Source organism: Brassica napus, chromosome A3 (genome assembly GCF_020379485.1).
Source record: "Brassica napus cultivar Da-Ae chromosome A3, Da-Ae, whole genome shotgun sequence".
Lineage (NCBI taxonomy): Eukaryota > Viridiplantae > Streptophyta > Magnoliopsida > Brassicales > Brassicaceae > Brassica > Brassica napus.
This window is the reverse complement of record NC_063436.1, coordinates 37,980,327-38,052,415: the sequence shown is the minus strand read 5'-3', so window position 1 is coordinate 38,052,415 and position 72,089 is coordinate 37,980,327. Positions and strand designations below refer to the sequence as shown.

Genomic DNA, 72,089 nt, shown 5'->3' with positions numbered 1-72,089 from the left:
TCTGGAAGGTAACGCCTGGTGTAGATTATTTATCACATTTTCCCTCTCTAAATTTCGACCCTAGATAAGTTAGTGAGACTTATCGAAAACCTTGCTAACAGCAGCAGCACCAAAAACACTGACTCTGAACGGAAGAAGTCTGCAGCCTCTATCGGGAAGGAACAGATGGACGAACTAAGAGCTAAGTTAGATGTGGTGCACGAGCTTCTTAGGAAGCAAGTCTGTTCAGCTGAAGGAGAAGTAGCAGATACGGAAGGAGAAGAAAATGTGAATTACATCGGAGGTACCGGATTCCAGAAATTTGGAAACCAAGGCGGAAACAGAAACTTCTTTGGAAATGGCCAAAGAAGTAACCAAAATTCACAATTTCAAAAACCCTTCAACAACAGCAAGAGCTACTCGAACTCTTACTACCAAAATCCACCACCCCAAACTCAGGAAAGAAAGATCGAAGAGATGCTTGATCGAGTACTGTTGGGACAACAACAAATCACTGTGGATTTCAACGGTAAGATAGACTCTGCCTACAACAATCTGAACACCAACATCGAGATCTTAGGGACTCAGGTGAGAAAACTTGAAACCCAAGTAATTCAGACGGGCGAGACTATAAAGAGGCAAGAAGCTTTCGCTAGAGAAGCAGGAGGTGACAAAGGAAAACACCACGTAAATGCCATCATAGATGATGATTTCTGGCAAGTGGTGAGAAATGAAAAGTTTGAGGAAAAAGATTTCGAAATCGAAAGCTCCATGAGTCTCGGCGGATCCCAATGGTGTCGACCGATGTCGATGAACTCGCATCGATCGACAGACCATGATGAACATCGATGGACGGATTACTCCAGTCATCGATCGACGTCGTCTGCCAAATCGACTGAATGCAACGCGGTTCGAATTCTAACTCATGAAGAATTTGCAGCTAAGCATCCTCACCCACCCTCCCCTTTCTATGATAAAATCGAACGGTCGGTTGAGCCAACCATCGATCGACAGAGTGAGTCTGATGTCGATCGTCACAACACACCCCCATCGATCGACAGGCACCTCTGACATACCGAGTGCGGTTACCCTCAATCGATAATGATTACATCAACGCACTCAGACCACCACCTAAACCATTAGCAAACCCACCCGAACCAAAACCCAACCCTTTAAATAATTCACCAGAATCTGTTCAAGAAGAACAAGAATCTGAAGGGAGAAGGTTAAGGAAGAGAAAGGGGAAGGGGAAGATTCCTAAAAACCTTAAGAGGGAAGCTAAGGATAAGGAGATGGATGGTTTCACTAAACGAGTCCTCAGAATCTCAATCGAAAAACCTTTTGATGAAGCTTACTTCGCACACCGGTTGTGGATGTTGTTCAGAGAAACAAAGGTAACCGAGGAGGACATTAGGAGAATGTTTCATCAAGTCAGAGAGAAGATGAAACATAGGATCACATTGACGAAGAAGAGTGATCCTGGGAAGTTTGCAATACCATGCGTAGTCAAGGGTGTTGAATTTCCCCATTCAATGTGTGACACATGAGCATCAGTTAGTATCCTCCCTAGGATCATGGCAGACCAGCTTGGTTTGAGCATCGAACCCTCAACAGAATCCTTCACCTTCTTGGATCTTTCAGAAAAACGATCAGGAGGTATCATTAGAGATCTGGAGGTACAGATTGGTAATGCCCTTGTCCTTGTAGACTTTCATGTCCTAGACATCGAGCTTAACTGGAACTCTTCAATTCTGCTTGGAAGATCTTTCCTAGCTACAGTAGGAGCCGTATGTGACATGAACAAGAACAAATTGTGTCTAACGCTCATAGACCCAAACATCCACTACGACCCCATCCGACCTAAGAGAAAGGTCATTTATTCTGTGGATTATGGGAAAGAACTTGGCTTCATTGGCGCATGCCATTGTGGAGCAGAGTATGAATCGGAGTACGAAACAGAGTACTCGGAATCGATCGACACCCCAACCTTTCCATCGATCGATTCCAATGTGTCAATGGTGACCGATGACCGCAACAACACGTCACTCGACGTAATGCACCCACTTGACCATTTCGCTTCACCAAATCATTGTTACCAACATTTTGCCTTCCAACCTCCAAGCAAGAGAGGACATAATGATTATTCCATAGGCAGTTGGGCAGACAGTGGTTTCCATGAAAGTTTTGCAGTTGACACTGTAATTACTTCACCTAATGAGGAACATACCGAGGAATACGATGAGGATTACTGGAAAGAACGTGCAATAGAAATGTCTTTGCAGGATGAAAGACTTGAAACACATAAGTTCACCAACACGTTTCCAACATAGTTCGACGATGTGCACTCCACATCGGTCGATACCCACCCTCGTCCAGTAAAACAACCGCTCACATCGATCGACACCCCGAAAGGAACATCGATCGATATTCGCGCCGCAGCGAAAATCCAGGAGCATGAGAATATTCCCTCCCCAAATAGGTTTATAGATACCTATATAAATCGTTTTGCACCTCCGAAACCACCTACACACATTAGAGCAAACACACAAGCAAAAAAGATGAACACTCTTTCTTCTACATCAACAGAAAAATCCATGAAGAGCAATCATCTCAAGAATAAAAGTTCTGCAGAAATTACACTACCATCGATCGATGTAACTGTATCTACATCGATCGATACTACTCTAAACCCTAATCTTTCTATTTCTAAATTGAATGATTATGCAAACATTGATTACGGTTTTCTAACACCTGATGAATTTGGTATTTTCAGGGACCCAGATGGCAACGCACGTGCAATGGATGGAAGGATTTTACAAGTGTCGAGAGAGGACATAGCAGACATCCTTCAAGTAGCCGATGGACCTGAAAACCTATTCTCACAGCAACGTGGCACTCCAGACGTCATTCAAACAGATCCTAACAACCACGCAGGAGTCGCCACAACAGAGATCAACCCAGATCTATCACACCAACTAAAAGGGCAAGCATCGATCGACGGTACAACGGAGACATCGATCGACAGGATAACACCAACGTCGATCGATAGGGATGAACCGACGTCGATCGACAGACGGTATGAATGTGGGAACCGCGCTTTCGACATGTACGGAGCCAGAAAGTTCACTTGGGAACAAAGGGACGAGTATGGAGTCTACAGAGATGAGCGTGGACACGCACGAGGCGTAGCTGGTGAGATGATACCTGTCACAAAGGACAACATCAGGAAAATACTGGAAAGAGCATCTCTTTTTGAGGAGAGCCATATCTGTCTTCCAGAACATGCCACTTCCTTCACACCCACAAGACTGGCACCAGAACTCTACACCAAAGAAGAAATCGATGAAATGGTGTTTGGTATTTGTGGAGCTCAGGAGAAACTGGGGGAGGAGCTCAAAACATTAGTAGATGATACACATCAGCCTTTGGATAGAGGCTACAATGAGCTTTTCAGATGTATGGCAGAAATGAGGACAGAAATTGAGAGTTTACGTCAGCAACTTGAGAAGGAAGCTACGACCTCAGCATCGATCGACGCACCACATGCAACATCGATCGACGTTAGTCTTCCTACAGCTCGGATCCCTGCAGAACCGCAATGTTCAACACAACACAGGGATGAATGGGAAGTCTCATACATCGACACAAGGATAAACGACGTTTATTGCCCTCTCAACAACAACGTGGACTGGCTAAGCACTAAAATCGAGCTACTACAGTAAGATCTGGACACCATTCGCAAGAAGGACTAACAACCAGCCACATCGATCGACATGTGTACCTTCACATCGCTCGACGCCAAAGTCTCAGCCATGAATGAGAGGCTGAGAACTTACGAGGATATGCATGACCGTTTTATATCACCAGTCATGACATATTTAAACAAATTGTCTAGTCAATTACTTGATGCCCAAAAGGATATTGAGAACATTACTAATCAAAGTTTTTTGCAGGCAAAATCAGCATCGATCGACAGGCTACGAGGGCCTTGGATCGATGGCAAGAAACCTGTGGAGTTACTTCCTTACACAGCAGCAGAGGTTGACAAGATCACATCCAAGATCTACACTGCTCTAGACACCATGGAGGAACGACTTGACAAACGCTGCGATGACATCTACTTTCCATTCGACAACAAAATCAGTGGACTAGACAACCACGCAGAATGGCTACAGAAAGAAGTCAAAGCTATTCAGAGGCAACTCGCAGCTCAACATCAGATATCAGCATCGATCGACAGGACGCTAGCGAAATCGATCGATGGCAACTCGCCAAGATCGACCAACGAACACATAATCACATCGATCGACGCCGAGTCTACACCAATCGGCGAGCAGCTGATACACAAGACGGTAGAGTCAATGCAAAAGGAACTGACAGAACTTTCAGCATACGCCTATGACAACATAGGCTGGCACCAGGTCAGCATTGACAACATTAAGAAAGGCTACAGAACATCTCCAAAGTACTTGAGAAGATGGATGACAAATGGACAAGAAATGATGAGGCCACAAGAAGTTTCATTGCATCTTGGTCCAGAATGCGCAGAGATGACGTGGATGCTTGGTTTCCAACAAGCAGCTGCTTCTCCACCCAATAGCCAATCACTACCACAGTCAAGCTAAATGACTATAACCAAGCGTTGAGTGGGAGGCAACCCACTATTAGGTATTTTACTTTGGTTTTATTAGCTAGCATTTAATTTCTTTTGTTTTATTTCTTTCAGATTTAGGAGACCCAAGTAGGAGGACCTGAATATCGACCGACGACGAGACATCGACATCGTTCGACATAGGCAACCACACGACGATCGATGTAACACTTACACATCGATCGATATCTACTCCAGTCAGATGTATCTTCCCTACTTGTTACATTTCGTACATCATAAACTATTCATCATAACTCCGGCTGAGTTACACTGGGACAGTGTAATTAAAGTCTGGGGGGAGATTTACTGATATAATTTATTTTATTCTTATGTAAAAAGGAATATCAAATAAATTATGCTTAGCTATTGAAAATAGGGACTATAATCCTTTATTGATTTAAACATGAATATCTAACCAATCTTTAGCACCATTTTAGATTTACTGATTGCAGATAGCACAAAAGATGCTAAAGCGGATCAACCTATCAACTACACACTTACCTTGAACCGTATGAAGTAACCAAAGCTGATTTCCAACACTAAACCTGACATAACCGCTTGTCTTGGGGTTTGGTATACATGGGATCGGATTCTTCAGACAGGTCTGGAAGGTAACGCCTGGTTTAGATTATTTATCACATTTTCTCTCTCTAAATTTCGACCCTAGATTAGTTAGTGAGTATAAAAAAATATATATATATATAATAAAAATAAAATAATAAAAAAATATAAATAGGATCTATTGTTTAATTAGGATGAGTCTGAACAGGACTTGGTGGCTAAAACCATTAAGGCTTGATTCATAAAGACTCAAATAAAAGAGTTCGAAACGGGACTTGGAGGCGGCAATCTTCAAGGCTCGCTTTCGCAAAGAACTCTTGGATATAGGTCAAAAAGAAGTGAACAGAACTTGGTGGCAACCACCATTAAGTTTTGATTCATGGAAGCCTGTCCAATCTTGGTCACTGATCCTGCCATGGAAGCAGACTTTGACTCAAGAGAGAAATTTAGAGAGAGAGAAACTAGGAACTAACTTTTACCTGCAGCTCCAGATACCTGTCTGAAATCCTTGCATCCTGTGATCGATACTCCCAAGGTAAAACATTCACTTTATATTTATGCTAAGAAATGAAATCAGTAGAGGGGATGTCAGACGTGAATTGATGAGTTGTGTTATGTTAGAAATGGTTGCTAAGCTAGGATATTGCATAGTGTGCTTTTGTGATTAGGACTTTTTAAATGTGGTTGGAAAAATTGTTGAGGAAAGATTTCTATGTTTTAAAATCTTAAATCCCTAAATATTTTCAAATCTCTTTCAGAGAGACTGCCTGTATGTTTTGCTTGAGGACAAGCAAAAGGGTAAGTTTGGGAGAGTTGATATACCTTGGATTTGACCCATTTTTATCCATGGTATATAAGTGTTTTACTATCTATATATCTATGTTTTCTACTCTTCTAGGTATGTTTTCAAGTTCAGGTGCATTTCGGAGTAAAGCTATGACTTTGGAGCATTTTAGAGCTTAAAGGACATTTCACCCGAGCTGACCACATAGAGGTCGACGAGAGGAAGAATAATCGATCGATGCGTATCAGTGCTGACGATCGATATCAGGAAATGCCTCGACAGGTGAAGATTAATATCGATCGATGTACACAAGTACCGTCGATCGATGTCGAGACACCAGACGCGACATTTTGGATTCAGCAGACTTAAAAACCAAGGCCAAGCCAAATTACCAAAATGCCCTGACGAGTTTTTAACCTAGTAGAATATATACTGCCTAAGTGTTTTTTGACGGCAGAGAACAGAGCTTTTCCTAGACCTAGTTTTGTTACAAGTTTCATTTGGGAGAGAAGATCACTTGTGATTGGAACTCCTTGTTTCTATTTCTTTTCATCTATTCTATGAGTTTCTATTTATCTATTGATATGAATTGCTTTGCTATGTCTGAGTTGTTCAACTGTTAGATCCAGGGTTCAGATAGGTTTGTGGGACTAGCCCCAAACTATAGATCTGCCTTGTTGTGATATTCATGATAGATTTATATTAATTGCTTGTTTTAGCCTAGCTAACTATAACTTGATCATAGGATTGCATATTCAAGCACCCTTGTTATCCCATCCTGACTTCTATCTATCATATTAGGATTGCTAGAGAGGGCTAACCGCCAATTTAGAATCTTAGTAGAGCATTTCATACTCGCGCATAGGCCTGGCTAGAACCCGTCGATCGATGTCCTCAACTGACAATCGATCGATGTTGGCAAAGGTGTATCGGTCGTCTTAATAGACTATCGATCGACACTCTCTTGTGTTTGCATACTAACCGGTGAGACACGAGATCTAGTCTGTTAACCAGTGGTACATACGACAGCTGATCACTGAGTTAAGCGAATGAGCTCTAATATATCATGCATGCAACAGTTAGGCATCTATAGGTATTATAATCTCCAACACCTGAATAGTGGCCCTGCATCTAATATCATTTCCAACCAAGTTACATTTATATTTACTCGCTTGTTACTATTGCTATTCCATTTAAACATCTACAACCTTTAGAATTAATAAACACTAGATTTAATTGTTCCCTAGCTCCTTGTGGATTCGATCTCTAAGTACTACATCTGAACCTCTTTTTATGAGAGTAACACTCCTTAGGGTAATTTGAATGGTATCAGGGACCAACTTCGAGATCATGGGAATGTTGTGTAGTGGAGTAAAATAATATGGTACTCGGAAGCAATACCACGGTTCTCGTTTATAGCGTGGCTGGCCGTGCGAAATAGACTTTCGACAGGCGATCGAACTCGAGCGTGGGGAGAGGTTCTAGTTTGCAGGCTCTGTGGCTAGCCAGAAGAAACCTGAGACCACCTATTCTTTGCGTGCCCGTACTCCTATACTGTTTGGACTGACTTGACAGGCTCTCTTCTGCCTCGGCCAAATCCAGACTGGAGTATTACCATCAACACCCTGCTTTCTCCTCGCCATAATAAGGTTGATTCCTGCCTGCTTCGGCTGGCTTTTCAAGGATCAATCTACTCACTGTGGAGAGAACGCAATGGTCGGAAACATAACAACTCTTGGAACTCCCCGGCTCAGCTTGTGCGATCGCTAGACAGAACCATACGAAACATAATTTCCTCCCTTCGAGGCAGGAACCCTGAGTTCAGTAGCCTCCTTATGCAAAGATTGCTGGGAAAGAATTAAAATGATGGAACTGCAATAGCTCTTTCAAAATTTCAGTATTGTAAACATTTTTTCTTTTGTTGATATATAAATTTAACATTTCAAAAAAAAAATACTAAAATACTAAAATATCAGTACTTTGTCTTTAGTTAGGTAGGTGTACAATATCAGTTTTATAATCACACAATTTATAATGAGGGAGTTACTAAAAATAATTGAAAGTTAGACTTTGAATGCTAATATATATTTCATCTTCAATCAAATGAACAATTAATTTAAAAGGATAGCTAAACTGAAATTTTTTTTACAAGCAAACAAAAAACTGAAGTTTTTTTTTACGATTTTTTTTTTTTTTGCATTTTCAATGAATCAATGAAGTCTTCTAAGCAGACTTCTCAAAAAATTACTTATAAGTTTAATTTTATAATTTATGTATAAATTATGAAAAGACATTTCTGAGGGAAAATAAATCATGTAAATATAACCAACTTTAAATAATGTAATCTAAAATTTAAATATTAAATAGTTATTAAGTAGATGAGAATTTATATGGTAAATTATGTGTGTCTATTGGTTAGGGTTTGGTAATATATAGTCAAATAATGTTTGTATTTTGTTTTAATTTTTTGTATTATTAACATTAGATTTAGGATTTTTAATTTCTATTGAAATGTGAATTTGCCATATAGGTGTTAAGTTCTGTGTATTAAACACTTTATAAATGGATTTTATGTATAAGTGAAGGATTCATATACTTTATAAGCGTTTACCGAAGAAATTTGCCAAAACTATAATCGTACCTTGGATTTCTATAGAACTGAAATTGAAAGGCAATTTTGACAAAAATTACCCAAAATTTGAATCTGAATGCAAACATATACTCCCAAATTATATCAAATGTAAGAAAAAAAAAACTAAATTGTAGTGAAACTATAACTATCCATTTATGACCAAACAAAAGATTGCAGACACTTTTACGAGTTAAAGCCTGAGAAATCTTTTCGAGACTATAGTCTTTTAAGAGGTTTCTCAAGAAGTCTACTTCAAATATTTAATCTTAAAAGTAATTTATCAAATTTTGAAAATATTATGATGAAAATAAATGGAAATATTGTACATTTAGACAATTTTAAGTCAGGCATATTTAAATTTAATAATATTTTTTTTCAAATACATAAGTGAATATTGATTAAGTCATGATTGACCATTGGTTAGCATTTGGTAATATATGTTCAAGTAATTTTGTATTTTAGGGTTAGATTTTAGATGGTGTTTTACAGATAGCTCGTGGAAAGAGGGTGTTAGGTTTTCAGGACAAGGTTGGCTCAGTACTTTGGAAGGTTTTGATGGATTGCTGGAGGCGAGGAATGTTAGGGCTAGTCTATCGCCTCTTCATGCGGAGATGGAAGCGCTACTATGGCCAATGGAATACATGAGGAATTTACATCAATTTCATGTTACTTTTGCAACGGATTATTCTCAATTAGTGAAAATAGCTTGGGAACCAGAAGAATGGCCAGTTTTTGCAAATTATTTGGAAGATATCAAAATCCTGAAAGAGAGTTTCACCCGATCAGATATTATCTATGTACCACAGACACAAAATTCAAAGGCGGACAGTCTAGCACGCAGTGCTAGAAAGCATTCGTCTTTCGTCGTTCACATGGATGCATATCACCCGGTTTGGTTCACAGAGTCTGTATGAGTCTGTATTGTTGATGACAGAAAAAGGGTTAGATTTTAGATACTTAAATAATTGTTTTGAAATTAAAGTCCGATATATAAGTGTTTAATTTTGTATGGATTAACATAAAATAAAGTGTTTGTTGCTATCTACTAAAAGTATTTGATGTTAGGGATTAGGGGTAGGAGACTTCTTTAAGAATTCTGCTAAGAAGTTATTCACCTGTAGACCTCGAACGTATGAAAAATTTAAGGTAACAAGACTTTTTGAGAAGTCTACTAAACTGTAATACACTAGCATACTTCTTTGTAAGTCTTACACACCAATTTTTAAAACCTAATTGGAAATTTTCTCTCCTTATATAATTTTTGACACATTCTCTATCTTTCCCTCATAAAGATAAATAATGACGTGATGTTTTCTCTCTAAAACTCTCTAAAACTCCCTAACCTTTCTCTATTCTCTTTGATATTGAAAACACCAAAATTTATATCAATTTATCATCTTTTTATCTAATGTGATTCTCATTATTTTTTCTTTTTTTCTGCAGGGTTTTTCATTTCATGATTTCATCTTCCCTTCTCAAAAAATAAATCTATAAATTTTAGATGTGTATTTTTGTATTTTTTGTGTTGCATTAAAATCAAATTATAGATTTAATGTAACATGATTTTTTTTTATTATTTAAGTATGCAAAGTTCTATTTTGAAGTTTTCTCTGTTTGAAATCATTTTATAAAATTTCTGATATGCAAGTTTTTTCAGATCTGAGGACAATATATCGGACTTCACACTTCACTAGGAGACTTCTCCAAAAGTTTGCTAAACTCTAATGAACTAGAAAATTTCTATAGAAGTCTACTATGCAAACTAACAAAATTGTACAATTTCATTTTTCAGCAATTATTTTTGTGTTCTTGGCCAAATAAAGTTATAGTTGTACTTAATATGATTATATTCTTATTAATTTAGATTAAAATTATATTTTTCATGGTTCCATATTTCTCTCTCAAAAGTAAGATAGAAATCCTTAAATTTTGATGTTTGATTTGTTTTGTTTGTGTTGAAACCAAATATAACGATATATTCAATTATGATTATATGGTTTTGCTATTATTTTAGTTGTAAAAGTTCTTGTTCCAAACAATATAAAGTATATTTGTGTTTTTGTGTGTTAGATTCAAATAAAAAAATATATTCAACTTATTTTGCTTGTTCTATTTTTATTTTAAGTATAAAGAGTTATATTTTGAAGTTTTTCTCTATTTTGAAACTGTTTTAAATATTTTTGGATATGGTGATTTTTTAGATCTGAGGACGATATATCAGATTTCATTAACAGACTTCTCGAGCAGACTTCTCGGGAATACTTCGCCAAGAAGTGTGCTAAACTAAGAGGAAACTAATTTTTTCAAAAAAATCTGAATGCAACAGAATTATGCATTGACAAACTTTATGATGAACACTTCAACTGTTGAATGTACAGTGAGGAAAGACGTAGAGATAGTCTCTTCTTTTGATTGTTTATACATCCACTTTTTCTCAAATCCTTTACAAAAAAAAAACTCTTTGTCTATGTAACCATAAACTATTGTTTTCATTGTAAACGATTTAAAGGGTTGGTCTTGTGTTGTCTCCCTATCAATTTTATGTAAGTTGGTTTATAAGTTCAAAGAGATTAGAGAGAGGTTGGAGAGTTTTATAATGAGGAACATTACATTTTTTTTGTAGCCATTTAAGAGGAGGAGAGAGAATGTGTAATTTTTCTTTATATTGGGAGACATAAAATCCAATTAGGTTAAATATTTTCGATTCAGAAGACCTTGTAAGTCATCCATAAGACTTCAATATTTTTAACGGGAAACTAAAATAGAGGGCTTCCTAGACGACTTACTTGTTAGTCGTCTAGACCCTAAACATAACCTCTAAACTAAATTAACTAACTAAATACTTCACAAAATCAAATTAAACTTAAAAAGTGTTTACTCTACACATAAATTAACACATATAGGTGCTCGGGAATGGACACAAGCTCAGGAACCTCCCCCGAAAGTAACGAAGAACACTCAGATCCAAGGAAGACCTGATTCGATCCCGACCGGAACAGTCACGTGCAATACTGATGCGGCCTGGAGGAAGGAATCTTCTGATGCAGGTCTCGCTTGGATCTTCGACTCTTCTACGGCGCTGATCGTCTCGGATGGATGCAAATTCCAACCCCGAGTTTCATCGGTTCTTATGGCTGAAGGGTTGGCGGTGAGGGAAGCTCTTTCCCACGCCCTACACATCGGCATCTCCAAAATCTGGCTTTGATCAGATTCTCTATCGCTGATCAAGGCGATAAATTCGGTTTCCAAGCCGATGAACCTCTATGGAGTTCTATCGGACATCGAATGTCTCTCTGCTTCTTTTGAATTCTGTTGTTTTTCCTTTGTCCCTAGAGAAGAAAATGGGCCTGCGGACAATCTGTCCAAAGCCTGCTTGTATCATGCTGCTACCACTTGGGCCTGAGGCCGGTTTGAAGTTTATAAAATTCCAGTTGTTCAAAAAAAAAGGTAAAATTTTAATTTTTCAAAAAAATATTTAAGTTTTCCAAAATCTAACCCTAAGAATACATACAATACTACAACATATGTTGCCAAACCCTAAACCAAAGAATATCATGATTAACTACTTTCACTCATTTATGTTGAAAACAATTCAATTTTATTATATCTTAACTTACATATCACTTAAAACTGTTTATAATTACATGATTTTAATTTTTCACTTGTCAAAATATTTTTTTTTTAAATTTAAAAAATATTTTTAAGATCAACAACACCGGACGACTTACCTGGAAGTCGTGTAGACGACTGACAGTATGTCAGAAGACTCAGACGACTTACCGGGGGAATATTAAACGGAAATATAGAATTTTCTACATTTCGTAGTGGGAAAATTAAAAATCTTAGCAGGAATATTAATTATTCAACAGACGACTTCACTGTAAGTTGTCTAGTTTAAATTATTCACTGGACGACTTACATGGAAGTAGTCTAGACCCTAAACAAAATCCTAACTAAATTAACTATCTAAACACTTCATAAAATCAAATTAAACTTAAAAAGTGTTTACCATACACATAAATAATCACATGTAGGTAAAAAACTTAATTTTTCAAAAAAGCATTTAAGCTTTCCAAAACCTAACCCAAAGAATACATACAATACTACAACATATGTTGCCAAACCCTAGATCAAAGAATATCATGATTCACTACTTTCACTCATCTATGTTGAAAACAATTCAATTTTATTATATCTTAATTTATATCTTAATTTATATCACTTAAAACTGTTTATAATTACATGATTTTAATTTTTCACTTGTCAAAACATTTTATACAAAATTTATAAATTAATTTTAAGATCAAATATACCAGACGACTTCCAAGGACGTCGTATCGACGTACAACATTTCAGAAGAGTCAGAAGACTTAGCGAGATATATTCGTAAAAATGAATTCTGTTTTTTTGTTTTGTCACAAGGGGCTGGCTGTAATTTTACAAGGCTTTGGGTTACTTTTGCATTTGATTCAAGTTTGAGTATACTTTTGCAATCAAAACGAAGTTTTGAGTCATATTTGGCAAATTCCCCTTATAGTTTTGTATAAATATAATTATATAATAATCAAAATATAACAATTCATTTATTTGGTGTGTTTCACATTTGTTTTACTTTATTTTAACAAATTAAAATTAAATTGGAGTAATATATTTTAAAAAGTCCTTGCAATGGTCAATTGTTACATAAATTTTAATGAATTAATTTGTTTGTTAAAATTATTTCATACGATTAAGATATTTCATGATTGTTGGAATAATCTGTAAAAATTATAATTGTAAAAATACCAGCCATAACTTGTTTTCATTATATTATAAATAATATAAATATAAATATTATTTTATTTTATCATATAAATATATATTAATCTAATTTTAGTACATAAATTATAAAATATTTTATAAATTATAATTAGTTGTCATTTATTTAATACTTAGTTTTTTAATATATTTTATAATTAAACAATACTGTAAAATTTAGCAATTTTCATTATTTTATGTTTATATGTACTTTAGTTTACTTTCATAATTTATAAATTAATTAATATATTGAATTATTTAATAATATTTCTGATTTAATTTAATATATAATAGTGCTATAAATTTATATATTATTAAATTTATAGTGTGTATATAAGTCAAAATTAGATTAATCTTAATGCATAATAATTATTAAATTATTTTATAAATTTATAAATTTGTAACATTTAAAAGATCGTATATTTATAATTATAAAATAAGATCATATTAGATTCAAATTCCAAAAAAACTGTATAAAAATATCTTCAGTTATTTTATTTAAAATATTTAAAGAGAAATTTGGACCTCTACCAAGGACTTCTCCCATAATTGGCGAAATGCCCAATAGACGCACGAGTTCACTGTTCACTTTCCATATTGACACTGCTACCCCTACGTGAATCGTTGCACCTTTATCGTAGCCCAAATCTTATAGAGAGATACGGTGAATCTTGAGTGACTGACACCATATCCCCTCTGAAAATCCTTTGACCTTTAAAGAAATCTACATTGTAGATTTAGTTTTCAAATTATAAAAAGTATTAGTTATCGATCGCCAAGTGAACAGTCCAAGAAAGTGGAAAACGATGGAGGGGGATGAATCTCAGATTCCACCATGTGAATTACCGGAGAATCTTTGCAATCGGAGAAGAACCAAGCAGGGTTAGGGTCACCGCATACCGTAAACCATGCGCTTTGAGGCATATTTTCAACGCCCTAGATCCCGACGAAGTTGAACGGATTCGAGGATCGCAATTTGGAAGGTTATTGGAAATAGCCGACAAACCATCGTTCTCAGGGAGGTTTGGTAGATATATTATATCTAGACAACTTAAAGTGTCGAAGAAGCATGAAGCATGGTTCGTCTTTGCCGAAAAACCGATACGATTTTCCCTTAGAGAATTTGCGATTGTGACAGGATTAAACTGCGGGAGATTTGCCAAAAGGTCTAAGAAGAGATGCAAGAGTCATATAACGGAGAAACCATACTGGGGAGAACTGTTCGGAACCCTTAAAGAGGTTCCTGTTTCATCTGTTGTGAGGATGTTGCAGAAGAAGACGGTGAATGACAAGGAAATTAGGCTGAAGTATGCATATCTGTCATTGCTGGCGGCTGTCATATTGCCGACGACCCATACACCACGTATTTCTCATGACCAAGCTGAGTTAATCAAAGACTTGGATGCTTTTCTTGCATTTCCTCGGGGGCGGGTTTCTTTTGATATGCTTATGACCAGTATTAAAGAGAGGAAGGAGGTTGCGCTCTTGCAAAACACAATTGCCTTAAAAGGGCTTGTGTTATCGTTGCAGCTAGTCATGATTGAAGCCGTTCCTGCTCTGACTGGTGGTTCAGGACGGTAGTTCTTCTGGATCTGAAGATGAATCTGGAGAAGCTGACGGAGACATTCTGGACGATGACAAATCAGACAAAAAGAGCATTCACCCTGGGCATGCTCGTGACATAGACTCTGAGGGAAAGGTAATTTGTATGACTTAGTTTTGTATTGGTTCGGTTAAAATGTTTATTAATTTGAAACAATTAAAATTCATATTTGACAATTCCGCAGGCCGTCGTGCATTCTATTATTCCTGATGACAATAACATTGTCAACACAGCTGACGGCGTTGCTTGGTCAGACGACAAGGACGAGACCATAGTGGAAAATTTGGTTAACTTAGTTGAGGAGCGGTTTCCGTTCTCACAAACTTGCTTTCCTGGTGGTGTATCTATAGTGGAGGCATTTAGGATGCGTGACGAGGCAAAGGCGGAAGCTGTGAACCGAAAGAATAGCAAGCCGAAGGCGACATCTTCGACCATAATCCAAGAAGGTGTTGACCCTGAGTTTTTGGCGTCTATGGTTAGGGATAAGATGAAGGGAGACGTCAATCTTCTGGACGCAAAAATTTCTAAAGTTGACGAAACATTAATCTCATTCCAAGCAGAAATTATAGAGAGTCTTAAAGAAATTGCTTCAAAAATCGATGCAATTGTTGTCAAGATGACCCTCATTGGTGAAGACCAGCCATCTCAATACTATGTTTCCGCGGTGAATGCTGGCACACAAACCACTGAAGATATATCGACGATAATCAATAACGCTGTTATTGATACCACTCAAATTACCCTAAGGAGTGTTACTCTCATCAAAAGAGGTTCAGATGTAGTACTTAGGGATCGAATCCACAAGGAGCTAGGGAACAAATAAATCTAGTGTTTATTAATTCTAAGAGTTGTAAATGTTTAAATGAGATAGCAATAGTAACAAGCAAAGTAACTAGTAAACGTAAATTGGTTGGAAATGATATTAGATGCAGGGCCACTATTCAAGTGTTGGAGATTATAATACCTATAGATGCCTATTTGTTGCATGCATGATATATTAGAGCTCAACCGCTTAACTCAGTGATCAGCTGTCGCATGTTTCACTGGTTACAGATTAGATCTCGTGTCTCAACGGTTAGTATGTCGACAACGAGAGAGTGTCGATCGATGGTCCTATTGGGACGTCGACCGATACACCTTTGCCAACGTCGATCGATAGTCAGTTGAGGACATCAATCGATGGGTTCTAGCCAGGCCTATGCGCGAGTATGAAATGCCCTATTAAGATACTAAATTGGCGGTTAGCCCTCTCTAGCAGTCCTAATATGATATAGAGATGTCAGGATGGGATAACAAGGGTGCTTGAATATGCAATCCTATGATCAAGTTCTAGTTAGCAAGGCTAAAACAAGCAATGAATACAAATCTATCATGAATATCACAACAAGGCAGATCTATAGTTTGGGGCTAATCCCACAAACCTATCTGAACCCTGGATCTAATAATTGAACTACTCAGACATAGCAAAGCAATTCATAACAATGAAGAAATAGAAACTCATAGTATAGATGAAAAGAAATGATAACAAGGAGTTCCAATCACAAGTGATTTTCTCTCTAAAACTTGTAACAAAAAGGTCTCTACCCAAAAAGTTCTCTTGCCGTCAAAACACTTAGGCAGTATATAATCTACTAGGTTAAAAACTCGTCATGGCATTTTTGTAATTTGGCTTGGCCTTGGTTTTTAAGTCTGCTGAATCCAAAATGTCGCGTGTCTGATGTCTCGACATCGACGATGGTACTTGTGTACATCGATCGATATTAATCTTCATTTGTCGAGGCATCTCCTGGTATCGATTGTCAGCACTGATGCGCATCGATCGATTGTTCTTCCTCTCGTCGACCTCTACGTGGTCAGCTCGGGTGAAATGTCCTTTAAGCTCCAAAATGCTCCAAAGTCATAGCTTTACTCCGAAATGCACCTAAACCTGAAAACATACCTAGAAAAGTAAAAAACATAGATATATATATATAGTAAAACACCTATATACCGTGGATGAAACCGGGTCAAATCCAAGGTATATCAACTCCCCCAGACTTACCCTTTTGCTTGTCCTCAAGCAAAACATACATGCAGTCTCTTTGAAAGAGGTTTGAAAATTTTAGGGACTTAAGATTTTAAAGCAAGAAATCTTTTCCTCAACAATTTTGCAACCACATTTAAAAAGTCCTAATCACAGAAGCACACTATGCAATATCCTAACTTAGCAACCATTTCTAACATAACACAACTCATCAATTCACGTCTGACATCCCCTCTACTGATTTCATTTCTTACAGTAAATATAAAGTGAATGCTTTACCTTGGGAGTATCGATCATAGGATGCAAGGATCAGACATCTTTAAAAAGTAACTAAGTCACAGAAGAGAAAGATGTGAAAATAGATTCTATCAACTCCTTTATGCGTTAATTTTCCAGACTCATCAAAGAAATCGATCTCCCATTTTTGTATACCAAGCCCCAAGACAAGCGGTTATGTAAGGTTTAGTGTTGGAAATCAGCTTTGGTTGCTTCATGTGTTTCAAGGCAAGTGTGTAGTTGATAGGTTGATCTGCTTTAGCATCTATAGTGCTATCTCCAATCAGTAAATCTAAAATGATGCTAAAGATTGGTTAGATATTCAAGTTTATATCAATATAAGATTATGGTCCCTATTTTCAATAGCTAAGCATAATTTATTAAAATTCCTTTTATATAAGAATAAAATAAATTATATCAGTAAATCTCTCCCCAGACTTAAATTACACTGTCCCAGTGTAACTCAGTCGGAGTCAAGATGAAATAGTTCATGATGTACGAAATGTAACAAGTAGGGAAGATACATCTGATCGGAGTAGATATCGATCGATGGGAATATGTTACATCGATCGTCGTGTGGTTGTCCATGTCGAGCGATGTCGACGTCTCGTCGGCGGTCGATATTCAGGTCCTCCTACTTGGGTCTCCTAAATCTGAAAGAATAAAACGAAAGTAAATAAATGCTAGCTAATAAAACCTAAATAAAATACCTAATAGTGGGTTGCCTCCCACTCAGCGCTTGGTTATAGTCATTTAGCTTGACTGTAGTAGTGATTGGCTATTTGGTAGAGAAACCGCTGCTTGTTGGAAAGCAAGCATCCACGTCATCTCTGCACATTCTGGACCAAGATGCAATGAAACTTCTTGTGGCCTCATCATTTCTTGTCCATTTGTCATCCATCTTCTCAAGTACATTGGAAATGTTCTCTAGCCTTTCTTGAACGTTGTCAATGCTGACCTGGTGCCAGCCTATGTTGTCATAGGCCTATGCTGAAAGTTTTGTCAGTTCTTTTTGCATTGACTATATCGTCTTGTGTATCAGTTGCTCGCCGATTGGTGTAGACTCGGAGTCGATCAATGCGATTATGTGTTCGTTGGTCGATCTCGGCGAGTGATACCACTCAAATTACCCTAAGGAGTGTTACTCTCAACAAAAGAGGTTCAGATGTAGTACTTAGGGATCGAATCCACAAGGAGCTAGGGAACAATTAATCTAGTGTTTATTAATTCTAAAGGTTGTAATGTTTTAAATAAAATAGCAATAGTAACTAGCGAGTAAACGATAAATGTAACTTAGGTTGGAAATGATATTAGATGCATGACCACTATTCAGGTGTTGGAGATTATAATTCCTATTGATGCCTAACTGTTGCATGCATGATATATTAGAGCTCATTCGCTTAACTCGGTGATCAGCTATCGCATGTACCACTGGTTAACAAACTAGATCTTGTGTCTCACCGGTTAGATGCAGACACAAGAGAGTGTCGATCGATAGTCTATTAAGACGTCGACCGATACACTTTTGCCAACATCGATCGATTGTCAGTTGAGGACATCGATCGACGGGTTCTAGCCAGGCCTATGCGCGAGTATGAAATGCTCTACTAAGACTCTAAATTGGTGGTTAACCCTCTCTAGCAATCCTAATATGATAGATAGATGTCAGGATGGGATAACAAGGGTGCTTGAATATGCAATCCTATGATCAAGTTCTAGTTAGCTAGGCTAAAACAAGCAATGAATACAAATCTATCATGAATATCACAACAAGGCAGATCTATAGTTTGGGGCTAATCCCACAAACCTATCTGAACCCTGGATCTAACAGTTGAACTACTCAGACATAGCAAAGCAATTCATATCAATAGATAAATAGAAACTCATAGAATAGATGATAAGAAAATGAAACAAGGAGTTCCAATCACAAGTGATCTTCTCTCCAAATGAAACTTGTAACAAAACTAGGTCTAGAAAAGAAAAGCTCTCCCTGCCGTCAAACACTTAGGCAGTATATATTCTACTAGGTTAAAAACTCGTCAGGGCATTTTGGTAATTTGGCTTGGCCTTGGTTTTTAAGTCTGCTGAATCCAAAATGTCGCGTCTGGTGTCTCGACATCGATCGACGGTACTTGTGTACATCGATCGATATTAATCTTCATCTGTCGAGGCATTTCCTGATATCGATCGTCAGCACTGATGCGCATCGATCGATTATTCTTCCTCTCGTCGACCTCTAAGTGGTCAGCTCGGGTGAAATGTCCTTTATGCTCCAAAATGCTCCAAAGTCATAGCTTTACTCCGAAATGCACCTGAACCTGAAAACATACCTAGAAGAGTAGAAAACATAGATATATATATATATATATATAGTAAAATAATAATATACCATGGATAAAAATGGGTCAAATCCAAGGTATATCAACTCCCCCAGACTTACCTTTTTGCTTGTCCTCAAGCAAAACATACAGGCAGTCTCTCTGAAAGAGGTTTGAAAATATTTGGGAACTTAAGATTTTAAAAACATAGAAATCTTTCCTCAACAATTTTGCAACCACATTTAAAAAGTCCTAATCACAAAAGCACACTATGCAATATCCTAGCTTAGCAACCATTTCTAACATAACACAACTCATCAATTCACGTCTGACATCCCCTCTACTGATTTCATTTCTTAGCATAAATATAAAGTGAATGCTTTACCTTGGGAGTATCGATCACAGGATGCAAGGATTTCAGACAGGTATCTGGAGCTGCAGGTAAAAGTTAGTTCCTAGTTTCTCTCTCTCTAAATTTCTCTCTTGAGTCAAAGTCTGCTTCCATTGCAGGATCAGTGACCAAGATTGGACAGGCTTCCATGAATCAAAACCTAATGGTGGTTGCCACCAAGTTCTGTTCACTTCTTTTTGACCTATATCCAAGAGTTCTTTGCGAAAGCGAGCCTTGAAGATTGCCGCCTCCAAGTCCCGTTTCGAACTCTTTTATTTGAGTCTTTATGAATCAAGCCTTAATGGTTTTAGCCACCAAGTCCTGTTCAGACTCATCTTAATTAAACAATAGATCTTACTTTTTTTTTTATATACTCTATAACTAATCTAGAGTCGAAATATAGAGAGAGAAAATGTGATAAATAATCTAAACCAGGCGTTACCTTCCAGACCTATCTGAAGAATCCGATCCCATGTATACCAAGCCCCAAGACAAGCGGTTATGTCAGGTTTGGTGTTGGAAATCAGCTTTGGTTACTTCATACGGTTCAAGGCAAGTGTGTAGTTGATAGGTTGATCTGCTTTAGCATCTTTAGTGCTATCTGCAATCAGTAAATCTAAAATGGTGCTAAAGATTGGTTAGATATTCATGTTTAAATCAATATAAGATTATAGTCCCTATTTTCGATAGCTAAGCATAATTTATTTGAAATTCCTTTTTACGTAAGAATAAAATAAATTATATCAGTAAATCTCCCCCCCCCAGACTTAAATTACACTGTCCCAGTGTAACTCAGCCGGAGTTATGATGAAATAGTTCATGATGTACAAAATGTAACAATTAGGTAAGATACATCTGACCGGATTAAATATTGATCGATGGGTAAGTGTTACATCGATCGTCGTGTGGTTGCCTATGTCGGACGATGTCGACGTCTCGTCGTCGGTCGATATTCAAGTCCTCCTACTTGGTTCTCCAAAATCTGAAAGAGATAAACCGAAAGAAATTAAATGCTAGCTAATGAAACCAAAGTAAAATACCTAATAGTGGGTTGCCTCCCACTCAGTGATTGGTTATAGTCATTTAGCTTGACTGTGGTAGTGATTGGCCATTGGGTGGAGAAGCAGCTGCTTGTTGGAAAGCAAGCATCCACGTCATATCTGCGCATTCTGGACCAAGATGCAATGAAACTTCTTGTGGCCTCATCATTTCTTGTCCATTTGTCATCCATCTTCCCAAGTACATTGGAGATGTTCTGTAGCCTTTCTTGAATGTTGTCAATGCTGACCTGGTGCCAGCCTATGTTGTCATAGGCGTATGCTGAAAGATCTGTCAGTTCCTTTTGCATTGACTCTACTGTCTTGTGTATCAGCTGCTCGCCGATTGGTATAGACTCGGCGTCGATCGATGCGATTATGTGTTTGTTGGTCGATCTCGGTGAGTTGCCGTCGATCGATTTTGCTTTTGTCCTGTCGATCGATGCTGATATCTGATGTTGAGCTGCGAGTTGCCTCTGAATGGCTTTGACTTCTTTCTGTAGCCATTCTGCGTGGTTGTCTAGTCCACTGATTTTGTTGTCGAATGGAAAGTAGATGTCATCGCAGCGTTTGTCAAGTCGTTCCTCCATGGTGTCTAGAGCAGTGTAGATCTTGGATGTGATCTTGTCAACCTCTGCTGCTGTGTAAGGAAGTAACTCCACAGGTTTCTTGCCATCGATCCAGGGTCCTCTTAGCCTGTCGATCGATGCTGATTTTTCCTGCAAAAAACTTTGATTAGTAATGTTCTCAATATCCTTTTGGGCATCAAGTAATTGACTAGACAATTTGTTTAAATCTATCATGACTGGTGATATAAAACGGTCATGCATATCCTCGTAAGTCCTCAGCCTCTCATTCATTGCTGAGACTTTGGCGTCGAGCGATGTGAAGGTGCACATGTCGATCGATGTGGCTGGATGTTGGTCCTTCTTGCGAATGGTGTCCAGATCTTGCTGTAGTAGCTCGATTTTAGTGCTTAGCCAGTCCACGTTGTTGTTGAGAGGGCAGTAAACGTCGTTTATCCTCGTGTCGATGTATGAGACTTCCCATTCATCCCTGTGTTGTGTTGAACATCGCGGTTCTGCAAGGATCTGAGCTGTAGGAAGACTGACGTCGATCGATGTTGCACGTGGTGCGTCGATCGATGCTGAGGTCGTAGCTTCCTTCTCAAGTTGCTGACGTAAACTTTCAATTTTGTCCTCATTTCTGCCATACATCTGAAAAGCTCATTGTAGCCTCTATCCAAAGGCTGATGTGTTTCATCTACCAGTGTTTTGAGCTCCTCTCCCAGTTTCTCCTGAGCTCCACAAATACCAAACACCATTTCATCGATTTCTTCTTTGGTGTAGAGTTCTGGTGCCAGTCTTGTGAGTGTGAAGGAAGTGGCATGTTCTGGAAGACAGATGTGGCTCTCTTCAAAAAGAGATGCTCTTTCCAGTATTTTCCTGATGTTGTCCTTTGTGACAGGTATCATCTCACCAGCTGCGCTTCGTGCGTGTCCACGCTCATCTCTGTAGACTCCATATTCGTCCCTTTGTTCCCAAGTGAACTTTCTGGCTCCATACATGTCGAAAGCGCGGCTCCCACATTCATAGCGTCTGTCGATCGACGTCGGATCATCCATATCGATCGACGTTGGTGTTACCCTGTCGATCGATGTCTCCGTTGTACCGTCGATCGATGCTTGCCCTTTTGGTTGGCGTGATAGATCTGTGTTGATCTCTGTTGTGGCGACTCCTGCGTGGTTGTTAGGATCTGTTAGAATGACGTCTGGAGTGTCACGTTGCTGTGAGAACAGGTTGTCAGGTCCACTGGCTACTTGAAGGATGTCTGCTATGTCCTCTCTGGACACTTGTAAAATCCTTCCATCCATTGCATGTGCGTTGCCATCTGGATCCCTGAAAATACCAAATTCATCAGGTGTTAGAAAACCGTAATCAATGTTTGCATAATTATTCATTTTAGAAATAGAGAGATTATGGTTTAGAGTAGTATCGATCGATGTAGATACAGTTACATCGATCGATGGCAGAGTAATTTCTGCAGAACTTGTGTTCTTGAGATGATTGCTCTTCATGGATTTTTCTGTTGATGTAGAAGGAAGAGTGGTTTCGGAGGTGCAAAAAGATTTATATAGGTATCTGTAAACCTAGTTAGGGAGGGAATATTCTCCTGCTCCTGAATTTTCGCTGTGGCGCGAATATCGATAGATGTCCTTTTCGGTTTGACGATCGATGTGAGCGGTTGTTTTTGCTGGACGAGGGTGGGTATCGACCGATGTGGAGTGCACAGCGTCGAACGATGTTGGAAACGTGTTGATGAACTTGTGTATTTCAAGTCTTTCATACTGCAAAGACATTTCTGTTGCACGTTCTTTCCAGTAATCCTCATCGTATTCCTCGGTATTTTCCTCATGAGGTGAAGTAATTACAGTGTCAACTGCAAAACTTTCATGGAAACCACTGTTTGCCCAACTGCCTATGGAATAATCATCATGTCCTCTCCTGGTTGGAGGTTGGAAGGCAAAATGTTGTTAACAATGATTAGGTGAAGCGAAATGGTCAAGTGGGTGCATTACGTCGAGTGACGTGTTGTTGTGGTCATCGGTCACCATTGACACATTGGAATCGATCGATGGAAAGGTTGGGGTGTCGATCGATTCCGAGTACTCTGTTTCGTACTCCGATTCATACTCTGCTCCACAATGGCATGCGCCAATGAAGCCAAGTTCTTTCCCATAATCCACAGAATTAATTACCTTTCTCTTAGGTCGGATGGGATCGTAGTGGATGTTTGGGTCTATGAGCGTTAGACACAATTTGTTTTTGTTCATGTCACATACAGCTCCTACTGTAGCTAGGAAGGATCTTCCAAGCAGAAGTGAAGAGTTCCAGTTAAGCTCGATGTCTAAGACATGAAAATCTACAGGGACAAGGGCATTACCAATCAGTACCTCCAGATCTCTTATGATGCCTCCGGATCGTTTCTCTGAAAGATCCACGAAGGTGAAGGATTCTGTTGAGGGTTCGATGGTCAAACCAAGCTGGTCTGCCATGATCCTAGGGAGGATACTAACCGATGCTCCTGTGTCACACATTGAATGGGGAAATTCAACACCCTTGACTATGCATGGTATTGCAAACTTCCCAGGATCACTCTTCTTCGTCAATGTGATCCTGTGTTTCATCTTTCCTCTGACTTGATGAAACATTCTCCTAATGTCCTCCTCAGTTACCTTTGTTTCTCTGAAGAACATCCACAACCGGTGTGTGAAGTAAGCTTCATCAAAAGGTTTTTCGATTGGGATTCTGAGGACTCGTTTAGTGAAACCATCCATCTCCTTATCGTTAGCTTCCCTCTTAAGGTTTTTAGGAATCTTCTCCTTTCTTTTCCTTAACCTTCTCCCTTCAGATTCTTGTTCTTCTTGAACAGATTCTGTTGAACTATTTAAAGGGTTGGGTTTTGGTTCGGGTGGGTTTGCTAATGGTTTAGGTGGTGGTCTGAGTGCATTGATGTAATCATTATCGATTGAGGGTAACCGCACTCGGTATGTCAGAGGTGCCTGTCGATCAATGGGAGGTGTGTTGTGACGATCGACGTCGGACTCACTCTGTCGATCGATGGTTGAGTTAACCGATCGATCAATTTTTTCATAAAAAAGGGGAGGGTGGGTGAGGATGCTTAGCTGCGAATTCTTCATGAGTTAGAATTCGAACCGCATTGCATTCAGTCGAATTGGCAGACGACGTCGATCGATGACTGGAGTAATCCGTCCATCGATCTTCATCATGGACTGTCGATCGATGCGAGTTCATCGACATCGGTCGACACCATTGGGATCCGCCGAGACTCATGGAGCTTTCGATTTCGAAATCTCATTCCTCAAGGTTTTCATTTCTCACCACTTGCCAGAATTCATCATCTATGATGGCATTTACGTGGTGTTTCCCTTTGTCCGCTCCTGCCTCTCTAGCGAAAGCTTCTTGCCTCTTAATAGTCTCGCCCGTCTGAATTACTTGGGTTTCAAGTTTTCTCACCTGAGTCCCTAAGGTCTCGATTTTGTGTTCAGATTGTTGTAGGCAGAGTCTATCTTACCGTTGAAATCCATGGTGATTTGTTGTTGTCCCAACAGCACTCGATCAAGCATTTCTTCGAGTTTTCCTTTCCTGAGTCTGGGGTGGTGGATTTTGATAGTAAGAGTTCGAGTAGCTCTTGCTGTTGTTGAAGGGTTTTTGAAATTGTGAACTTTGGTTACTTCTTTGGCCATTTACAAAGAAGTTTCTGTTTCCGCTCTGGTTTACAAATTTCTGGAATCCGGTACCTCCGATGTATTTCACATCTTCTTCTCCTTCTGTATCTGCTACTTCTCCTTCAGCTGAACAGACTTGCTTCCTAAGAAGCTCGTGCACCACATCTAACTTAGCTCTTACTTCGTCCATCTGTTCCTTCCCGATAGAGGCTACAGACTTCTTCCGTTCAGAGTCAGTGTTTTTGGTGCTGCTGCTGTTAGCAAGGTTTTCGATAAGTCTCACAGCTTCCAACGGATTCCGAGTAGTGAAGTTTCCTTCACTCGCCGTATCAAGAGCCATTTGATATTGTAAGGCGAGACCTCGGAAGAAAGTGCTTAACAGCTGCACTTCGTTAAATCCATGGTGTGGACAGTCTCGCTGGAAGAACCTAAATCTAATCCATGCATCTTTGAAGGACTCTCCAGCCTCCAGCGAGAATGTGAAAATTTTGTTCCGAAGTTCTTCAGCGTGTGCCTCATCGAAGATGTTTCGTAAGAAAGCATTCTTGATGTCGGCCCAGGATGTTAAAGATCATGTGGGTTGCTGCCTAACCAGTGCATCGCTTCTCCATTCAGCGTATATCTGAAGAGCTTGCACAGCAGGTAATCTTTGGGGACTCCTTCCATCCGAATAGCAGCGATTAGATCCTCGAACCGTTCCAGATGGTCCATAGGATGCTTGTGCGGTAACCCAGAGTAGGGTATCTGCGACACGAGGGTGTAGTATTGAGGCTTCAGCTCGAAATTCTGCATCTGGATCTTCGGAAGTCGAATAGCTGATCTGTTGGAATAGTACTCATCTAGGCGATTGTAGTCGGCCAGTGGTTTCGATCGAGCGTCCTCATCTACAGGTTGAGCAGCTCCTGTAGCATTAGCATCAGGGATTACAGTCCCATGAGCGTCTATTTTCTGACCTGTTGCATTACGCAGATGACCGTTCTGGTCATACAGGTTTCCGTTCTCGTCCTGTGTTAGAATAATAATGTTTACCATTTTTGACAACACGGTATCGATCGACCTACGCGGTGTAGTATCGATCGTTGTCGAACGATTGGGATCGATCGACGTTGAAGGTCTGGTGTCGGTCGACGGTTAGTTGTGCGTATCGATCGACCACGATGTTGTTGCGTCGAGCGATGTTGAACGTTGACCTCTACGGATGGTGCGTTCCAAATGAGCAGGATCGTGTGAGAACAGCAAGTCTTTCTCCTTGTTGCTTCTGGTACCATTGGGCATGCACCTGAAAAGACAAGAAAAAGATTATTAGAAAGGGGTAGAGAAAAGAATAAGAATAAATAAAACTAAATCTAATGACGATCAAACCTCCTCGGCAATGGCGCCAAATTTGATACCACTCAAATTACCCTAAGGAGTGTTACTCTCATCAAAAGAGGTTCAGATGTAGTACATAGGGATCGAATCCACAAGGAGCTAGGGAACAATTAAATCTAGTGTTTATTAATTCTAAGAGTTGTAAATGTTTAAATGAGATAGCAATAGTAACAAGCAAAGTAACAAGTAAACGTAACTTGGTTGGAAATGATATTAGATGCAGGGCCACTATTCAGGTGTTGAAGATTATAATACCTATAGATGCCTATTTGTTGCATGCATGATATATTAGAGCTCAACCGCTTAACTCAGTGATCAACTGTCGTATGTTTCACTGGTTAACAAGCTAGATCTCGTGTCTCAACGGTTAGTATGTCGACAACGAGAGAGTGTCGATCGATGGTCCTATTGGGACGTCGACCGATACACCTTTGCCAACGTCGATCGATAGTCAGTTGAGGACATCGATCGACGGGTTCTAGCCAGGCCTATGCGCGAGTATGAAATGCCCTATTAAGATACTAAATTGGCGGTTAGCCCTCTCTAGCAGTCCTAATATGATAGATAGATGTCAGGATGGGATAACAAGGGTGCTTGAATATGCAATCCTATGATCAAGTTCTAGTTAGCAAAGCTAAAACAAGGAATGAATACAAATCTATCATGAATATCACAACAAGGCAGATCTATTGTTTGGGCCTAATCCCACAAACCTATCTGAACCCTGGATCTAATAATTGAACTACTCAGACATAGCAAAGCAATTCATAACAATGAAGAAATAGAAACTCATATTATAGATGAAAAGAAATGATAACAAGGAGTTCCAATCACAAGTGATCTTCTCTCTAAAACTTGTAACAAAAAGGTCTCTACCCAAAAAGCTCCCTTGCCGTCAAAACACTTAGGCAGTATATAATCTACTTGGTTAAAAACTCGTCAGGCCATTTTTGTAATTTGGCTTGGCCTTGGTTTTTTAGTCTGCTGAATCCAAAATATCGCGTGTCTGATATCTCGACATCGATCGATGGTACTTGTGTACATCGATCGATATTAATCTTCATTTGTCGAGGCATGTCCTAGTATCGTCAGCACTGATGCGCATCGATCGATTGTTCTTCCTCTCGTCGACCTCTACGTGGTCAGCTCGGGTGAAATGTCCTTTAAGCTCCAAAATGCTCCAAAGTCATAGCTTTACTCCGAAATGCACCTGAACCTGGAAACATACCTAGAAGAGTAGAAAACATAGATATATATATAGTAAAACACCTATATACCATGGATGAAAACGGGTCAAATCCAAGGTATATCAGTTATATTCGCCCGCCGTTCAGCATGTGGACATGGATGTGTAAGTCCTTTTCTCTGGGAAACTCAATTTTCCTGACCGTTTTCACAAACATTACATTCCTTGTCTGTAGGGAAGTGTTGGGGGAGATGGAGTTCGAGGTGGTTATGATAAAGGGGTTAATGGTGTCGATACCTTAAGGGGTACCAACGTATGTTTCTTAGTCAAATCTATTTTTTTAACAGACTTCTTCTAATTTAATGACTAATGTAACTAACACTGTATAGGAACTTGAAAGAAATCACCAATTCCGTCAATGCGACCAGTCAAAGGCATCCGCTGCAGCCACTGCTCCAGGTCAATCTACTGAAACAGCGCCTGTTAACCGTTCAGAGCCGGTAAGTTTTATTTTACGAATATCTCGTCGCTCTTTACTTGTTTGAACCGGCATGATTGGATATCTTATTTTTCCATTGTTTGTTCAGACCCTTGCCCCTGCTTTGATATTCCCGAAGCCCACATTCTCTCTTGGTTTAACTCAGGATCATCGCATTGAAATGGAAGCCGTAATGGTGGTAGTCTCGCTGCATTGGAAGGTGGTTGTAAAGACGTTGGTGTTGAAGCAAAGGTAGACGAAACTGTGTTAGGATGTAGGAAAAGCAAAAGACTGAAGGTTCCTCCTAAGTCCCTTTTGGGTGCATATGCGTGTGATAAGCGGCTCCTAAACCAAGTGAGACAGGCGGTTGCTGACTCAAACAACTCCAGTGTAAACATAGACTACTTGGCTAAGTTTTTTAAATTTTTAGACCTCCTCAAAAAAGATTTGTAATTACCTCTTCCATGTTTAGTCGGTTAATATTTATTATGCAGATCTAAGTGTTTGTATAGCCGGCTAACTAATACCTTATTTCTGCTACAGCTCAGTCACAACATTAGCTGGCACTGTCGACAGCGATGAACTTTATGGGATTGTTGAAAGATCTACCTCGCTGTCTGCAAAGGTTGGCTGCTCTCCTCTGTATCAATAATTGAAGTTGACAGATTGTATAATTGAAGTTTGTTGTAATTTATGAGCATGTTGTTGATGTTCTTATCAACCACATTAGTTCCTTGTTTCACTCTCTTGCACCAGCAAACCAGAAGACTTCTTGTGTTTTCCTCGACACAGAGTTCATATCTATGTTGTCGAAGACGTCTACAAAGTTCTCTAAGGTGTTGAAGAAAGTTAGCTTCAAATTCCCGAGCAATGTCGTTGCATCTATTCCTGCGGATGTAGCATTTGGTGAGGCAGACCGCTTCTATTTCCCGTTTAATCTCGACAAAAAGAATTGGGTCGCTATATGTGTAGATTGCACAAGCTGGACCTTGTCTGTCTTAGACTGCAATATTAGCCTGCGGAGTGACCAGATGATGATCAAGGAAGTTGGACCACTTGCTCAGATGTTCCCCTTTTTGCTTACTCAGATGGGAAAACAGTGTGGTTGTCGTGAAGGAAAACCGATGGCGGTTGACAGGCTTCGAAGCATTCCGCAGCACAACACGATAATGGATTCAGGTGTTGCATCAGTTCTTTTTATCCTAGCACACGCTGTTGCAGGGGTAGAGGCATGCAAGTGCATAACATCTGATGTCATCACAACAGAAGTGGAGCGCTTACTAGTCACACTCTATGAAGGGAATGTCGGTCCGCTTTGATGGTTTACGTCATTATAACTATCTCGCATTGCACCTTTGTTGTTTATTATCTTAGTCGTGACTGAACTACATTGTCCTCTTCTTTCTTTCACTGTTCTTACATTGTCCCCCATAGACACAAACTATGCAACTCTATTGGTTCTCAATTAATATGTTTTCCACCTAATTCATTCTTATGTTTTCTTGTTTAGAGAAATTTGGACCTCTATTGGTTCTCTATTAATATGGTTTGTTATTTATGGCCTCTACATAAGAATGAACTTAACAATCAACTATTTTATGATGGCCTCTCATGTAAGAGATTTCAAATAAGAGTAATAAAACGCATTGTTTCATTTGGGAATGGGTCCCACTAATGTCTTTATATATGCTATGTTTCTGGGGTTACACATTTAGGGTTTCATGTAGTGGGGAGCGGCGGTGATATCGACACCTCTTTTTATACACTAGGTAAAAACCTCTTCATACCTACTTTTCAACCTTGTTGTCCAATAGGACACCAAATTAATAATGACTTAAGGGGATTATCATAGGATATGGCAATGGAATTAGGTCCGGGAATCCCCCGCAAGTGTCACTGTGGAAGCTTTGACAACACTCCTCACTTCGAGAACTCAAGACAACCCCGGTCGCAAGTTCTACCGGTGCGGTGTTGTTTTTGGGGACAATCACTTGTTCAAATGGGCCGATGAAGCACACCTTGAAGAGCTAGATGTTTTGGCCGGCCAGCAAGCTCTGCTTGAGAAAGAACTAATGGATATTAAGGCAGATCTGCTGGAATTAAAAAAAATGTTAGCGAGATTGTCGTTGTGCTTGATAGCTTTAGATCCAAGCTCCGAGAGTGAAGTTTGGGTCTGTACTATCTCCCCAAATTATAATGTCGTTCCCATCTATTTAGCCTTTCTGTTTCGAACTTTATAATGTTGCAATCATCTAACACTTTGTCATTTATGTATAATATTAACCGAGTTTGGGGTGTACTGTATTTTAAAGTTGGTTAAAGTTCACCAAATGCTTTGATAATCAATGTCGATCTCTTGGACGTGTAAATAAATATGTACCAAATTAGAATGTGATATGTACGGATACGTATATTTATTTAAGTGCAAATGAAATGTGGCCGGGAAACAAATTCTAGTACACCATTGCAATGAGTGGAGAGAGAGTGCAAGGGTTTTGGGGTTATCCTTATAGGTTTAACGGTAATATGATTTGTGCGTTCGAGTTATGATTATAGGGTTTACGTTATACGTTGCTCGGTGAAGGGTTTTGCTTTTATGGATACCAGCTGAGGGTTGTGGGTTTTAGGGTTTAGGGTTTAGGTTTTAAGGTTTATATTTAAGGGTATAGTGGTTTAGGGTTTACTGTTTAGGGTGTAGGGTAAGTATTCTAGGGTTTGGTTATAAGGGTTTCCGTTGTTTCCACGTCTTTATTAAGTCATTATAACGTACTTTTTGTTTGCCTATTATATGCAAAACATTTTGTACCCATCTAATGAAATTACGTGCCCAAGAAGGAAAGATAAATCTGTTTTAATATTGTTCCTTCTGATATATCCGTTTTTTGGATTTGGTTTAGGGTTTCTGGTTTACAAGGGTGGAAGGGTTTAAGGTTTATTGATTAAGGTATAGGGTTTAGGTTTTAGGGTTCCTAATTGACGATATAGGGGTTTAGGGTTTATGGTTTAGGGTTTAGGGTATAGATTTAGGTTTTAGGGTTTAGTGTTTAGAGTTTACTGTTTAGGATTTAGAGTTTAGGGTTAAGGGAATATCTTCTAGGTTTTCGGTGTCTATACCCTAAACCGTTGTGTTAACTGATGATTAGCTACGTTTTTTTTAATTATGCAAAATATTTAGTAGCCGGCTAATTATGGAACCTGAGAAAGAATTAATAGTCAATTCTTTTTAAAATTGTTCATCTCGGTTTATCAGTAATGGGATTTTGGTCAAGGGGTTAGTTTTGAGGTAGGGTTTAGGGTTTAGTGTTAAGTGTTTATGCTTTAGGTTTTAGTGTTTATGGTTTAGGGTTTATTGTTTCCTTGATTACATTTTCGGTTTCAATAGGGTATAGGGTTTAGTGATTAGCTTTCCGTTGTTTCCACGTCTGTGTTAAGACATTATAATGTACATTTTGTTTGCCTATTATATGCAAAACATTTTGTACCCGGCTAATGAAGTTACGTGCCCAAGAAGGAAAGGTAAATTCGTTTTAATATTGTTCCTTCTGGTATATCAATTTTTTGGATTTGGTTTAGGGTTTCGGGTTTACAAGGGTGGAAGGGTTTAGGGTTTATTGTTTAAGGTATAGGGTTTAGGGTTTAGGGTTTCTAATTGACGATATAGGGGTTTAGGGTTTATAGTTTAGGTTTTAGGGTTTAGTGTTTAGAGTTTAGTGTTTACGATTTAGAGTTTAGGGTCAAGAGAATATCTTCTAGGGTATGGGTAGAAAGGTTTCCACCGCTGTGTTAACTGATGATTAGGTATGTTTTGTTTTTTTTAATTATGCAAAATATTTAGTAGCTGGCTAATTAAGGAACCTGAGAAAGAATTAATAGTCAATTCTTTTTAAAATTGTTCATCTCGGTTTATCAGTAATGGGATTTTGGTCAAGGGATTAGGATTGAGGTAGGGTTTAGCGTGTAGGGTTTAGGGTTTAGTGTTAAGTGTTTATGCTTTAGGTTTTAGTGTTTATGGTTTAGGGTTTATTGTTTCTTGGATTAGGTTTTCGGTGTCAATAGGGTATAGGGTTTAGTGATTAGCTTTCCGTTGTTTCCACGTCTGTGTTAAGTCATTATAACGTAAGTTTTGTTTGCCTATTATATGCAAAACATTTTGTACCCGGCTAATGCAGTTACGTGCCCAAGAAGGAAAGGTAAATTCGTTTTAATATTGTTCCTTCTGGTATATCAGTTTTTTGGATTTGGTTTAGGGTTTCGGGTTTACAAGGGTGGAAGGGTTTAGGGTTTATTGTCTAAGGTATAGGGTTTAGGGTTTAGGGTTTCTAATTGACGATAAAGGGGTTTAGGGTTTACGGTGTACGGTTTATAGCTTAGGTTTTAGGGATTAGTGTTTAGAGTTTAGTGTTTACGATTTAGTGTTTATGGTCAAGAGAATATCTTCTAGGGTATGGGTAGAACGGTTTCCACCGCTGTGTTAACTGATGATTAGATACGTTTTTTTTTTTTTTTTAAATATGCAAAACATTTAGTAGCCGGCTAATTATGGAACCTGAGAAAGAATTAATAGTCGATTCTTTTTAATATTGTTCATCTCGGTTTATCAGTAATGGGATTTTGGTCAAGGGGTTAGGTTTGAGGTGGGGTTTAGTGTTAAGGGTTTAGGCTTTAGGTTTTAGTGTTTAGGGTTTAGGGTTTATTGTTTTCTGGATTAGATTTTCGGTGTCAATAGGGTATAGGGTTTAGTGATTAGCTTTCCGTTGTTTCCACATATGTGTTAAGTCATTATAACGTACGTTTTGTTTGTCTATTATATGCAAAACATTTTTGTACCCGGCTAATGAAGTTACGTGGCCAAGAAGGAAAGGTTAATTCGTTTTAATATTGTTCCTTCTGGTATATAAGTTTTTTGGATTTCGTTTAGTGTTTCGGGTTTACAAGGGTGGAAGGGTTTAGGGTTTATTGTTTAAGGTATATGGTTTAGGGTTTAGGGTTTATAATTGACGATATAGGGGTTTAGGGTTTATGGTTTAGGGTTTATAGTTTAGGTTTTAGGGTTTAGTGTTTAGAGTTTAGTGTTTAGGGTTTAGATTTTAGGGTTAAGGGAATATCTTCTAGGGTATGTGTAGAAAGGTTTCCACCGCTGTGTTAACTGATGATTAGCTACTTTTTCTTCTTTTTTTTAAATATGCAAAACATTTAGTAGCCGGCTAATTATGGAACCTGAGAAAGAAATAATAGTCAATTCTTTTTAATATTGTTCATCCCGGTTCATCAGTAGTGGGATTTTGGTCAAGGGGTTAGGTTTGAGGTAGGGTTTAGCGTATAGGGTTTATGGTTTAGTATTAAGGGTTTAGGCTTTAGGTGTTAGTGTTTAGGGTTAGGGTTTATTGTTTCCGGGATTAGGTTTTCGGAATTTTGTTCTCGGTTTAGGGTGTGGGGTTTTGGGTTTACCGTATTTCTTTTACGGTTTCGTTCGAAGGATTTCCACTTATGTCTTAAGTGATGATTATCTACGTTTATTTTTTTCCTTGTGTATGCAAACATTTGCATTTTCTTAGCCAGCTAATGAGGCTACGTGCCCAAGAAAGACAACAGAGTTTTTTAACTATTGTTCATTTGGGTTTAGGAGTAGTTGGATTTGGGTAAAGGGTTTATCAGTCATTAGGGTAATCCATGTACACCGTAAACCCTGATAAGTGATGATTTGCAACGTTTTGGTTTTCCTTTTATTTCCAAAACATTTCGTAGCAGGCTAATAATGGAACCTGACCAGGAAAGAAAAGTCAAATCTTTTTAATATTGTTCATTTCGGTAAATAACTAATATGATTTGGTTTAGGGTTTACAATACCATAACACGGTTTTGTTGTCTCAAAATAAGGAGATTAGGGTATTACACGTTCGCAGTTTAGGGATTACAAAGGAATAAATCTGATAAGATGACTATGAATGTCACGATAAGAGCAATGATTTGGTGTAGCTGTTACTGAACTACTACAAGAATTATACATATTAAACTTCGTAAATTATTAGTGAAAAGGAACATCTTATTTATAATGGCAAAGCGTTTATCCATATCCCCGACATATCCGAGATGGCCAAATCTCCAGTATATTTTACATAAGTAGCAACGTATATAACCATCTTCATCCTCCTACTTCCTCCAAACAGTTCACCCTTCGCATGGAGTTCCTTTTCTAATTATGGATACCGCTTATATAGGATTTTTGCAGGTGGCCTTGTTGTGTCCTAGGCCATGGCACCTACTGCAGGATACCCTTCTACGAACCATTCTAGTCTGCAGCATAATGTGTGAAACTTAATGACCTACTTTATTGAAAACATATTATAGTTGTTTCACAAAGTAAGGGGAGTGATGTAAACTGCAAACTTACGCGGCTCTCTCCTCTGGAGAAGTAACGAAGCTTCTTCGGCCTTCCTGGAGGGCGTCTTGTAGCAGGTGGGGACAATCGCATGTCGGTGATAACTTGGGGCAAATCAGTATTCGATGTATCCGTTATAGGGACTATAGTTCCTTGATAGGCAAGCCTGAGTAAACTAACGTTATATTCTTTGGCAACGAGAGTATCGACGTTTATCTTTGCTTTAAGTGCTGCAGAAATGGCGTGGGAGCATGGAATAGATAGCATTTGAAACTCGCAGCAACTACACGTCAGAGTTTCTAGATTGACAATGAAACTCTGCCCTCCCTTCTTACGTATTTCAAACTGATTTGAGCCAATTTGTGTTACCTCATATCCGCATGTTGCCTCGAAGGTGGTTGTTACGATTTCCAGGATGCGTGGTGTGAGGATATTGTCATTGTTGTTGGCAGATTCCCGTCTTGTGGCACACCACATCGTTAGCTTCCCACAAATGAATTCGATGAGAGGGATGATCGGATACTGTAACGACCCGATCCCAGTCTCGGAACTTGTTAGCCAGCTAAAGTCCAAGCACTACCTAAGGACCCAAGATATTTGCCTATAAATACCTACCTCTACATTGATTTCTCCTTTTGCAACAAGAAAATAAAACTCAGAAGTTAGAGAGAAGAAGAAATGAGAGAGAGAGAGAGAGAGAGTGAGAGAAAGAAAGATAGAAACCAATGCATGTTGCCACCAGAGATCGCCGGAACCACCACACGCCAGGACATCGTCAAGCTCGTCATCACCATCAACCGCAGCTTAGAATCGCCGGAAACCGCCGCCTCTTAAGCTTTGTTTTCGTCCGTTCAGTAAATCGGATATATCTCCCTAACCGTTGAGAATCTCGTGCATGCAAGACCATCATCGTGTTCCTCTCGTCGAGACGAGTCCGTAGACACCGACCACGCCGTAATCGGAGCTCAGACGAAGCCGTACGCGCCTCCAAAAGTTACGCCGACTGCGCGCGTTTCTTCCACGCGCCGCCGCCGGATATCGCCTCCGCCGTCTTCCGCCACCGTCCTCCGCCGCATCTCCGTCGCTGCCAGAAGTCGCCTCCGCCGCAGCTCCGCCGCCGCCGGGAATCGCCTCCGCCGTTGCCGCCGGCGAACTTTCCGGTAAGACGCCGCCGCCCTCCGCCGTCGCGGCCGGTGACCGACACCGGTGACTCGCCGGTGACTCGGTCAACTCGGCCGAGTCAACTCAGCGAGTCAAGTCGGTTGACTCGGTAAACCGGTTGGTTGACTGGTTTGACCGGTTTAAATTGATTTCGGTTTGGTTAGGGTAAACCGGCCGGTTATGTCAAATCGATTTCTGGTCAAGGGTTGACCGGATTGACCTTTGACCAGCGAGTTGACTTTTTCGCAAACCTTGACCAGTCCCGTTTTTAACCGTTCGAAAGGCGTCTGACTCAGAATTTCGATCTGATTTCAGATATGGAGTCTATTTGAGCAGCTGGAGTTCATAAACACTACTTTTCTATTGCTAAGGTGAGGGTCTATTCCCGAACTCCTCTTACACGGCTTAGGACCTCGAATAAATATAACTTATTTCTAATGTGTTCCGTCTGCTTGAAATCGAGTCTGTCATTGCTTGTTTAGTTATTAGGTTCTTTGCATAAACCGGAACTAGGGGGCTAGAGGATTCAACATTGATTGTTTCACTTAAATGTAAAATCTTAGCTAGGATTGTTTTTGTGTGGAGACGGATACAGAGACGGACTTCTGTATGCCGGATTGTATGAGGTTATGGCCAACTTTAGTCGACCGGTTGAGCTGTAGCCTGGAAGTGTCGATAAATCGTCCACGGGCGGTGTCCGAGCACTATCTCGAGTTGTGTTATGTTTTTGGCCTGTTAGTGGGCGGCGAGTGTGCACCTCGCTAGGACCATTGTTTGTTGCTTGGGTACTTTAGGTACCGTGTTTGACATGCATTAGAATTAATTTATATTTATTCGGAGTGCTATGTCCGGGTCCATGGACTTCGGGGTAGCATCCCCCATACCTCATTGGGCGATTCACCTATCGCTCACCCCCCTCACTCTTCCCCTTTTTCAGGTGAGACAAATAAGTATGTGATATTTGGACGGACTTGGTGCTACTGGACTTTTCCTACAGATTTTTATTTGGGTTTTGGGTGAGCGTTATTGAGTTTATGGGCTTTTATATTATGGGATATTGTTGGTGGCCCGTCGTCCTTAGTGAGAAGGAGACGGATGTCACATTGTTGTATGATGACGCGTCGGGGGTGACACGCTGTCCTCCAGATAGGAGGTGACGGGTGTCGCAATTTTGGTATCAGAGCCAGGTTCCATCCCGGTTCCGTCCGGGATGGCGGTCAGGGGATTCGGTTTCCATCGGTTTTCAATGTTCTTTAAAAAAAAAAAAAAATATATATATTTATATATTTGGAAAATTCTTTTAGCACCATTCTGTCCAGTGATTACTAACTCAAATGTCTCTTTCTATGACGATGAGTAAAAACATCGTCATTCGTCCTTCGACTAACAGGGTTCTCGCCAGATGTTCAGCAGTTGGGCGATGTTTAAGTTCGTCAGTTTTCTCGGGAGTTATCAGTTTCTTCGGTCATGATTTCGAGGTTATCCAGGAGTGGATATGTGACGTTTCTGCCACCAGCCCACTTCAAGCAATCGTTCCACGAGTTTTGTTACTGGAGATTATGTGGTGTGTGGTATGAGCCATTGGTTGGCATGTGTACGAGTATATTGACTATTTTGGAGGTATATTTGTTTTGTGAACTCGTGGAGATCGCTTTTGAATTGGGGTGCAGCAGCTTGCGTTGTGTAGATGTTGGAGTTACACTTTGGTATGTTTACCAATTTTGGCAGTGTTGATCTTTTCAGAGATGTGTCAGTTTGGACAACTGACATAGGACATTGGAAGCTATTTATATTCATCGCAGTATACCAGTTATGCTTGGAGGACCTATTTGTCCGGAGACTCGTCAGAGGTGGAGCTACGTTTTTACGATGTCATGCTTAGGATGGATTTGCTATCACGACATCGAGTAGTGTTGGATTGCCTGAAGGCACGAGTTCATATTTCTGGAGCAGATGGAATTTTTATTGCATGCATGCTACATACTGAGGGGTTATGGAATATAAGAACATAGAGATTTTTGGCTACCATTTCGATGGTTAAGGATGATGGACAGCATGAGCTACAGGATCTTCCGGTTATTGTAGGATATGAGGATATAATTGTGACCTTTGGAACGGCCACAACAAGACACATGAGACGCTTTTGTGATTTGTTTGGAGCAAACATCACTGGTTTCACGAGTTTCTTATCATCTGTCACGAGCAGGGATGACTGAGTGGAGAAAGCAATTGGAGGAACTCTTTGATAAGGGATTTATCAGATGAAGTATTTCACCATGGAGAGCATCATTGTTGTTGTAAAGAAGAAAGGTGGGAGTTAAGAGATTAATGGAGGTTCATCGTTTTCGAAGTTTATCTTGGCATCAGGATACCATCAGATTGCTATAGCTGAGGAGTATGTATGGAATGCAGATTTCCGTTATGGATATTATGAGTTTGTAGTGATACCATTTGGGTTGACAAAGGCACCGTTGCATTCATGAAGAAATAATGACGTTTTCGTGAACATTTGGATAGGTGTGCGATTGTATTCATCAACGAAATGCTGATTTATTTTGGAGTAGAAATGAGATTTGTGAGCATTTAGAAGATTGTGTTGGATAAGCTTAGAGAGAATCAGTTGTTCGCTAAGTTGAGGAATTGTAGCTTTTGGCAGAGGAATGTCGGATTTTTGAGTAACATGGTTTTGAAAGCAGAATTTTGATAGGTCCAAAGAAGATTAATAGCGTTTCGGGGAGATCGAAACCTAAGAGCACTACAGAAATCTGTCGTTCTTTTTGGGTTAACAGTGTACTACTAGAAGTTCATCAAGGGTTTCACCGTTATAGTAATGTTGAAGATACATTCTACATGTAAAGACGTTAAGTGTGGTTGGATAGATTTTTGTTCGAGGAGTTTCACGAAATAGAAGTACAACTAGTGAAGACACCAGTTTTGGTTCTACCGTGGCTGAGGCTTATTCTGATGCGCCATATACTGGCTTGGATTTAAATTGAGGTAAGAAGATTAAGTCATTCATATGCATCACGCCAGAGAGGTTGTAGTGGTAATTGCGTTATAGTTTTGGAGATCGTAATTGTACGAGAAGGAAGTCCAGATTCTATGGGATCATTAGAGTCTGACATTTATCTACACGTTAAAAATTGCAATTTGGCAGTGCAGTCGGAATGAGTTTGTAGCAGGCTATAGTTTGGATATCGCATGCCATCTGGTAAGGACAACCAGGTGACAAATGTCTTGGGTAGGCATATGAGCGACGTATTTGGAACAAAGGAAGATCAGGAGTTTACTGGGACAGTTGCTAGTCTCAAATTGTGTGTCGTATTGTCAAGGGAAAGACATATGGCCTTGAGGATTGAAGCATGCAGTTTTGCTATGGAGGATACGCCATGCGCAGGTTAGCCTTATGGTTTTGGTTGAATAGATCGAGATTGGGAATATTGGATATCATACAGCTTGGAGCAGGATGCACCTATATCGAAACCGAGTTTGTATGTTGGACGATAAGCTGCTAAGAAAAGGGATCTTACAGCAAACACATCACTCGTGTTACTCTACCCATCAGAACTATCAAGGAGTTCAAAGATATAAAGCGTTACTATCATTTGCCTATTATGAAAAAGATTGTAGCTACATTGCGTCTATGTCAGATGGTTATGGCAGAGGATCAGTTATCGATCATGTTATTTTGAGCTTGCTTTTGCTGAAGTGGAAAAGGAAATGAGACATGGTGATTATGGATATCGTTACTGAATTTTTTTTAATCACCGTATGTGGAAAGGATGCCACATGGGTAGTCATGGATAGACTTACCAAGTCAGTTCATTTCCTAAATAATTTAGAAGGCAGAGAGAGCTGATTAGTTGGCGCAGATTTATATTAGCATGATTTTGAGGTTGCATGGAGCTCTTGTCAGCATTGTCTCGGATTGGGATTCAAAGTTCACCTCTACATTTTGGAGTCATTCAGAAGGCGTTTGGGACAAGGATCTATATGAATACAACTTATTATCAGCATACAAATGGTCAGTCAGAAAGGACTACTCAGAACTTAAAAGGATATGTTTAGGGATTGCGTCTTCAAATGGGATGGAAGTTCTGAAATCATCGACCTCTAATAGAGTTTGCCTAAGATCGACAATTATCATTCAAGCATTGAGATGGACCGTACGAGGCTGTTTATGGTAGGCCTTATCGTATACCACTTTGTTGGACCAAAGTGGGGGAGCGACATGAGTTAAAATTATTAATGGTTTAAGAGACGGTAGAGCAAATGGATATGCTCAAAGATTGGCTTTGTAAAACCCATAGCCGTCAGAGGAGTTATGCAGCTAACCGCTGTAAGGAATTGAAGCTACATATGGGCGATGTAGTAAACCCGAAAATGAGAAAATTTCAGAGAGGATCAAAAACTTAGAAGCTAAAGCAGCTTAAACCATGGTACATGAGATTGTATCCTTCGAAGGAGCGGATTGGAGCAGTTGCTTGCAGCTGATTTATTAGCAGTGTGTCAGATTACTACAATGTGGTTCATGTGTCAGCGTTGAGAAAAGCTAAAGGAAAATCAGAGTTATTTTGCAGCCGACGTCAAATCACCGCAGGAAGATTGTACTCGCCTTGTCAGCTAATGTAGAATTTGGATCATCAAGCGGAAGCATTTCAGAGATTGACGACTGTGTTTGTCAGAATGTGTTAAGAGTGAGATGAAACCTGAGAAACCGATCATATTGATTATTCAGAAGTTCGTTTCAAGGATGTTGGAAAATTAACGAACGACTCGAATTCGGGGACGAATTCCTTATTAGTAGGGGAGAATTGTAACGACCCGATCCCAGTCTCGGAACTTGTTAGCCAGCTAAAGTCCAAGCACTACCTAAGGACCCAAGATATTTGCCTATAAATACCTACCTCTACATTGATTTCTCCTTTTGCAACAAGAAAATAAAACTCAGAAGTTAGAGAGAAGAAGAAATGAGAGAGAGAGAGAGAGAGAGTGAGAGAAAGAAAGATAGAAACCAATGCATGTTGCCACCAGAGATCGCCGGAACCACCACACGCCAGGACATCGTCAAGCTCGTAATCACCATCAACCGCAGCTTAGAATCGCCGGAAACCGCCGCCTCTTAAGCTTTGTTTTCGTCCGTTCAGTAAATCGGATATATCTCCCTAACCGTTGAGAATCTCGTGCATGCAAGACCATCATCGTGTTCCTCTCGTCGAGACGAGTCCGTAGACACCGACCACGCCGTAATCGGAGCTCAGACGAAGCCGTACGCGCCTCCAAAAGTTACGCCGACTGCGCGCGTTTCTTCCACGCGCCGCCGCCGGATATCGCCTCCGCCGTCTTCCGCCACCGTCCTCCGCCGCATCTCCGTCGCTGCCAGAAGTCGCCTCCGCCGCAGCTCCGCCGCCGCCGGGAATCGCCTCCGCCGTTGCCGCCGGCGAACTTTCCGGTAAGACGCCGCCGCCCTCCGCCGTCGCGGCCGGTGACCGACACCGGTGACTCGCCGGTGACTCGGTCAACTCGGCCGAGTCAACTCAGCGAGTCAAGTCGGTTGACTCGGTAAACCGGTTGGTTGACTGGTTTGACCGGTTTAAATTGATTTCGGTTTGGTTAGGGTAAACCGGCCGGTTATGTCAAATCGATTTCTGGTCAAGGGTTGACCGGATTGACCTTTGACCAGCGAGTTGACTTTTTCGCAAACCTTGACCAGTCCCGTTTTTAACCGTTCGAAAGGCGTCTGACTCAGAATTTCGATCTGATTTCAGATATGGAGTCTATTTGAGCAGCTGGAGTTCATAAACACTACTTTTCTATTGCTAAGGTGAGGGTCTATTCCCGAACTCCTCTTACACGGCTTAGGACCTCGAATAAATATAACTTATTTCTAATGTGTTCCGTCTGCTTGAAATCGAGTCTGTCATTGCTTGTTTAGTTATTAGGTTCTTTGCATAAACCGGAACTAGGGGGCTAGAGGATTCAACATTGATTGTTTCACTTAAATGTAAAATCTTAGCTAGGATTGTTTTTGTGTGGAGACGGATACAGAGACGGACTTCTGTATGCCGGATTGTATGAGGTTATGGCCAACTTTAGTCGACCGGTTGAGCTGTAGCCTGGAAGTGTCGATAAATCGTCCACGGGCGGTGTCCGAGCACTATCTCGAGTTGTGTTATGTTTTTGGCCTGTTAGTGGGCGGCGAGTGTGCACCTCGCTAGGACCATTGTTTGTTGCTTGGGTACTTTAGGTACCGTGTTTGACATGCATTAGAATTAATTTATATTTATTCGGAGTGCTATGTCCGGGTCCATGGACTTCGGGGTAGCATCCCCCATACCTCATTGGGCGATTCACCTATCGCTCACCCCCCTCACTCTTCCCCTTTTTCAGGTGAGACAAATAAGTATGTGATATTTGGACGGACTTGGTGCTACTGGACTTTTCCTACAGATTTTTATTTGGGTTTTGGGTGAGCGTTATTGAGTTTATGGGCTTTTATATTATGGGATATTGTTGGTGGCCCGTCGTCCTTAGTGAGAAGGAGACGGATGTCACATTGTTGTATGATGACGCGTCGGGGGTGACACGCTGTCCTCCAGATAGGAGGTGACGGGTGTCGCAGATACTCTCTCGCTTCACGCAGCACCGAATTCCAAGATTCAGCCAAATTACTTGTCATAATATTGTAGCTTTTGCCTGGGAAGTGTGCTCGCGCCCAATGTTCAACTCCAATCTCAAGCAGATACGCTGCACATGCTGGATCCATTACTTTTATTTCGTTGAACGTAGAGTAGAAGTCTTGGAGCTTAAACGCCCTTGCTGCTTTTGCTACTAGGTACCCGAGGTGTCGTCCTTTAAAGTTGTACCTAATGTTCCTCTTCAAATGTACGATGAATACACAATGGCCAGCACTTGGAAATACTTGCTCAGGCAAACATAATCATAGCTGGTTAGACCATTAAGTGGAGACCATTACTTTCTCGTTTATATCTAACAATTAATTAATGTAAGCAAAAACGTTTAAATCCAGCTAAGGGATTTACATTACCTCGTTCATCCCTTTGTAAATCGAAGGATGCCTATCCGATACAATCACCAATTGAGGGTCATCAGGCACAAATGATGCTAGATGTTGGAAAAACCATTCCCAGGACACGTCATTTTCGCTGTCAACTATTGCAAACGCCAGTGGGAAAATCTGATAATTACCATCTTGTGCGGATGCGGTAAGCAAACACCCTGCATATTTCCCCTTCAAGTGAGTTCCATCGACAACGATCACCTTTCTCAATGCTTCATAACCCTTGATTGAAGCACCCAGAGCAAGGAACATGTATTTGAAAAGATTTTCACCATCCTGTGAACGCTCAGTGTGGAGATCAGCTATGGTACCTGGATTAGCTAATACGAGGTTGTGCAAATATGCGGGGAGTTGCATATACGAATCGGTGCACTTTCCTTGACAATTATCAATGGCAAGATCGTGTGACTTCCACGCCTTCCAGTAGGAAATGGAAACATCATGGTCTCCTCTCATCATCTTTCGAATTTCCCTTGGCTTTGGTCCGGCCCCAATCCCACAATATTTGGTTTTCATCAGCTCTCCAATCACTGAAGCCGTTGCTTGGGTTTGGTAACCTCCCCGCACGTTAACACTACATGTATGATTGTTGATAATACTCCTAATCTCGAACAATTCTGAATCTTTAAGCCGTACAGCATAGAGACGCCACGGACACAGGTTCCCACAACACTTTAAGACCATCATGCTCGGATCAGATTTGCCACTTTTATATTTGAACTTGTTCACTATTGCGTACATGGCCACTTTTATATTTGAACTTGTTCACTTTTATATTTGAACTTGTTCACTATTGCGTACATGGCCATGTTCACTATTGTTCACTATTGCGTACATGGCCATAAGTTGCTCAAAATCACCTGTATAATGTATCAAGTCCATAAGTTAGTTCAGAATATTAAGCATTGTATACTCTCGACCCTCTATCGTTTCATAACTCTTTCAATCATATTTTTAAGTTAATTCCTTTACCTTACTTACTCCCTTGCAAAAAATGTTAACTTCCCGTTACTTAAGGCGCATAATATAATACTAGATTTTGACCCGCACACCCGTGCGGGTGTATTTTCTAAAAAAAATATGATGTTATTTGATTTTTATGTTACTATTTAGGGTTGAGAAAAAAACTCGAATTCGAAGAATTGAACCGATTCCAATCCGAATAAGTAGTGCTAAATCCGAACCGGAATTGATTAAATATCTAATTTATTCAAAATTTTGGTATTTGAAGAACTGAAATATAATCCGATCTGAACCGAAGTATTTTGGGTATCAAAAATAGATTTATATACTTATATATATTAATTATTTTTAGATTTAATATATATAAAAATATCCAGAATATATATGATACATTTAAGTTCACTTAAATGCTTGAAAATATATACAAATAATCAAACGTAAATATCTAATAGTTAAAATATACTCAAAATTCCAAAAATACTTAAATAATTATTAATTATCTATCCAAATATTTAAACCAAACCTATTTAAATTGGTTATCCAAATACGAACCAAATCCTCAAAGATCTGAAATGAATACGAAATCCCAAAAAGACATGAAAACGAACCCGAACGCTCACCCCTAATCACTATTATATATATCCTATATGTGTCATCATAGGTTACAAAATATGTGTTATCATATAATTAATCGTATTTTATGAGTACCATCAAATAAGTTTTCTTATAATTAATAATATTTTATACGTACAATCATATAAATAATCACATATATTATATTTTAAAATTTAATGTGAAATATAAAAACCATAATTTAAGTTGGTGTTTGAAATTGGGCTTTGTGTTGTATTTTTCTTATATATATTGAAAACATTTTTATAATAGTTATTGGAAAATATGTTAGTAAAAATCAAATTTTGAATATATATATATATTTTTTTTTGAATGAATTTTTGATATAAATCAATTTTAAATTATTATTTTGATTTGAATATATATACCAAGTAACATAAACTCATTACTTTTTAGTATAATGTAATGGACTTCCAATTTTTTTAGTAGCATAAGTCCATTATTTTTTTCCTAACTTACTGTTATCCATGTTTCCAAAAAGTATTATTTTTTTAACTACTATCCATATTTCCAAACAATCTCAATGTGTACTTCAACTTTAATAATATAGATATTAAACAAATCATTGATATATTATTTTTACAACATATGTGTTATCAACGTGCGTTTTTGTGCCTAAGAATTTAGATTGACATTGAGTGTTAAGGCAATAAATATAAGTTGTGGACAACATTTTTATCATATTATAACTTTTGAGACATTCCATTACAACATCAGTTCGAAAAGCACCATAACATTAAGATCCTAACCACTTGGGTTCGGTCAAGCCCGCCCCTTACATAATCTCATTGGGTCCAAAAGACATGATCCAAAGTTGATTATTTTCCAAAATACTAAACCCAGCCTGGTTAAGCAAAAGTTTAACCACCCAAAAACCAACCTCTGTGATTAAACTTTATATTAACCGGCTAACAAAAACCCACAACCCCCGTTAAAAACTATTTTAGCATCCGTTTCCTTAGTAATTATACATTAGTGAATCTTCTATAGAGATTCAGGCGAAGCACCCACCTTCTGGCTAGCTCCCTTCAGACGAAGTCTCGGTCACCTTGATTGCTTCGGCCTTGCCCCCTGTTCCCTCCGAGGGTCCACATGCAAGAGTGAGAGTCAAACCAGGTCCGTCCATCAGGTGGGACGCATCAGTTGGTATCTTCTCAGCAGGCTCGACTGGTGGAACTTCGACTTCAACCGGTGCAACACCTACGTTGTCTGAAACATTGTCAATAATGTGTTCAAATGTTAGATAAACTATTTTATGTAAATATCTGTTTTTAATTTACTACCTCCACTTTCTTCACTTAACTCCATCCCCTTTTCCACGAGTTGAGCTTCTGTGACAGCAGTTGATCCCGCGGAAGAGATTCCCTCGATGTCAGCAGGTCCACTCTCGCCTGCCCTTTCACCATCAGATCCGATCTTCAGTTCAACAAAAGTGTTGACGGGCTGAGTTGAACTTCCACCGGAAGTCCGATGTTGTCAACGCTGTCTGCTGCAGTAGAGTTTGATGCCTCTTCGATGAGCCCATTCCAGAAGTCTGTGTCGCTACTCTCAAAACTTCCATTCATCTGATTGTTGTAAAATTCGGGGTAGTTAATCAAGTCAATCCCCACATCCCACATCACAGGTGGAGCCCCCGTAGCACTCATAGCGGTTAGAGATGGAGGTTGGTTTGAATGACTGGTTTCTGCATTAACAATTAAATGAAAATTGTTACCAAAGACATTTGAAATTTATATGTAAACCGTAAACTACGAATTTAGGTTAGAGTTATAGTCTTGAGACATTACAATATTGTTAATCAAAAGTTTAAAGTACCTGGATCAGCTCTACCGTTAGCTGGTGGGATTGTTTGGAGAGGTTGAACATCCAGCATGTCCTCATCATCATCAAGATTTATAATTTCCATTTCTTGATTACTATCAGCGTGGTTCATCTCCAGTGCTATGCGGTGGAAGATTAGCATATCCTGTTTCCCAAATATCTCGTTCAACACCGCTACACTGGTTGGAATGCGATGTCCATGCACCAAGCCTGCAAAAAAATATAATACAATGTTATACAAAGAAATTTAACCAGACAGTAGATTTAGAAGTTCTTAAAGTAACAACTTACTATCATAACGTGCCTTCGCAGCTGCATCCTCAGTGCCGTCAACAACGTAGCGATTTGGTCCGACTGAGAATTCGGACAGAAGAATACACTGGGACTCAGCTACCGGCCTTGCACCCATAGTCACCATCAAGTTCACATCTGTCAGCGGTGGCCTTCGGGACATTACAGTAATCAGTCGGCCGTTGTAGACAGTATCATCGGCGGTGCGGGCCCACTTGGGAATATCATCCAATCAGGCAGCCCCTATGTCAGCACGAGGGGAGTTGTCTCGTGGAGCAGATACTGTTCTCTCAGAGTGGCTTCGACGGTCTCGTAAGTCTCAGAAGAATCCATGTACAACGTGAAACCGTAATCCGAAGCCTTCAGCACAAAGAACCATTGCTGTTGTCGGTTTTTCTTCCAATCACCATGCCAAACACGAAACACACGACCCATATCCTGTTTTTATATACAAAAATCATCAACAATCAGCAAGAATCGTAATAAATACTATCATTTATTGCCCGACAAAAATAATGGAAGACAAACAGATTTCTTGTTATAAATTAATAAGAGTCAAATGATTAGGGTATCGAACCTAAGTGACCTAAATTCTTACAAATATCTAATAGACGCTAATTAGACTCAAGCTATAACGCTAACTCTGACAAAGATCGAAACTACTTCAGACTAAAAATTAATGGAACACATACTGATTCCTTGTTATAAATCAACGACATTCGAATAATTAGGGTTTCGAAGATAACTGACCTCAGATGAGAGATCTTGGAATGTTTAGCTTTTTCGGTTGGAGAAAGACTTCCGTGACTGAGATTTCATAGAACCGGTTTCTTTCTTTTATAGACGCTCAGAAAAATTAGAGAGAGACAATATAATCACTACACAATTCTCGTATGTAGAGGCGGCAAATCTTTTGATGGATTTGGTTTCCTGTAACGCCGAATGCGTCAGAGATGTTGTGGTGCGGGATTGTCTCTCAGAAGCCACTGTTAGGAAATCATTTACCGAGGCAATATAATTATATCTTATCTAAATATTGTTTAAGATCTCCGTAAATCTTTCTAAATATCCGCTGTCAGACTTACCCTAGACCCTAAACGAATGAAGTCGAATCGGTAAGGTTACTCTGGTCTTTTCTCAGCATTACTCATGCGCACGTTGGCCAGTTTAAGTTTTGTGGACTTATACCCAATTTCCACTTCTTCTTATGTTTTCCACCTAATTCACTCTTTAAATATCATAAATATTATAATTTTATATTGTGTATATAAGTCAAAATTAATTCTAAATAATATTTATGTTTTAATATTATAGATCGCCACTACTCACATATAATAACTATTATAATAGTGAACTGATATTAAAATAACTTCCACATAAAAGATTTGTGTACAGAATTGGTAAATGCTTTTGAGACACAAGTACACAATCTGTCAATTGGATAAATCATTTATCATCTACATGACACGTGTACAATGATTTACGTAAGGAAACCTCAAAATATGTTTCTCATTTTCTCATCTTATTTTGAATTGTTTTGTGATGGGCAAACGAGGATTAGCAATATCTCTATCACGTAACCTGAATAATGTGTTAAATGATGGAAATTGAGAATCACTATGGAATTGATAATAAAGATTTCTTCGACTGATTCTGCGGTTAGAAATTGGTGAGTTAGCGGGATACTTATAACTGGTTAACTACCAAATGCATCAGCCGTTAAATAATTAACAATATTTAAATTTTATATAATTATAAAAATATCAAAAATATAATATTATAATAAATATAAAAATTATATTTAGAAAGTTATAGTTTAAAATTTTAAAAAATTATAGAAAATATTTTTATTTTAAAATTTTGTAATATTAATTAAAATATAATAGATATATTGTAGTATTTTATAATTCCAATTTAAAATTTTATTGAATATTTTTAATTTTGTATTTATATTGTTTTAAAAAAACAAAAACTTATGGGAAAATTACATGTTTACCATTTTCATGGTACCACTTTTCATTTTTACCACCACTAATGAGACATTTTCAAAAATATTTTCTTCATTAAGTAGCAAAAGACTATTATGCCCTTGTTATTTATATATATAATAAATCATTATTTAAATTAAAAAAAAAATAAAAAAAAAATTAAAAAAGTAAAAAAATAAAAAAAAAATTTATGTTTTTGAATTATACTTTTTCAAATTCAAACTTTTTTATAAATTTTATTTTTGAATTAGTTTTTTCGAATTTTTTTTTATTTTTTTTCAAATTTCTTTTTGAATAACGAAAATTATGTTTAAAACTATTTTAAAAAAAAATTTATATATTTTTTAAGTATTTATATATTTATTATAATCATAAATTTCACATTCCAAAAACTCTACCCAACCCTCAAGTTTAAACCCTAAGTCTAGATTAGTTAACCCTAAGGGTATAATTGTATTTTACGCTTCATTAAAAGTGAGGGTAAAAGTGGTTAGTGTAAACATGAAAAGTGGTATTATGAATGTGGTATTTGTGGCAATTTCCCAAAACTTATCGTCCCACAACCGCCCGCAACCGGAGACGCTAACTGGAACAAGCTTTTGAATTTATGAGGTTTAAAGCAGTTTGAAACGGTTTAGAGCGGTTTGAAACGGTTTAGAGCGGCTTGGGTGATTGTTGCAAAACACCAACAACCACTACCAACCGCAAAAGCTGTGTCTGAAGGTGGTAGCGAGAAAACCAGTCATACCTTAAGTTCTTTGAAAAAGCATTAACATATGGGGGTTGAAATACAGATTAACAAAATTGACGGTTTGGGTCAGAATACAGAATTGGCTCTGGGTTTCATATTTTTTAAGAAATATCCTTGTCTAAAAAGCTCCGGTGTAGAATAATCTGCGCTCTCTTGAAAGTACAAGATGAGTCTTATACAGAGAATAATATATACAAGTACAATGTTTTATTTATTTCTTAAAATATTATATGAGGATAATAACTAAGGCTTATCTTTACATAGATAAAGTGTTTTACTAACTCCTTTCCAAGTGATATCACTCTAAATAGTAACTTTTACTCTTTCAAATAAGAAGTTCAGCTGTAGTAATTAGGGAGCGAATCCACAAGGAGCTAGAACACCAAATAGATCCTAATCAACAGTGATTAAGCTAGATAAATTATTAGAATAGTAAATAAGCAGGGCGAACAAGGTAGTTGTTATTCCTAGAACTCGACTTCTTATGAGAAAGTACTCTAGTTTTCGCTGTTGAATCAATCCTATTGACTAAGTCCAATATCTTAGATGTCGCTTGTTGATATGGATGATCGATGCTATGGTAAGAGCGTCAATCGATGTTCTCTCCGAAAGCCTTTAGCGAGTTGATTGATAGGTTCACTAGTATTGTCTAAATCAGATGTCGCTTATTTCTAAACAATCCTAGCTCGAGAGAATCTATTCTGGTGTAGAACCTACCGTCGTAGTTGTCCACTATCCTAAGTTCAAGGTTCTAGTTAGCTACTCTAGAACACAAGAATTAATAACAATTCTTTGAAGGATATTTATCACCTTAGCAATTCTATATTTTGGACTAAAATCATACAAAAAAGTTGGATCCGATAGGAATGTTTATGTTTTAATAAGATATAAGCTATTTTAGTATATTTGAATATTTTATATATATATATATATATATATATATATGTATATATAATTATTCTATTTTTGTTTATTAAATATGAAATTGTATAAGACATTATTTAATTAACTTGTAGGTAGTTCAAATTTTTTGTTATGAATTTTTGATAAAATTTCTTTAATTTATTTATTTAATTGTATGATATATTTTGGTAAATTTTTAATTATAAAATTTATTTGATATCAATTTATTATATTTTTCTATACAGTATTTAATATAATATGAAATTTTATTTAAATTCAAAAGAATTTAAGTTTATATATAAAATACAAATAAAATAATCCACTACTTTAATTGATTTGATATTGGCTGAAATTATTTGGTAGTATCTTACATGCAAAAATAAGTAATACTTATTTTGATTTTTCATAAATTATTTGAATGTTTTATTCGATTATAATAATTTCCATTGTTTGGACACAAGATAAATCATTATGCTGTTTTTGTTAACACTAGGTAACACTACATCATCATATAATTTTTAACTTTATCACATACGATGATCAACTATCTGAACATACATGATACTGATGAATAGCTCCACATATAAGAATTTCACGATGAAGCTCTTACCGTAACACTTGAATCGACGAACGGTTATGCATATCCAACATCTACGAAAGACTGGCTCTCTCTGCAGCAGAATACCAAAATGAACGGATCCACCTACAGTAGGTCTAGATCCTCAGATAAGCTTCGTATCCTATAAACTGCAACAAAATGCATAGCGTAGGATTCGAACTCTAGACCTGGGTGTAGAAGCCTTAACCAATAAGCTAAGATTGTTCGACCTTTTAATAAAAAATAATATACTATTATTTTCATAATTACTTTATAATAAAAACTATATTTAATTTAAAATACTCCAAAAAATTTGGATTCAATTGAATGTTTATGTTTTAATAAAAATAGATATCTCTTAATAGGTCGAAACATCTCTCGATATGTCTTTTTGTACACAACTTCATTCAATAATATAAAAAGACCTATGACCAAGTGAACCCATGATTGGGCTTAATACATAAACTTATCCCAAGGAGGCCTTAGCTAACGCATCGGCTTCTCCGTTGAGTTTGCGATGAACATGACAAAAAGAGGTTTTAACGAAAGCAGAGGAGATTTCATGGATGTCACGCACTATTCCATGAATTTCTTTAACTTGCAACTCTCGATTAATTTTTCTAATGAGCAATAGGTTGTCGAAGGACATTTGATATTTGGAATTCTCTAGGGTCACTGCCTTGATGATGGCGAGTCGCATTACTAAAGCTTCCACCATGAGAGGAAAGTTTATGAAGGTTTAAGTGCTCGATCCTTGGAGAGGATGGCTGAAACCTATTGCCATGAAGATCTAAGCGAGGCCAGCCTGCTTCGATTGTTTGTTTCAAGCCGCGTCGGTTTTGCATGTTGTCTCTGTTTCTGCGATCATCGATGTTCGTCTGGTCTTTGTCAGGTCTGGTAAGTATTGATTCATTTTTGGTTTGTGCTCTTGTGCTACAATCCATTCCTTCGCTAACATCAGTGCTCTTGTTGCTACATCAGCAGGACCGATTAGACGACTTTGTTTCGAAGATCAAGAGTTTTGTTCCATCCAGATTAACCAGCATACCTAAGGAAGGATGCTGCTAGAAATTTCTGTTGGTGGGAGACATAGCTTATATCTGAAGTGGACTATGGCTTTCTTAAAATCATTCTCTATAGCTAGGTGAACTACTTGATTGAAGGGAATTATTTTTCACACCTGAACCACAAATAGGCAAGTAACGAAAATATGCACTGAGGTTTCCTTATCTTGACATCTAAGGGATTATATCTCTCAATATGTCAGAACGTTCACTTTATTGGATAATATACCTAGGTTTCAGAGCAAATGACTTGAAATTTTGGCGTACATTAAATACTGCAGTTGTGTTGATTAAAAACTACTACCGTAACCTTTAAGGATAAGCTCGTGAAAAATAATTTTATCCTAATTGAGAGAACCTTAGAGCACCTCAATGAAAGGTTCTTTTCTATCATGGTGCTAATATATATATATATATATATATATATATATATATATATATATATATATATATATATATTTATTTAATTCCAGGTTTTTCTAACTTTTATAAATTTTCAATTAAATATTAATATTTATATATACTTATATATATATATATATATGCATTTTTAGAGCTTCGAGAGTAAAAACCCCCATTGGGTGCTCTTATAAAACTCCAAAAATTGACCTTCAAAAATCCATCTGTCGATTGCCAGATCAATGTTCTATGGACCCACCCATGGTTTCAATATTGGGCCTCAATATATTAACATAATCGAACAAAATCTAATGTGAATTCAGTACACACCAAACTAATAACAACACAAATTTGATTTATATATGTTGATCATTCGTTATAAAAATCGATGCTATAGTTCTCCGTGTTTATTATTCTCCATATTATGATTATAGCTAAGTTTACTGATTAATGATCACTACTTATCCAGTAAAATTGTATGAAACTTTTGCTACAAAAAATAATTATGTGCAATCATTTTGTATTTACGAACAGTTATTTGCAAAATAAATAAATTAAAGACGTTATAATAAAACACAACCTCTTTTTATCTGTAATCTACAAGAAGTATAAACTGAAGATTTAGAACTTCACGAATATTCTAATAAAAATCACCATATTAGGTCATACAATATCTTGGCCCATCCTTCGAACTATTATAAAAGCCATCTCGAACCCTCCATTTTCTCCTCATTCCAATTCACACACACCAAAGTCCCTTTGGAAGCAAAAAGAGGAATTTAACAATGAGTTCAAGAACCACAAGCTCTTTAGCCATTTTCTTGATTCTCAACATCCTCTTCTTCACAACAATCTCAGCCTGCGGTAACTGCGGTTGCCCTTCTCCCAAGCCAAAACCTAACCCTGAACCTAAACCAACCCCAAGCCCTAGCCCTGCCACAGCCAAATGCCCTAGAGACGCCCTTAAGCTTGGAGTCTGCGCCAACGTTCTCAACGGTCTACTCAACGTTACCCTTGGCCAACCACCGGTCGAGCCATGTTGCACGCTTATAAAAGGACTGGCTGATCTTGAGGCTGCTGCTTGTCTTTGCACCGCGCTCAAGGCTAATATCCTTGGGAACAACTTGAACATCCCGATATCTCTCAGTCTGCTGCTCAATGTTTGTAGCAAAAAGGTTCCCCCTGGCTTCCAATGCTAATCAAGATTCTTATCATATACAACCATCACACTTCATGTAACATACATATCGTCTTGGTTTCTAGTGTTTTGTGTGCGTGTGTGTTTATTTATGTATGTGTGTATGTGATTCCTACAACTCTAAAGTTCACAGTTATTTTTATTTTGGTTTCTTATACGGTCAATTGTGGTGGTGTTGTATCATTTCTTGTTGTATGAATTAATAAATCTTCTGTTTTAATAACTCTTTTTTTCTATCTTCCAGCTAGACAACATGAATAAAATATTTATGATTTACGTCCAGGCGAAATACATGAAAATAACAATTTATAAGTAAGATAGAGATGGAAATGACTGCCACATATCAGATGTCGAAGATAACTTGCTCAAAGATAAGGCCACTTGGCCATATATGGATTTGGTGTCAAGACTCGTGTGGGCGCTGAATATATGGGATCTTAGCCAAAATTCTTCGTATATAAGAACTAGGATAGATCCGCTCTACGGACGGGATATAATTTACTTGTGATCTAAGTTTTTTTTTTGTATGATTTTTGGGTTTGGGTTTGTGTTTTAGGTTTGCATTTTCAAAAGATCTATAAAATAATGATTTTTGTCATTTAAAATTTTTTAAGTAAGGCAGGCTATTATATTCATTTTACTTAATGTTTGATGTTCTTTTATTTTTCTAACTTCTTTTTGTTTCTAACTTGTTTTTGTTTTTAATTTGTTCATCAGATATATTTTAAGACATTATAATATTTTAGTTATTATCTTTCTTTTTGTAATATTTTTTATAAAGAGAACATATTTTATATCATCTTCGTATATATCTTAACTAAAATTCTTTATATTTTATTTTTTTATTAGTCTTTATACAGATTTTAAGTTTGTATTAGCATGACATGATTTTCAAGATTGGAATGGTATACATTTTCTTAAATGTTTGATTGACTTTTTACAAAAAGAAAGATAATAAGTTGTTTTTGTTTTTAATTTGTTCATCAGATATATTTTAAGACATTATAATATTTTAGTTATTATCTTTCTTTTTGTAATATTTTTTATAATGAGAACATATTTTATATCATCTTCGTATATATCTTAACTAAAATTCTTTATATTTTATTTTTTTATTAGTCTTTATACAGATTTTAAGTTTGTATTAGCATGACATGATTTTCAAGATTGGAATGGTATACATTTTCTTAAATGTTTGATTGACTTTTTATATATATATATATATATAGTAAGTAAATTTGAGTTTTATTGTTGTGATTAGGTTTAACACTCAAAACATTGATTATTTTATATTTTGTATATATTGAATGTACATGTATTTTTATTTATTTTACATATTTTATTTTAAAATTACTAATTTAAATGAAAATATAATTCACTATAATAGGAAATTATTTTTTTTTTTAAAAAGAATCAAAACATAATATTAATTATCAATATTTAAATAAACATATGACTGAATATTTTGCCAAATTTATTTTTAAAATTCAGTTCTAAATTTATGGGATTGTGTTCATTCCAGTATATCATATGATTCTTTTGAGATTGGTGCATGTAATTGAAAACCAAGGAAACTATAATTAGCTAATGTGCAGCATCAAAAGAGAATATATTCATGTGCATCTCTAATTAGCTATACTTAAAACACACTCTGTCTTCTTGTTGATAAAACCATAGACTGATATGAATAAATGAAAACCCTTATAGACTGATTCTCAATTGCTGATTGAGGCATTTTCCTAGTTTTTTTCTGTAGTTCCTTTGGTCTCTTTTTGTCTTTCTCTAGATTTTCTCTCGCTTAATCTCATCCTCACCATTTCTGAACCACTTGCCCTCTCTTCCTCTCAAGCCTCTTTGCTGTTTCTCTCAGCTATATCTCCTTCACTTGGACAACAATTATATAATAAGATTATTAATTATGTGCGAAAATATTATTTTAAATTGATGTCAAATGTTCTGCTAGATTAAAAAATTGATCAAAAACAAATTCTGGATTATTAAATATTCTATTAATAAATTTGGTTTAAACCTATAATATGATGAAAATGTGGAATATTTAATAAACTTTTACAAATTGTAGTGTTAATTTTTTAGACAAATTCTATTGATGAAATTTTCATCAGGAAAATGAAGGATTCAGCTTTATTAATAGTGTAACATTATTTTTAATATTTTTTATTAGATCTAATTGTTTATAACTAAATAAGAGGTGTGGTTGGACGAATTTCTTTTCAAATGTGTCAATGCTCTGATTGCTTTTATTAGGTTAGCAGGTGCCATTTGTCGAGAAGATATGTTATAGGAAATGTGTTACGTCGTGTGAGTTTTAACTAATACTCCCTCTGTTTCTTATAGATCCATTTTTTAGAAAAATAATTTGTTTCAAAAATATACATTTTTTACATTTTCAAGACATTAATTAATGAAAAATTGTACTTTTCAAAAAATACAATTGTGTTTAATAAAATCTCATTGGTTAAAAGTTATTGGGAATAGTTAATTAAGAAAAACAATGTAATGGAAAATACAATTTTAAATGTTTTCTTATAAGTGTGAAAAAACTATAACATGGATCTTTTAGGAACGGAGGGAGTATTGTTTTAATGATTTGTAATTGTATCATATATTTCACGTAAGGTAATTTATTCTGAAAGACTTTCCTCTAGGCTCCCATTTTCCATTTTCCATGAACTCATACACCAAATACCCCATATGCAGGACATGAAGAAACCTGTGAGGATTTCCTGAGCAACATTAGGGGTGTGATCAAGTGTATATTTTGTACCAGACATCGTTATGTACGAATGAATTCAACCACCATATTTCTCGTGTGATTCCCTTCTTTCTTTCATTTCTGCTTGCTTCCTTCTAGTTCTGCCATCATCTGCGCTTTCACACTTGATTCCATTGTAGCTCTACACTTGGCCTTCTCCATCTTTGGAAAAGCCAGGACTGCCGCTTCAGCACTCCTAAGTTCCTCAAATCTCCGAGGTTCTTACACAGGTTATGCTAATTTTTCAAGAGAAACATGGGAGTCATAAAGTTTTAGACGGAGCAAGCTGAGCTTACTCATCATCAACTATATCTGCTGACATCTATATTTCTAACAGCCCTTTTGTATTAAGTGCTTCTCTGGACGCTGAGCTGTACATGTCCATGGTTTGCCTGAGTTCAAGCCTTCATCTTCTCATCTCAGCTTCAATATTTCTCTGGCAATGACTGGTGTTTATTTGCGGTGAAAACCTTCTTGCCAATGCGAATGGTCATCACGCTAATGTCTGGTAAGAGTCCGTGTTTTCAACTTCGTTGGTTATGGCGACGCTCATCAAGTATAACTTCAGGGAAGATTTTCTGATAATCAAGAAATAAACAAATGGATCCCACTTAAACTGAATGTTTGGATTAAAAGCTTGATAATGAATTTACAAATAAAGTGAAACAGAATCAACAGTGCATTTGTTTTAATCATCAAATGAGTTAAATGAGAACCAGTCCATTGGCATGCTATTACAGTTCTGCTCATTTGATGATTTTTGTTGCATCATCTTTGCCATTCTGCTACACTTTATTTACATATACAAATTCAAAACTCTTCAACACTGTACTATTTTTTTTTTATTATGGGTTTGCAAGGTATTAGACGCGTGATGCATGTTGGCCAATTATTGTTAAATCCTTCTTAAAAAGCTATCTTTACTTTTCTATCGAGGAAAGAATAATGTTTGCCAAGGAAACAGAACCTAAGTTCAGATGCTTTTGTAATGTCTTTGATGCTTTGTCTAAACATCCAAGATGGCCAAGAGCTTGAAAGTGGTAATTAGAGACCTTACCATGTTTACTTGCATTAGAAGGTAAAGCTTATATTATTATTTTCCAAGTATTAATTAATATGATTTCGTATTGGGAGCAAACTTTATACCAGAATTAGATGTGGTATGTCAAGGTGCAACGAAAATGAACAGCGTATATGCTTAGACAGCCCCAGACCCAGTCCCATTACTTTGGAAGATCTATTCCCTAACTTCAGATCCTAAAGCAATGGATACATCAGGTATGCTTCCGCTTATGTCTATTCAATCAGAGAATCATATGGCTAAAGGATTCATATTTATGAATCACTAAAGGGAAATATTCTAACAAAGGCTACTACTATGGCGATTCGTTGCTGGAGACTTCGAGTTCTGTTTCTGGGTCTCATGGAGCTCAATCTAGGAAATTTTTTTCCTCTCGGATCAATTCCCCCAACTTAAAGGAATCTTCATCATCAGAGAAAGACACTGGTATCACTACCGGTAAAGAGATCAACGGCTCAGACGAGAAATAGACAGTTGGCTCAGACAAGAGACGATCGACGGTTAACAAGAAGATGATAAGCAGAACAGAGAGCTGGAGTCTGTTCGAGTTCAAGAGTGCTCCTTTGTACGGTGTAACTTCGATCTGTGGAAGACCACCGGAGATGGAATATGATGTCTCCATGATATCCAGATTCCTCCAATCTACAAAGATTTCTTTAATAGATGGTTGTTTCAGTCCTCAATCAACCGCTCATTCATTTGGTGTCTACGACGGCCATGGCGGGTAAAAAAAAATCAACCAATCACCTCCGTAAATATATCCGACCATTCAAAGTCTCTGAATTTTGATTGGAATTTTTGGGTTGTGTTGTGTATGTAATGAACTATTGCAGAGAGCAGTGAGGCTAGAAATAAGTACATTAACAAGAGAGTGTTGACTTTGGAGTCCATACGTCTACAGATCAGAAACTAATACATGGACTTTACCAGTACATATATTTCAGGGAAGATTTTGATTAAATATATGGATCTTAATATGTGTCGTCTTGAGAATCAAGTCCAACTATGTCGACATCATGCGCTCTTCTCTTCGCTCAGGTATGTTCTTTGTAGACTTTACAAGCTGTGTTTGCGTTTGCAAATCTTGACTTTTGGTTGATTTTGATTAAATATATGGATATATGTGTCGCCTTGAGAATCATATATTATTACGACGAAGTGGAGAAATGCAGATATATTAGTGTTCAAAACGGATCATTGGTGGACTGCGAGAAAACTATTTGTAGGTTTGTGGTTGGTTCCCTGACCATAATTGGATTGTTACTGCAGACTTCAAACAAAGAGGAACAATGAGAATGAAGATAAACATAGAGAATGCTTAGACGAGCTATGAAGATTATTGTGAAATGAAGAGAGATGAGGTTAGACATTCACTCCCCTGCATTTCAAATTTGTCGCACATACATAGAGAAAAAAAAAATATCTTGAAAAAATATTATCTAAGTATTAATTGCGGTTCTTTCATCGAGGGAGGAGACTGGAGAACCAGAGTGAAATGTCAGGAGACACTGCCTGATTTTGGAGCCTCTTTGGTTTCATCGGAGACGTGGGAACATTGTTTCTACATTATTGCAGGTGTGTTTTTCATAATGTTACTCCACAGAATTAATCACTCTTTAGAAAGGCTAAAGTATCAAAGGCAAACAGGTTACAAAGGGACATGTAGAATTGTGTTTTTTTTCTTTCAAAGGAGAACCTCAAGAGAAGAAGATGATACACTTACGAAGATATCTTGCTGAATATGCAACTTCAGTAAAAAAAGAAGTGAGTGGCATCACCATCATCTGTGGAAAGAAATAATGTCCAAATTGTTTACCAATAGAAATTTTATGTTTCTGAAAAATATTAAATTTTGAGATTCAAACCTAATATAAGTATGGTTGTATACTACGAAATTGAATCTAAAATTCAAAGGTATATAAGTTGAATAGTATGTTATATGTGATCATGCTAATTTTGTAACTATTAATGCATTTAATTCATGAACGGTAAACGTTAACAAGTGTATTAGAGAAATGCTCAATGGATGATGATGTAATACTAGATGTTATCATATGTTTATTATTATTCAAGACCCATGATCGTCTGCATTACTAGATGTTATCTGTGTATAATTATAATATTAAAAATTTGAATGATGTATAATTGTAATTTTTGGTATTACAATTTCAAGATTATTTGTAATTTAAATGAACTATAAATTTTGAATATTCAATTAAATTTATGATACGTTAAATATATTTTTTAGTTACTAACCTGCCCGTAGGGCAGGCCAAACCCTAACCAAAAATAAATATAAAAATATAGAGCGTAAACTGTAAAGAACATAAACTAGAGGTATTAAGGTGTTTCCCCATATTTTCTTTATTTCACCTTTTTTTTGAATATTTGTAAAATTATTCAAAGAAAACTAACTTTTGTACATCAAATTTATCTGTTTAAGTCTTACTGACTTTTACATGAAAACTCAGAAATATCAAAATGTCTGAAAAAACAGAGCTTACTCCCTTGAAGCAAACCAGCATTGCAACAAAGCTTTATAATTTTTGTAGCCTGTAGCTGATACTGTCATACACCAGTTACAGATCTTCCTGTCAATCATCTTAACCAACGAGGTGGGGTTCATAGGCTGGCGCCATGACGTCCATCATTTCAACCAAGGCCTGCAGGGTATACCGCAGCAAAAATGTGGACTTCATGTCCAGTGTTGTGTCCATTGGTAATTAGCTCACGCCAATCTGTAGTAAAAGAATAAAACTGCATAAAATAGAATAGATGAATCAATGGAGTTCCAATCACAAATCTCTCTATGATTTTCTCTCCTAAGAATACAATGGTGGCTGAAAAACTCTGTAGAAAAACTCTGTAAAAACTGTGTAAAAACTCTCTCTTGCCTCCTAACACTTAGGCAAGTATATAACTATTAGGTTAAAAACTCGTCAGGGGTAATCTTGTAAATTGGTGAAGTCTTGGGTTTAAAGTCGGCTGAAACCAAGTCGCGCTTCCGTGTCTCGACATTGATCGATGGTACTGGATGTATATCGATCGATCATAATCTTCAATCGTCGAGGCTTCTCTTCGGTATCGATCGACGGCACTGGATGTGCATCAATCGATTGTTTCTTCTTCGTATCGACCTTTTATGGTCAGCTCGGATGAAATCTCTTTTAAAATTCTAAATGCTCCATAATCATCACTTTACTCCAAGATACTTCTGAACCTGAAAACATACCTAATAGGATATAATATATAGTATATAGATAGTAAAATACTTATATCCCATGGGTAAAAATAGGTCAAATCCATGATATATCAGTTAGCCGCGGAGAAAAAAGGGAAGCACTACAAATCGGGTACATAACTCGCCACTGTACTTCTTCCGAATATCTTTCGGAAAAACCTTAGATTACTCGCAGAAAGAAGAAGAACATGAAATCGGGTACGCAACCCCCACGACTGTACTTCTTCTTGATAACTTTCGGAGAAACAAAGTTGATTTCTTAAAAATCATTCGAAACCTAAAAACGGTTGACGGAGACGAAACAAAGCAAAACGGGAGATCTTTTCCCTCACTGCTAAAACGTTTTCTGAAACCTAAGGTTTCATAAAATACTTAAGAGTCGCTTCCATGGTAACATAAATCGTCGAATTCGAGCTTATTACGGAAAAAATTACTCAGAACTTCCTCGGATCAATCCTGCAGAAAACGAGAAAATTTCTGATTAAGTTGAGTGGCAAGAAATCAAGCTCGTCACAGCCAAAGTTTATGGTACTTGAACCCAGAAAATAAAGTTGCAGAAGAGCCGCAAAACATTACTTTTCCGAAAAAGGGCTCTTCCACAGCCGAACCCGAAAACATGTTTACGAAACAGCTTTCGTAAAATTAAACTCATATTAATTAGTTTTGCAGAATAATTTTCTTAAAATTAAGCTTGACAACATTTTACGAGACAGCTTTCATCAATCCGAACTCGAAAACATCTTTACGAAACAGATTTCAAATTAAACTCATAATAGTTTTGCGGAATAACTTTCGTAAAATTAAGCTTGACAACATTTTACGAGACTTCTTTCGTCAATCTGAACTCGATAACATTTTACGAAACATTATTCGTAAAATTAAACCAGGACCATTTTTTACACAGCTTTCGTAAAATTAAACTCAAAAATGTTTTACGGAACATCATTTGCAAAGTGAAAAGAGTCAATATTTTACAATGAGACTTTCGTAAAAAAATTGGCAGCATTTACGAAATGACTGCATCAACGTATCATCAAAACTCGAGTTAGACCAGCCAGTGCCAAAACCAGGTCGCTACATAGCGACCTGTCAGGCCTCAAAAAGGTCCTCCTTTGCGTTTTCTTTTGAATGCTCATCGAAACGCTTTTCGTTTCATCTCAATTAGAATTTCCGTTGAGATCTTACAACGAAAAAAAGTTGGACTCGTCTAAACTTTTTGGCTTACTCCTACTCGCTACATAGCGACCTGGCAGACCTCCAACTCGCTACATAGCGACCTGTCAGGCTTTAAAAAGATCCTCCTTTGCGTTCTCTTTTGAATCCCGATCGAAACGCTTTTGGTTTCGTCTCAATCAGAGTTTCTGTTTAGATTTTACGACGAAAACAAGTAAGACTCGTCTAAACTCCTTGGCTTGCTCCTATTCGCCCTTACCTCCATCTTTGCGTTCTCCTTCGAATCTCGATCGAAACGTCTCTTGTGTCGTCTCGATTGGAGTTACCATTGAAACTTTACGATAAAAACCGCAAAGACTTGTTTTCTCGCATGAATTCAAATTAATCGTATAAAACGGCAACAGTTAACTTAACACCTTAGCCGCCTCAACTATACGATTATGTTCAACCTTTTTATAGAAATTGACGTCGTATCTAAGGAGAAGATAACAGTCAAGTTCGAAAGATAAATGTCAAGTTTCAAAGGATAAACACCAATATCAAAAATGGCGAACATACACGAGAAGAGGAAGGGGAAAAAAGCAAGCAAAACTGAGAAGAGACAAAACTGCATCTCCGAGAACACTAAGGTATGTCCGACTTGTTTCAATATCAGACTTGGAATTTTCGTAGCAAATTACTAAGAAATAAGAACGCCTTTGAGACTAAGTCTAGCGAACTAAGTCTTAGGCGATTTTTCCTGTCTCGGTATATTGTTCCATAAATGTTCAGCCAGATCTTGCAAACCGATATAAACTCTCTGAGAATCGAGAAACGATTGCCACGCATACCCAGCTCGTTTCCTAAAGAGAGAAAAAACTAGAGACATGAACGTCGTCTTAAAAACGATTCGTTTCTAGCAGTTTTCTCAAAACCAACATATTCCAAGTCGTCAACCTGGAAACAACCAAATCACAGTCCCAGCGTCATCTTTAAATCGACCCGTCTTGTCGATCATTCCAAACTTCGGAAGAAGAAACGTACACAACCCTTCAAAGTATCGGTTCAATCGTTTTCTTTCGCAAAAAAAAGGAGGGGGGAGTAGGTACTTATACTATACTCGTATACTCCCAAACTTCAAAAGTTTTTGCAAATCGTCAGGAAAAAGCTTTCGTCAAACCAAATCGTCCCAAAAAGGCAAACTACAATCGAAAATTTGTCTAAACGCCAACAACATATCCAGACGATCATGAACATAATCTCAAAGACTGTACATCATTTCTTGTCGTAATCATGCGTATAGAAAACCAGTACCAATATCAAACTAAAACTCAACGATTAGCCAAAGTCTTAAAACCGTCTTCGGCTTTATAAAGGCAGTTTCGTATAAACAAAATTTACGAGAAATCTTCGAGCATCAAAGCATTTCTTCAGTCTCCGTTGAACCTAGTGAGTCATTGTAATGCATCGAAAACATTCGCGACAAAGAAAACTCGAGAATAAAAGTAGCAGCGAGCACATTAAAGGGAACACTTTCTTCCCAATTGTTAGCCAGATCTAACGCTGGTTGACCAATTCGTTCCAAAACGTCGATACGACACAAATCCATGTATTCTCGTCTACTCTTTAATGCTATCTCCCGTAGGCCATGGCTAAACCATTCTTTGTTTCTCATCACTTGAAGTCATCAGTCAAACTATATGATAAAAACCATGGGAAGTTTGGTTTTATCGAAGAAACCGTAATAAACATTTCAAGTCAAAGACGACCCAAAGAGACCTAAAACGCAACTCAAAGCCCACTTATGATTTCTTAACTGAAAACCCATAAGCCTTATGACGGTTTATGCTTGGTTCGTAAGGCAAGATAAATGTTAAGTTTCCGCGGATAAATGTGAAGTTTCCGAAGATAATCACGAAGATCGGGAAAATTGGAATATCTCCATTTTTGAGCTTTGACGGCTTAAGGGCAGAAGGGGAAAGGCGCAAACCGACCTAGGAGCAACTATATAAGGAGTCCTAGGTGAGAGGCAAAGGGGGATTCGAGATAGAGCAAACTTAGCACTTAGAGTATTTAGGCAACTTTCCGTTTTTGTTATTCGAGCTGTGACTCAATTAGGTTTTTGCCGTCTTAGGGTTTTAGAACTAGGAATCTTGCCGACAGCTCTCGTAGCCGAGACTCTTACCTTGTTGTAAACGCTCAAATGCAGATTCAGAATAAGAACTATCTTGCTCTCTTTTTCGATTTCTGATTTTTCTCTTCTTTATTTCGTGTTCTGATTGCTTGGCGTGTGGTTTAGTAGATATCCGGGATCTCTGGGAAATTAAGGTTTTCCTAACTTTCCTTTTTTAAATGAAAATCGACAGTGCGAATTCCGGTTGCCACAATTCCCAGGTATATCCACAAGTGACATAGACAAAAGGAAAGATCAACACTTTATTAAGTGGTTGAAGAATCAGGTATTAACTCAAACTCTTAATTTTTTCAGGTCGATCAAACTCTTTTTTCATACATGATCTATATTTCAACGTTCTCTTTATTTTTGCAGGTTGATTATGACGACGATGCAGATTATCCTAAGTGGTTACACGAAGTAATTCAATCTCCACTTGTAAAGGTTACCACATCATATATGTATTTCACTCGAGGCTATACTTTTCACACATATGAGTATGGTAGCCAGCGGGCGACCAGTAACTATGGAATATGTGTAAAAGGGGAAACATATTTCTATGGGATCTTGACAGAGATTATTGAAGTCGAATTCCCAGGGATATTGTTCAAATGTGAATGGTTCGACCCTGTCGTCAACATAGGTGTTCGGTTTAACAAATTCGGTGTAGTTGATGTCAATGGTGGACGAAGGTACAACCAAATTCTTTTTTTTTCCATACATGAGCAAAATAAATAAATTTCTACGTTTTCTTTATTTTTACAGGTTCAACAAATTCGAGCCTTTCATTTAGCTTCACAAGCAAAACAAGTTAGCTTCCTTCCATACCCTCGTATGAGAGAATCAGTAATAAATTGGTTAGCCGTGATCAAAGTTACACCTCGAGGACGAATCAACAGTGGAGAAGAACAACCATTGCAAGAAGAACAGATAAATGAAGTCGAGGAACCTGAACAAGAAATTGATAACATCCTTCTCATTGATCCACATAATCATGAGTACGGAGATTTTACCGACGATGCCACGGACGAAGCTGTTGAAGACGAGTTTAATGAAAATAATGATGTTTCTAGTGATGACGAGAATATCGATGTATCCGATTGATGTATTTGTTTTTAATAAGAGTGATTTTTAGACTTAATGCATGAAAAACTATTTATATAATTTGATTTTGTGTAAGGTTATGGGAGTTTGTATTAGAAATAAAAGATTAATTGAGATTATAAGTTAAGGAATTGTGGTTTTAGAATTTGGGATTTGAAATGGAAAGAATAGATTGAGGTTAAAGGGAATAAGGAAGATGGGTTTTGGGGTTTGGGGTTCGGATTTTAGGGATTTAAACATAATCCTCGTAATTCCCTCGTAAAATAAGGAGGAATTTACGACGAAATTAAAAAATAAAGAACGCGGGACTCGTTAATTCCACGTAAGCAGAAATCATAGTAAACACCTCGTAACCGGAAAACACGGGCCTTGCTATTTCCTCGTAGAGTAAAAACAAGCGGTCTCGCTAATTCCTCGTAAATTAACGACGAATTAGGGACTCCTGTTGTAATATTTTAAAAAAGAAGAGAAGAAAGATACTGGAATCACAGGTGGGAAGAAACAAGGTGAGACCTACGTAAGTCTAGCGAGACCTACATAAGTCTAGCCTTGTCTCCGCCCCCATGTGTTCCAGTATTTTCTTCTTGATACACTAAATATGAATTCTTGCTACTGCCAAGTTAACAGTTGTGATTATAGTACTTTAGATTCAATCCAGAGGACCAGTCTACACTTTACTCTTATAAGTTTCAATACTAAGCTAAGAGGAAAATGATTTTCAATTCAATTGGTGACTCGGAAAACAAGTAAACTAGAGATTCATTCAATTTAACAAGAGGCTAGCCTAGGGTAGTTCATTGGGTGTTGAGCGAGAGCCAAACAATTATTCAAGCGCGATGTAGTGCTTTCTAGAACTCGGATCACTCAGCTGGAACACCCCACTGTCGTGGTGGTGATCCCTTTGCTGGTCGATCCCACCATCTAACTGTCGTTGAGATGAGAACGACTGCAAGCCTTAGAGATCAGGTCCGATCAGTTCACTTACTACCCTAATATCTACTTTCGCTGATTAGGGATATTAAGCTCATTCAATACATGTCAAGTTATCTACTAAGCGGTTAGCTAGGCGATTAACTTAGGATCTAACATCAAGTGATCAGATTAATGGAAGCTTTAAGAACAGTATGAACGAAGAACAATTAAGAATAGCTTATCTATGTTTAGCTCATAATTCAACACCCTAACAACCCTAGGCGAGCTAGATCACTACTCGATCATAATGCAAGCAGTAAAAGACATAGATCCTGAATGGAACTGCATAATAATAAGAGTAGCAAACAAAGGGTTCAGAGGGTCTTCTCTATGAGAGAATGGATTCTTCTCCCTTACAAGTTGCAGATCGCAAAAGCTAATAGTTCTCTTGTAAAAATTAGCGTCCGAGATAAAAATAGGATAGATGGCGTCTTTATATGGAGGTGCCAATAGGTAGAAAAGATATTAGGGCAACAGGGCTTTAATTCCTGAAATAGGAGCTTCCTTATTTGTCGGGAACAACCTCGGGATCACTCCGTCTGCTTGTTCCGCTTGAGAACAGTCTCGGGACTGTTCTCCTTGAGTGTTCTCCGCAGGAATGCTCCAACAGGACAGCTTCTCTTTATGCACCCTCTCTTCATTCTTCTACCAACTCCAGACCTGTAAAAGATCAAAAAGGACTAGACTGACACGGATTAAGGACTCGAATCAATACGAAAACACCTATACAATGATGTGAAAAACACCATATATCAATTCCCCCAGACTTAGATCCTTGTTTGTCCTCGAACATGGCAAGTACCAAGAACAGGGAGAAAGGTTTGAAAGTGTGGGAACTCGCTTATTCTCAGCAACCATACTCTTACCACAAATCTCTGAACCATACAAGCAGTAGATTAGGACCACACACACTTACTGGGAACCCTTGATCGCTGTTCACAGATCGGCTCCTTACTCTACATCTTAACCTGAAAAAGCAACACTTTCGAGACCAAACTCCATTTGTTCAATTAGGATTATCGTGAGCTTCTTGTCACAGGCGCTACTCAGGGTAGACGGTCTAGGTATGGAACAGGCTATTTAATGGTGGAGTTAAGAGTGTTTAGGGGCTACCAATTTTTTTTTAGAGGATGCAGGATATCGCACAAAACTGCAAGAGAGGACGGATCCATTGATGTCCACAGCCTCTACTCGTTTTTGCTCTCTCTAGAACGGCTGCTCTTTGTTCGGGAACAGTCATCAGACTGCTCTGCTCGTCCCCTTCTATATGCTCTCAAAATTAGTACCAAACTCTTTGCTTGACTTTCCCAGTGGCTCGTGTTCCCTTGAATTCATCTCCTTCTCCATCGTCAAATGCTAAAAATGAAAGATAGAGAGTTTTTTTTTTTTTTGAATGACATAGCATGAAAATAGATGTTGAGGTGACGAAGAAGGATGTAACATGTGATGTTAAGGAGGCCACTGGTGGATCTGATTCGCACCATTCTGTTCCACTTGCACGATTCATTGGTCATGGAGCAGTTACTCCCTTAATCTGCTTGTTCTCCTTTCTGATTGAATTTCTGCAGCAGTAACAAGTAAGAGGCTGCGTCGATCCTTTCCTCTCCAACCTTTTTGCACATATCTGCAAATATAACACTGAAAAACAAATGCTTGAAGGTGGAATAAAGGCTAGGATACAAGGTGGGAACTAGCTAAAGATGAGCTAGCTACTCAGGAACAGCAAGATGGATATAAAGGATAAGAAGTCCTGAGTATAGTTCTCGTTTCCCTGATCTAGTACCCATAACAAGAAGAATTAAAGTCCAGATTAGGTTCAGATAAAGTGGAGTTGAGTCTACCCAGTGTAACCTGATCGGTGGAGAACTTCCGGAGTGTCAAATGAGATAAGTCAAGGTGTTCCAGGTCCATGTGTGGGTCTTTCGTCACTGCTAAGGTCACTGAATAAGAAGGTTAAAACACGAGGTGGTTAAGAAATCATCAAAAAATAAGGTCCTGATTACCACAATAAGTTTTGACTGGACTGACTCGATCCTAGGGACTGACTCGATAAAAGCATGGAAATCGTACAGAGTCTCTCCCCCAGACTTACTTCACACCATCCCTGGTTGTGAAAATAGATCGGAGGAGGCTAAAACACAACAAACAGAAACAAATAGGAGGGAACTAAATAGTTCAGATGGATAAAACAAGGGGATATGAATAGTCCTTTCGGACTCAGTCTGAATCGCCGCTACTGGAGTGACCGGCTGTTCTCCTGTTCCTCGGAAGTCTCTCTTCTCCAGTTGAGGTGCCCGCTGGTTCCTTGCCTGGGCGCCTTGTTCCCTGCGTCGTCTGCTCATCTTGACTTCCAATGCAGCCTCCAGTGATCGCCCTAAGGATCCTCTTCATGAGGCTGTTGTTCTTCCTCTGAGAGTCCACCATCCAACGTCTGTAGGCGTGATCATCAGTAACATCCGTGAGGTCCTCCAGATCATAAGCACCAACAGCCGGTGGAGTCACATCCTCCACATCATCCATGTCAGCATTCTCATTTGGAACTGGCGCGCGTGGGTCGTCGCACAAGTGTTCTGCGTCGGGCAGGAACACTATGTTTTCCAAGGTCATGATGTTCGTTAACCCGGGAAGAGGAAGCTTGCAGTAGAGAGTGTTCCCTTCCTTGTCAGCGAACTTGTAAGTGCTCTCGTCGCGCAGGATGTGGCATGTGATCAAATAAGCGGTGTCGATGTACTCAAGCTCAGGCACAACCTTGTAGGAATCCAGGTTGATGTTGAAACGTTTGAACAAGGGAGTGAGAACACTGCCGCAGCGGTCTTTCTTGTCTTCAGTTCGGAGCAAGGAGTCCTTGCGCTCGGAGAGCATCGAGATGAGAAGGAATCCAGGGTTAGTTTTCACTGCCTGGATCGGTATGACTTTATCTCTACGGATCTCATCCTCGAGCCCCGTGTAGAGAACCTGCAGCTCTCCGTTTGTGACCTTGGAGGTGAGTTCCTTTGCGAAGAGGATGTTTGAGACGATCTTGGCAATGATACGCAGAGTGGGGTTCCGGATTTGTGATTGATAAGCCTTGCGAGAGGTGAACTTCCCTGTCGCAATGAGATCCCAAAAGGCGTTTGCTGGTGCGAACTTCTTCTCAACTGAGACCGCTCTAGGCGTGTCTGCGATCTCGAGTAGTTCATTTAGATCATGGAGAGAGATGGAGCAGAACTTGCCGTCGGCCATGAAGGAGAAGGAGCAGTTCTCGTACGTTGGCGTGGTGGGGTTCTAGTAAGTGATCTGAGCTGTTGCGAGCACTTGCCGAACCAAATCTGGATAGAGAACTTGGGCTTGGTAGCAGAGAGGAGCAAGGCCCATGACGTCGAGCGTCTCGAAGACGTCAGACTCGAGACCGAGATCAGCTAAGGTCTCCGCGTGAGCAAATCGTGTCGGCAAGATCTCTGCTGCGAGAAGCCTATTGTACCTCGCTGCGGACTCCTTGTCCCACCCCTCACAATTGTTGTCAAGGAGTAGTGGGTCATTGATGTTAATCGGTTGACCCTCAACTTTGTTCGGCCATGGATAGGTGAATGGAACACTCGCGGAATGAGAAGGCGTGGCTGCTCCGCGAGAGGCTTTGAGTGCTTTCGGGATCCTTGTTCTTGGAGGCATCTGCAAAACGAAATCAATGCCCAAATTAGCACTGCTCAATGGTTGTTCTAGAAACGATGGGACATTCCAATCTCTAAATTTTTCCCAAGTCCATCAATTTCCGAACAACCCTCAAGTTCTTAGGGTTAACATTTTGCCCTAACACAACCGCAACTACTCAAGAAACTCAATCAATGAATATGTTCCTATCCCTTATAAACAAGCAGAATTTTGACCCTAGTAGCAAGTGTGAAATCGAGAGCTACAATCTAAGATCAAATCTTTAAGCAAAAGGGTTGAGAGAATCTGAGGGGACACTTCCAATTCGCGGTTTGGATGCGCGAAGGGGAAGAGTATCTGAGTGGTTACCTTGATTTGATTGATGATTCCTGCAAAACCCAACCGATCTCTAGAGGATCCAAGAGATTAGAGAAAAATCGATGAAGAAGAATAGGAAATGAAATTTTTGATTTAGGGTTCTTAGGAGTGTTTTGTGGCGTGAGAGATAATGGGGGAGTGAAGTAAGTGGGCCTTAAATAGGCCACTTCCCCCCTTGTCTCTTTTTTTTGTTTGTTCGAGCACTTACCTGAGAACAATCAGTGGAACAAGCGCTGGAGTGTTCTCCTGAGAAGATCTCAATTTTCTTGATTTTCTTCCTTCAAGTTAGTTTTTTATTTATTAAAAAGATAAAAGAAATATTTACACTCACCAGTGGGTTGCCTCCCACCAAGCGCTTCTTTTCAGTCACTAGCTTGACTTTAGTGAGCCGATTAGGCTTGAAGGGGATCGCTTAAGGGTATCTCTACACCTTCAGAGATTGTTGTATCAGCAAGATAAGGCTTGAGGCGCTGACCATTAACAACAAATTCTCCTCCTCGTGTGTCCAGCAACACAACAGCTCCATAATGACGAACCTCCTTGATGGTGAAAGGCCCTGACCATCTAGACTTAAGCTTTCCAGGGAACAACTTAATCCTTGAGTTGAAGAGTAAGACCTGATCATTCGGAGCAAAGCTTCTGCTGATGATCCGTTTGTCATGGAATGCCTTGGTTTTTTCTTTGTAGATTTTGGAGCTCTCATAGGCCAGATGCCTAATCTCCTCCAACTCATGGATCTGAATGGTTCGCCTCTCTTTGGCGGGTTTGATGTCGAAGTTAAGCAGCTTAACAGCCCAAGCTGCTTTATACTCTAGCTCCACAGGTAGGTGACATGCCTTGCCATAGACCAGATGATAGGGATTGGTCCCTAATGGGGTCTTATAAGCTGTTCTGTAGGCCCAGAGAGCATCGTCAAGTTTGAGGGACCAGTCCTTACGCGTGGTGTTGACTGTTTTCTGCAGAATGTTCTTGATCTCTCTGTTGGAAATTTCCACTTGGCCACTCGTTTGGGGATGATAGGCGGTTGCAACCTTGTGTTTCACGCCGTTCTTGCTCAGTAATCCTTGGAACACTCTGTTGATGAATTGAGTTCCACCATCGCTGTTAACCACTCTAGGTACTCCAAATCTTGGAAAGATGATGGAGGTGAACATCTTGGTTACGCGTTGGTTGGACTAGCAATCGCTTCTACCCACTTGGAGACATAGTCGACTGCAACCAGGATGTACTCGTTCTTGTGAGAAGGCGGGAAAGGTCCCATAAAATCTATTCCCCAGCATTCGAACACCTCAACTTCCAATATGTAGTTCTGAGGCATCTCATTCCTTTTGCTGATACTGCCCATTCGCTGGCACGCATTGCATCTGGATATGAAGGTGTGAGCATCTCTGAACATTGTTGGCCACCAGAATCCTGCTTGGAGAATTTTTGAGACTGTTTTGAATGTGGCGAAGTGTCCAGCGTAAGAAGTTCCGTGGCAGTGATGTAGGATCCCTGGAATTTCAGCCTCCGAAACGCATCATCTGAAGATCCCATCCTTGCAATGTCGGTATAGGTAAGGCTCATCCCAAAAATAATGCCTTGCCTCTCTTAAGAATTTCCTCTTCTCGTTCCCAGTGAATTTCAGAGGCTCCTTTTCAGCAGCTACGAAATTTGCAATCTCAGCAAACCACGGTAGATCAGGGTATTGCTTCTGGATTGTTGCCACAAACTGCTCTGGTTGCAAGGAACAAGCTGTTTCTATGCGCATTGGCTGTTCCGCGAAGCAAAGACCAATCGCGCTGACGTGTTCCACTGGTTGTTCTTCGTCAATCACAGTATCGTCGTTTATTTTCATTCTGGAAAGGTGGTCTGCTACTCCATTTCTACCCCCTTCTTGTCTCTTATTTCCAGATCGAATTCCTGTAGGAGGAGAATCCATCTCAGGAGCCGCGGTTTAGCATCCTTCTTCGTGAGCAAGTACTTAAGGGCTGCATGATCCGTGTGGACTATCACCTTAGACCCAACGAGATATGATCGGAA

At 38.5% G+C, this 72,089-nt stretch overlaps 4 protein-coding genes, 2 long non-coding RNA genes and 1 other non-coding gene across 8 annotated transcripts; 5 read left to right on the top strand and 2 right to left on the bottom strand.

Annotated features, from left to right (window-relative positions):
• The first annotated feature begins 14,220 nt into the window (after nucleotides 1–14,220).
• On the top strand, nucleotides 14,221–29,655 carry LOC106421488. The gene is made up of 8 exons (XM_048777184.1): nucleotides 14,221–14,880; nucleotides 14,978–15,103; nucleotides 15,192–15,725; nucleotides 28,094–28,171; nucleotides 28,248–28,358; nucleotides 28,446–28,588; nucleotides 28,880–28,961; nucleotides 29,017–29,655. The coding sequence occupies exons 1-8, from the start codon at nucleotides 14,221–14,223 to the stop codon at nucleotides 29,653–29,655; spliced, it is 2,373 nt and encodes a 790-aa protein (XP_048633141.1).
• LOC125607776 lies at nucleotides 25,697–25,803 on the top strand. Its single transcript, XR_007338846.1, has one exon. It is a non-coding gene; the product is annotated as a small nucleolar RNA R71 (small nucleolar RNA).
• Nucleotides 29,656–34,749: 5,094 nt separating the features above from the next.
• LOC125607295 lies at nucleotides 34,750–37,447 on the top strand. Its single transcript, XR_007338462.1, has 3 exons — nucleotides 34,750–35,875; nucleotides 36,192–36,247; nucleotides 36,814–37,447. It is a non-coding gene; the product is annotated as an uncharacterized LOC125607295 (long non-coding RNA).
• A 5,468-nt stretch (nucleotides 37,448–42,915) lies between these two features.
• LOC106408865 lies at nucleotides 42,916–43,698 on the bottom strand. Its single transcript, XM_013849555.1, has one exon. The coding sequence runs from the start codon at nucleotides 43,696–43,698 to the stop codon at nucleotides 42,916–42,918; it is 783 nt and encodes a 260-aa protein (XP_013705009.1).
• A 1,518-nt stretch (nucleotides 43,699–45,216) lies between these two features.
• On the bottom strand, nucleotides 45,217–48,242 carry LOC106411406. The gene is made up of 5 exons (XM_013852163.3): nucleotides 47,416–48,242; nucleotides 46,666–47,103; nucleotides 46,369–46,584; nucleotides 45,837–46,237; nucleotides 45,217–45,762 (listed from the first exon to the last, which is right to left on the bottom strand). Exons 2-4 carry the CDS (start codon nucleotides 46,826–46,828, stop codon nucleotides 45,972–45,974), a joined length of 645 nt encoding a protein of 214 aa, XP_013707617.1. The 5' UTR covers nucleotides 46,829–47,103; nucleotides 47,416–48,242; the 3' UTR covers nucleotides 45,217–45,762; nucleotides 45,837–45,971.
• Nucleotides 48,243–52,844: 4,602 nt separating this feature from the next.
• Nucleotides 52,845–53,789, top strand: LOC106411407 (14 kDa proline-rich protein DC2.15). The gene has a single exon (XM_013852165.3). The coding sequence runs from the start codon at nucleotides 53,154–53,156 to the stop codon at nucleotides 53,565–53,567; it is 414 nt and encodes a 137-aa protein (XP_013707619.1). The 5' UTR covers nucleotides 52,845–53,153; the 3' UTR covers nucleotides 53,568–53,789.
• Nucleotides 53,790–54,428: 639 nt separating this feature from the next.
• LOC106411408 lies at nucleotides 54,429–59,360 on the top strand. 2 transcript variants are annotated; one of them, XR_007338461.1, is made up of 7 exons: nucleotides 54,429–56,569; nucleotides 56,677–57,617; nucleotides 57,691–58,144; nucleotides 58,254–58,458; nucleotides 58,690–58,781; nucleotides 58,890–58,995; nucleotides 59,068–59,360. It is a non-coding gene; the product is annotated as an uncharacterized LOC106411408 (long non-coding RNA). The 2 variants fall into 2 exon arrangements; XR_007338460.1 differs by having other exon boundaries at nucleotides 54,439–57,617.
• The last annotated feature ends 12,729 nt before the right edge of the window (nucleotides 59,361–72,089 follow it).

Excerpts from the sequence above, each read along its gene's own strand:
- LOC106408865 (XM_013849555.1), bottom strand. The coding sequence starts at position 43,698 with ATGTACGCAATAGTGAACAAGTTCAAATATAAAAGTGGCAAATCTGAT.
- LOC106421488 (XM_048777184.1), top strand. The coding sequence starts at position 14,221 with ATGAATCTCAGATTCCACCATGTGAATTACCGGAGAATCTTTGCAATC. Across the intron at positions 15,726-28,093 it reads CGACGATAATCAATAACGCT|GGAAGTGTTGGGGGAGATGG; the intron begins GTTATTGATACC and ends CCTTGTCTGTAG. Across the intron at positions 28,589-28,879 it reads ACGTTGGTGTTGAAGCAAAG|CTCAGTCACAACATTAGCTG; the intron begins GTAGACGAAACT and ends TTTCTGCTACAG.
- LOC106411406 (XM_013852163.3), bottom strand. The coding sequence starts at position 46,828 with ATGTCCCGAAGGCCACCGCTGACAGATGTGAACTTGATGGTGACTATG. Across the intron at positions 46,585-46,665 it reads TGCGAAGGCACGTTATGATA|GCTTGGTGCATGGACATCGC; the intron begins GTAAGTTGTTAC and ends ATTTTTTTGCAG. Across the intron at positions 46,238-46,368 it reads TAACGGTAGAGCTGATCCAG|AAACCAGTCATTCAAACCAA; the intron begins GTACTTTAAACT and ends TTGTTAATGCAG.
- LOC106411407 (XM_013852165.3), top strand. The coding sequence starts at position 53,154 with ATGAGTTCAAGAACCACAAGCTCTTTAGCCATTTTCTTGATTCTCAAC.